This window comes from Chrysemys picta, chromosome 10 (genome assembly GCF_011386835.1).
Source record: "Chrysemys picta bellii isolate R12L10 chromosome 10, ASM1138683v2, whole genome shotgun sequence".
Taxonomy (NCBI): domain Eukaryota; kingdom Metazoa; phylum Chordata; order Testudines; family Emydidae; genus Chrysemys; species Chrysemys picta.
The window spans coordinates 1,196,594-1,264,483 of NC_088800.1; the positions used below are offsets into that span (position 1 = coordinate 1,196,594).

The following is a 67,890-nucleotide window of genomic DNA, read 5'->3' on the forward strand; positions in this document are numbered from 1 at the left end:
CTCCGTGGGGTCAGTGACCTGTCACACAGCTCCACCCGAGCTGGGGTAAAATTCAACACCAGCCTGTTCAAAGGAGCTCTCTCCCCCAGGCCCTCCAGCCCCCCAGGGCTTTGATGTGCTGATGGTCCCTGCGAAGGTGCCACTTCACACCTCCGGCCTCAGCATAAAGCCCGGGGCTGCGACGCTCTCCCCACACGCAGCCTGGGAAGCCCTGACGCCATGGCCAGCTCTCCTGCCCAGCTCCTAGCCCCGGATCTCCTGCTGCCCCCAGGCCAGGCCCTGCTGCAGGAGTGGGGCAGGGCCCAGCCCAGCACGGAGGGGTACAGCAGCTGCTCCCCAACGCCCTCCACCGACTCCTGCGGCCTCTCGCCCCTCTACCCCCTCTGCCCAGCTCCCCAGGAGCCCTGCAGCAGCTGCCCTGCAGCCCCGAGCCTGGTGCTGACGCCAAGACGCAGGGCTGGCCTGTGCCCAGCCTACGGGAGCAGGAAGGGCAGCCGGGGAAGGGCAGGCGGCGGGCAGAGGCAGAGCGCCAGCGAGCGGGAGAAGCTGCGCATGAGGAACCTGTCCAAGGCTCTCCACACCCTGCGACGCTACCTGCCCCCCTCGGTGGCACCGGCCGGCCAGAGCCTGACCAAGATCGAGACCCTGCGCCTCGCCATCCGCTACATCTCCCACCTGTCGGAGCTGCTGGGGCTCAGCGAGGAGACGCTGGCCCAGAGGAGAGGGGGCCCACGCCGGCACTGCCCCCTCTGCCCCGAGGGGCTGGGTTGCTGCCAGGCCAGGACCCCTGGCCTCCAGGCAGCATCTCCAGCCCCGTGGGAGGGGTCCCCCCCGGCCGCAGAGTCCTGGGTGTCGTCCACCTGCTGCCCTGCCGCAGGGACACCCCCCGAGCCGCACAGGGCACTCAGCACAGACACAGCCTCTTGGCTTTCGCCCCCTTACTGCCCTGCCCCAGGGGACCCCGAGCCGCACAGGGCACGAATCCTGGATGCGGGGCCGATGCTGCTGCCAGCTGAGTTTGCAGACATGGGTCTGTCCTCCCAGGTATGTTCACTCTCTGCCCCCTCCTCAGCCTAGGCTGTGTCCTGAGTTACCTGCCAGAGTAACCCCCCGTGGTGCGAATTCAGTACCCCCCAAATTCCTGGCCGCTTGTAATGGCCCGTGGGCCGGGTCCTGCGAGGAGGGCAGCATGCACTGCCGGGGGGAAGGGTTTTCCAGGGTGGATGCTGAGGCATGGAGAGCTGGGAGTGACGTGCTCAGGGCTACTCGGCCGATCAGCACAGCAGAGCCCGGAGGGGCTCTGACCACAGACACCCCCCTTCCCTGGCCCTTGTGGGAGTCAGCGTCAGCTGAGAGGGCAGCGCGAATGACTCAGTGCCCTCGCTCCAGGGGCTCGCTGGCCCTGCTCCTGTCTGTGCCCTCCAGGGGCAGTTTGTGGGTCCTACTCAGAGGGCCCCCACTCCGTCCGGCTCCTGGAGTCAGTGCCCAGGGAGTCTGGCCTTGTGTTGCTCCACTGATCCCTGTGCTCCTCTCTGCAGGATCTCTCCGGCGAGCTCCTCTCCCTCCTGGAGGCCCTGCTTCCCCAGGACTGATCGGCCACTGCCCAGCCAAGGGACAAGCCTGAGAAGCAGCTGGTGGCAGAACGTGTCCTCATGAGCCCAGGCAGCCCGGCTGGAGAGGGCCACGCACGAGAGGAATGCGAGGAACGCTGTCGCTGTCGCTGGCTGACGACTCTGCCTTGGATCACGTGCCGCCTTCTGGGGACAATGCAGCTGTGCGTGGCCATGCAGGCGTGGGGCACGCTGGGGACATGCAGGCGTGGGGCACATGCATGGTGGGAGGGTATTTATCGAGTTATGGAGGGATGGGAGGGTATTTATCGAGTTATTTCCAGGCCAGGGGACAATAGCTGAAGAGCTTTGAAAGCTGATGCGATGCTGTGAATGAATAAACCCATGTCTGTGATCTCCTGCCTCTTGCTGCCGTGGGGTCCGGGGGAGCGCAGGGAGGGAAGGGGGAGCTATGATGGATCAGCTGGCGTCTCCGCTTTGGCCTCCTAGCCAGAACTGGACCTGCCGCTTGGGAGGAGCTGCCCTGCTGTTAGGGCACTGGGCTGGGAGCCCGGACTCCTGGGTTCTATTCCTGGCTTGGCCACTGAGCTCACGCCCCAGCGGTGGGATCCATGATAAGCCCCTGGGTGGGGGACATTGTTTTGGTGTGGGGGCTTGTTGGGAGCTCCCTTTGCCTGGCCTCTGGGCCTCTGTCTCCCTCGGTCCCACTTGGGGAAGATGCCACGTGAGCCCTTTGCCTGCAGGAGGGATTGTGCGGGGGCTCTCCTGTGGTGGTGGGGGAGGACCCACGGTTCCCTTCCTCCCTCACATCCCTGTGACCCCATGAGACTGGCAGGGCGCACTGGGCCGGGGACCCACCATGCTGGGAAGCTCGAACCTGCCGTATGTGAGGTCCCTTGGCTGGCGCCCACGAGGAGCCCTGCCTCAGCTGTCTTGAGGAGCTGGGGAGGCCACTGCCCTGGTTGGGGGGGGATGGGGCCCCTGCTCTCCTCTGCCCTCTCCTGCATTCACCGGCCTGGGATTGTTCGGCACGGCCCCCACAATCCCAGCTCTGCAAGGGGCGTGAGGCACCCCTGTGCGGCGGCTGTCCTGCCTTCCCCGGGGCTGGGTGCCCCCAGCACATGGCCTGGCTACCTGGGCTCATTAAAGATCCCCTGGGGTGGGTGAGCTCAGCCCGTGTCCTGCCCCTGTTCCTGTGTGGCTCATTTCCCTCACTAGAGTCCATTGAATGCAGGATGCTTCTGAGCTTCCTGTTCTAACATGCTGTGTCATTTTGCTGCCACATCCCACCCCAGAGGTGGCTGCATTTCCACAGGGGGTGAGTGATCCCAGTGTATGGGCTGGCAAGCCCTTTGGGATAGACGGTGGGGTGGTAGTTACACATGATATCAAGGGCGACTCTGCGGTTCTGTGCCCGTTTATCTCACAGCTCTGACCCCCTGTAGGAAAAGGGCTGTCGCAGGCCCAGCTCGCGGGGGAGAGACGGACATGACAGAAGAGGCTCAGGATTCAGCCCCAGATAAATAGATGGGGGTCCCATGACACCCGGACCCTGGGCAGAGCGGGGTCCCAGTTCGGAGCACTCTCCAATGCCCTGGCAGGGAAGGCGGGCTAGCTGCTGGGGCAGGGTGTGAAACCTCCCAGTGCAGGAGGCAGCAGCCTGTGGGGTGGGTGGGAGGAAATTGGGGAAAGTGATCACAGCTGTTCTCTGGGGAGCCCCGCCCCCTGCAGGCAGTGGGGCAGCTGGCGTAAGGGGCTGGGCGAATCCCAGCCCATGGCTCTCGGCAGGTAACAGGGTCAGAGCCCAGGGGCTGCTTTCCTGAGAGCCCAGACTCTCCCCAGGGCCTGGCTCCGGCGTGGGGGCATCGCGGGGGTGGCGGGGAGCTCTGTGCTCAGGAATGGGGATGTGGGGCAGAGCGGGGCCTGTGGGGGTTGGGTCCAGGGCTCGGCTCTGTTAGGACCTGGCCTGCGCTGGCTCCTGACCCTGGCTCCCAGCATGGGGGTGGCCGTGGGGCGGCTCCGCTCCTGGGGGCTGGTCCTGGGGTGGCTGGGAGAGCCCATTACAGGGCTGGTGCTAATGAGGATTGACAGGGAGATGCTAATAGACCAGAGGAGGCTCCATCTCCTCCCCACCCCCAGGCTCTGGGGCAGGGGCTGGGCAGCTAATGAGCTCCACTTAGCTGTGAACTGACTTGCTAATAACATTAATTCCTTCTGCTGGGGACACGGCCTTTGAGATGCAAAACACCCCTGTTGTGCCAAGGCCTATCTCAGCACGGGCCGCGCTGCCCCCCAGGCCTGTGCTCCTCTGGGCACCATCGGGTCCCCCTTGGCCCGGGTTCAACGGCCAGTGGCCTGTCACGCACTTACAGGTCGTGCCCGCTCTTGGCCCCGTGGCGGGTGAGACAGCCCTTCTCGGGGGGCCACTCTCGGGGGGGTTAAACAACTCCACCTCTCTGAGCCTTAGCACATCTATCTCAGCCCGGGGGGCGTGGTAGGAGCCTGTATAAGCAATAGACCCAAAAATCGGGACTGTCCCATCAAATCGGGACGTCTGGTCACCCTACTGCCAGGGGAGCACTGGGCGCAGATCTGTGAGTCTGGCAGCGATGGGGGGGGGGGCGTCCAGGCAGCCTCCGGAGGCCAAAGAATTGCTGTTGTGCATCTAGCCCTGCGCCACAGAGAGCTCAACAGACCAGCCTCGGCGTCCGGTCAGAGGCTCCTGCTGAAAGAGGCCAGGCTGCGCTGTGGCCGCAGAGGCCCTGCCAATTCGCCAGCAGCCCCTGGGCTGCTCCACCCCAGTGCCAGGTTCCACCAGCACCAGAGACAACCCTGGTGCTGCCGGGTGGGGAGACAGCCCAGCCAGAGGGGAATCCCGGGCGCAGGCCTACAGCTCACCCCACAGCCCTAAGGACCTGGTGCACCCCAGCCAGGGCCCCCGGCTGTCCTGTCCGCTTGGTCCCCATGGGCAGGGTCTGTACCTGGCACCTGGGCCCAAACGTCCCCAGACAGGGGGCGCTTCAGCCCCTCATCTGCCCAGGGCTTTGGCTGGAGGAGCTGGAGAGAGAGGCCAGCTGGGGTAGGGCTATCGTGCTTTGGGATGGGGAGCCAGCCAGGGGAGACAGGCTGCTTGGCAGGGTTGTGTGCCCCATGCCTGCCCCACTGTCCGGCAAGGGAGGCTGCCTGGACAGACCCCCGCACTCATGGCAGTTCTTGGTGGGAGTGCGTGTGTGTGTGAGAGCGTGGATGTGAGTGTGTGACTGGGCCTGTGATGCCGTGTTAGTGCACATGAATGAGTGTGTGTGTGTGGGTGTGTGTGTGACTGCATGGGACTCAGGGTTAATGCATGTCTGTGCATGAGTGCACGTGTGAGTGTGTGATGCTGTGTTAGTGCACGTCTGACTGGGAGTGCGTGAGTGCACCTGTGAGTGCGTGTGTGTGCGGGTGTGACTGCATGGGACTCAGGGTTAGACTGTGTGTGGGTGCCACATGGGGGATGGGGGAGCAAAGCCTTTTGAACACGAGTTTATTACATCAAGAAGCAACACGAGCTGTCAAGGGCATCTCATCGATCAGCTGCGTCAGCGCCCAGCGAGTCACGTGGGGGCAGATGGCAGAGGGACAGCAGCCCTGGGACCGGTGGGACTGGAGTGCGAGGAGAGGCTGCCTGGGAGGTGGGCCACCGGCCGGCTCGCTGCCGCTAATACCGAAGGAGGCTCCGGACACCGAGTGGGAACCAGCACCACCAGCTCCAGCCCACGCAGAGCAGGGCAGGCGCCCAGCGAGTGGGAGTTTGTGGCTGGAGGTGAGGAGGGCGGGCGGGTGGCTTGGGGCCCTGCTCCTTGTCCTCTGGGGCTTGGAGAGCTGTCTGCTGTTGTCCCAGCAGGGAGGGATGCATGGGGTAGGGGTAGGCTGGGCAGGCGTCCCCTTGCATGGGGTCTGGACAAGCCTGGGGGATGCGGATTGGTGCAGGCTGGGTGTGGGGGGCTGCACGGCCCCACCACTGCCTCAGTGGGTGTCTGGGTGGGACTGGCCACGGGAGCGTCTCCCACTGGTAGCGAAAGCGCGGCTCCTGTCGAGAGGTCCCCTCCCCGGGTATTGCTGTGGGCAGGATGTGCCTGTGCCCCAGAGAGTGTGGCATAGGGCACGGACGCTGACCTGGCATATGGCTCACAGACCCCTGGGACCACGCCAGGCCCGTTGCCAGCCTGGGGCACGGGGGCTGGGAGCAGGAGCAGCACCTGCCTAGCTCAGCGGAGGCTGATTGCTGGTGACTCCACTATCCTCCACCCCCCTCGGGGGCCAGCCTGGGCCCCCTCCTGAGAGCTGCCCTAGAGCAGAGACTGGATGGGGGGTTCCCTGTTTAAGGGAGCTGCTGGGCCAGGGTTGCTGTGGGAGCAGCTCTCTGGCTGCGGCAGGGCGGGGAGGGTGAGGTGGGCTGTGTTCTGGAAGGTGGGACAGCTCCTGGCCCTCCCCTCGCTGGTGCCAGCTCCACGCTCCCCCCTCTGATCGTTAGCTGGAGCCCATCACTGCGGCGTCTGGGCTGCACATAAAGGCAGGACCAGGGAAGTCGGTGATAGTGGGGAGGGAGGAGAAGCTGTTCCTGGCCCTCCCGGGGGCCTGGTGGATCTTCAGGGAGAGCTCCACAGCCAGGGGCCTTGGCTGGCAGCGTGTCCCCCCCCCATCTGAGCTCCCAGCCCCCTCCAGGTTCCTGCTCCCCAGCCGGGGCGCTCTGGAGGCTGGCAGGAAATGTCCCCGGCCGGCCCCCAGCGCCAGCCACTCTCAGATCATTCAGGAGGCCGCTCCGAGAAGAGGAGCAGACACACAAATAGGGGACTGCGTGTGGCAGCACCGAGCCGGGCCAGGCCCACTGCCAGGCTGGGGGACTGGGGTCCCGTGGGGGAGCTGCCCCTCTCGCTCCGGTGAGAGCCCCTGGGCCTGCAGCTCCCCCTCCTGCTGAGCTCAGCTGCCCCCGGCTCCAGGCCGACTGCACCAGTATGAGCAGGACCTCTTCATGCAGCCGCGCAAGGCTTCCCTGCCCTGCCGTGCCCAGGCCCTGCCAGGCTGTCTCTGCCCGGGGCTCAGCCCATACGGAGGTGCCCTGTGCAGTGCCAAGGATGTGCCTGGCCCCTGTGCCCATGGGCAGGGGGCTCTGTGTGGCGGGGAGTAGCCTCGGGGATCACACTCCCCAGGAGTGGGTGCTGACGCTGTCTGTCTGTCTGTCGCAGCAGGAGGAAGCCGGCTGGGCCCACGTGCCCCTGCGATGAACGTCAGCCAGGGAGCGGGCATGGTACCCTGCAGCAGCCTCCTGCCCTCCGAGGGCGGCTGTGGGTGGGGCCCCTGGCCCAACGGGAGCGAGGGGGCCCTGCAGCTGCCCACCTTCTCCCCCGCCGCCAAGGCCCGCGTCATCCTCACCTTCGTGCTGCTCACCCTCTCGGCCGCTGGCAACCTGGCGGTGCTGTGGGCGGGCGCGGGCGGGCGGCGTGGGAAGCTCTCGCACGTCCGCGTGCTCCTGCTGCACCTGGCGGCGGCCGACCTCCTGGTCACTTTCGTGGTGATGCCGCTGGACGCCGTCTGGAACATCACAGTGCAGTGGCGGGCAGGGGACCTGGCCTGCCGCCTCCTCATGTACCTCAAGCTGCTGGCCATGTACGCCTCGGCTTTCATCACCGTGGTGATCAGCCTGGACCGCCAGGCTGCCATCCTGCGCCCGCTGGCCATCGCCCAGGCCCACAGGAGGAACCGGCTCATGCTGTATGCGGCCTGGCTACTGAGTGCTGGGCTCTCCGTGCCCCAGGTACCCGCCGGTCCCCACCCCCCAGATACCCACTGCCCCTCCCGCCCCAGGTACCCGCTGGTCTCCACCCCCCAGATACCCGCTGCCCCTCCCGCCCCAGATACCCACTGTCCCTCCCCACCGCAGGTACCGCCCCGTTCTCCCCCCCACAGGTATCCGTCCCACAGCCCCTGCTGTCCCAGCCCTGGGCTCCCGCCCCGGTTCTGCCGAAGCCCCCTGAGCGGAGCAGAGACTGCTGGGCCAGTTAGCAATGGGTGGGGATCATGTGCTGTTAGCTCTGTGCAGAACGGGGGCCGCTGAGCCCCCCCAACTCATCTCACATGGAGGGGGCTCCTCACACTGCACTGCTCCTCGCCCCACTGGCTGAAGGGGGCTCCCAGGAGCCTGCTGGGGCTGTGAGTCGGGCAGCAGCAGTGTGAGCTGGGGGGTGGGGTGTGAGGGGGGAGAGGTGGTGTGCGGGGGGCTGTCTGGGGGGGCTCCCTCATGAAAAAGCCATTCCTGGCAGCTCAGGTGGGCAGGGCGGACGCCCCCATCTCCCTGCGGCTCAGCTCACCCCACAGGGCGTGGGGGGGCTGGAACAGCCTCTTGTCCCCCGATGCCCAGGTCCCCAGCAGGCTAGCTTGGCCCACAAACGTCTGTGGTTCCAAGCGCTGGCCCTCCCCCGGGTGCTGGAGGGGTTGGGGGGCTGGCAGAGCCCGCTTCCTGTCTCGCTCGTGGCCCGGCTGGGTCGGGCGCGGGCCCATGCCGGGGTCCAGCTCCCCTCTCTCTCGCTCTGCTTTGCTTCCAGCTGTTCCTGTTCCACACAGTCACCATCCGCTCCCCGCAGACCTTCACCCAGTGCACCACGTGGGGCAGCTTCCCCCGGCGCTGGCACGAGACGGCCTACAACATGCTGGGCTTCGCCTGCCTCTTCCTCCTGCCGCTGCTCATCATGGTCTCCTGCTACTCCCGCATCCTGCTGGAGATCTCCCGGCGCATGGGCACCGGCCTCTGTGAGTGGGCTGGCGCTAGCTGCAGGAGGCTGTGAGGTGGGCCTAGGGACACATGGGGCTGTGGAGAAGCTGGGGAGACCTGGGGGGTCCTGAGGCAGCTCTGGCTCATGCCGAGGGTTGGACCGGTCCCGAGTTCCAGACTCAGGCCCAAGGTCCCTGCCCCGAGGCTCGTCTGTGGGGCCCGGTTTCCCAGAGAGCCGGCTGCCCCGTGTGGGGCAGTGAAGTGAGCCTGGCCCTGGGGCTCACAGCTGGGCCCTCGTGGCCGGGGCTCCCTGCAGACGGCCGGTCCTCTCGGGAGATGCCACCGGCTAGCACGCTGAGTGGTGTGGGGCCGCGGGGGGCGGGGCCCTGGGCTTTGCCAGCTCCCCCCATGGCTAACGTGGCGTGTGGGGGCTGCGCCCCGCCCTGACAGCCCTGCTCCCTGTTGCTCTAGTCTCCAAGGAGGTGGCCCTGCGCCGCTCCACCAGCAACATCCCACGGGCACGGCTGCGTGTGCTGAAGCTGAGCCTGGTCATCGTCAGCTCCTTCGTCGTGTGCTGGACGCCCTACTACCTGCTGGGCCTGTGGTACTGGTTCTGCCCCCGCGCCATGGAGGAGACCGTCTCCCAGTCCCTCACCCACGTCCTCTTCATCTTTGGCCTCCTCAACGCCTGCCTGGACCCCCTCACCTACGGCCTCTTCACCATCCCCTTCCGCAGGGGGCTGGGGCACTGCTGCCGGGGGGGGCACGGAGCGGGGCCCGAGCCCTGTTCCCCGGCAACTGGATCCTCCCGCTGCTCCGCCACCTCCTTGCACGCCAAGCGGAGCACCACGACCACCCCGGCGCACGAGACGCCCGGAGCCCAGAGCCGACTGGGCAATGGGACCGGCAGCGTCGACAGCAGCTACCTGTGAGGCCAGGGCCTGGCTGGGGCCCTGGGTAAAGCCCCGTGCCTGGATGGGCCGGGTTGGTGGACCCTGCCCTTGTGCCCAGCTCGGCCTGGAGCCGTGAGGGGTCAGTGTGCTGCTGGAGGAGACGGGCCCCTGGGGCTGACACTGAGGGGCAGGGCCAGCCAGGCATCTCCTTCTGCCCCTGGGCTTCTCATGCTCCTCACCGGACATGAGGAGTGGTGGAGCCCAAATCCACACTGCCGGGGCAGGGGCGTGGGGGCATTGGGAGAGCCGGGGCAGGGGTGTGGGGGGCACTGGGAGGGCAGGGGCGTGGGGGGCACTGGGAGAGCCGGGGCAGGGGCATGGAGGGCACTGGGAGAGCAGGGGCGTGGGGGGCACTGGGAGGGCAGGCGCATTGGGGGCACTGGGAGAGCCGGGGCAGGAGTGTGGGGTGCACTGGGAGGGCAGGGGCGTGGGGGGCACTGGGAGAGCCGGGGCAGGGGCGTGGGGGGCACTGGGAGAGCCGGGGCAGGAGTGTGGGGGCACTGGGAGGGCAGGGTTGTGGGGGGCACTGGGAGGGCAGGCGCATTGGGGGCACTGGGAGAGCCAGGGCAGGGGTGTGGGGTGCACTGGGAGGGCAGGGTTGTGGGGGGCACTGGGAGAGCCGAGGCAGGGGTGTGAGGGGCACTGGGAGGGCAGGGGCATGGGGGGCACTGGGAGGGCAGGGGCAGGGGCGTGGGGGGCATTGGGAGAGCCGGGGCAGGGGCGTGGAGGGCACTGGGAGAGCAGGGGCATGGGGGGCACTGGGAGAGCTGGGGCAGGGGCGTGGGGGGCACTGGGAGAGCCGGGGCAGGGGTGTGGGGGGCACTGGGAGGGCAGGGGCGAGGGGGGCACTGGGAGAGCCGGGGCAGGGGTGTGGGGGGCACTGGGAGAGCAGGGGTGTGGGGGCATTGGGAGAGCCAGGGCAGGGGCGTGGGGGGCACTGGGAGAGCCGGGGCAGGGGTGTGGGGGGCACTGGGAGAGCCGGGGCGAGGGGGGCATTGGGAGAGCCGGGGCAGGCAGTGAGAGGAGCTGGACCCACTCCAGGGTCTCTCGCTCCCTAGGATGGGGGATAGGGTGTGAGGCTGGACCCGAGCATGGCAGGCTGGGAGGAGGCCAAGTGGGACGTTTCCCGTCTGAGGTTATTTGGGGCCGACGATGGTGCTGGCTTCGCAGGGCTCCTGGAGTGAGTGGGCTGCCCCACCAGTGGAGACGCCTCCCTCGGCAGCAGCATCTGGGTGTTCAGTCTGGGCGTGCAGACTGCAGGCCTGGGAGCTGCTCTGGGGAGGGGCAGCCCCTCACTCCCTGGCAGGGGACCCCTGAGGGGATGGGGAGGGCTAAGCACCGTACCTGGAGCTTCCTCCACTGGCCTTGGGAATAATTCATCCTTCCTTCGTGTGGGGTGCTGGCTCTGCCTCCCCATCCCGTGTCCCCATGGGCCCTAGCTGAGGGCTGGCGCCACTGTCAGTGCAGGTGGGGCTGGATGGACACAGGGGTTGCCAGGACATTTGGCTCCGGCTCATGGGCTCTTGCCCACCTCTTAATCCTGGGAGCTTGTTCCCCTGGAAACTGGAGCCTCCCTGCTCTCGCTGAAGGTCGCTGCTCCCCAGCTCTTCACGGCTCCAGGGTCAGAGCCGTCTGCACACTGGGCAGGCCACGAGGCGCCCATCCTGGGGAGGGGAAAGCAGGCAGCCTGGGTTCCTGCCATCGGTAGCGTGGGATTTGGGGCAGTCTAGGACCCACGGGGTGGTCAGGAATGGGGTCTTGGCTGGGCTGGGCTGGGCTGCCCCTGGAGCCGGGAGGTTCTGGACCCGGTTCCCTGTCCCCAGCACCCGGCAGGGCCTCACTCTGCTCTGGGATGGACCCCAAAGGGCCTGTCCCGGGGCGAGGGGCTGGAACATGGCCAGCTGGGTGCACAGCAGCGTGTGCGTCACCAGCCGGCTTTGCTGCATCTCCAGCCGGCACACCCAGCGCTCGCTGCTGGAGACCAGCTAATCCCGGGGGCCTTGGCAGAGATACCAGCAGGCAGAACCTTGCTCCGGGATCAGTGGCTCTGCCCGCCCTCTCCCCTTGTCCTTGCACCCCCGCTGGCCTGCTTGCCCCCGCTCCGCACAGGATGCAGGGCCAGGCTGAGTGAGTGGGAAGAGCCAGTCCTAGGCCATTAGCTCTGCCCAGCCCCCCTGGCCAGAATGTGTGTGTGAGAGCACCTTGCTGCAGGGCCAGGGAGGAGAGACGGGGACGGGCAGGGGAATGGGTCGGCCATGGCGCATGTAGCCTGCTGCTTCCCCAGAAGGGCTGATGGGTGCAAGGAGGTGAGATTAGCAAGCGAACCACCCCCCTTCCTGGTGCCTCTGCCCCATCCCCTGCCCCCCAGGTGTCCAGGGAGCATGGGGACACACATCCCAATCTCCTCAGGCGGACTCAGGACTGAGGCTTCTGCAGCTCCTTGCTGGTGTTGGGTGCTGGGCCAGCAGAAGCCATGAGATCTAGGCTGGCAGGAGCTGGAGGGGGCACTCCTGGAGGTGGGGATGTGGAGCCTGGGTCAGTGTGGGTTCAGGGGACGTGCTACCCTGGGATTCCCAGGCAGTCTAGGTACCTTCTTCCATCTGCACTTGGTGTCCTGATCTCCTGGTGTGATGCTGGCAGCCCAGCGCCAGCTCATGTCACGGTCCCCATGTCTCAGTGGGACTCCAAGTACGTAGCTGGGACCAGTCCGGCTCAGCTGGGTGTTCGTGTTGTTACAGTAGAGTGATAAGGGCGTGTTTGGTGTTCATACTATTGAATGCTGGTGAGTGGCTGCAGCATTAATCTCACGTCTAGCATCTGGCTCCCATGTCGTAAAGGAAAACTTGAGCCTTTGCATTGTGAGAACATCAGAACGGCCAGACTGGGTCAGACCAAAGGTCCCTCTAGGCCAGTGTCCTGTCTTCTGCCAATGCCAGGTGCCCCAGAGGGAATGAACAGAACAGGGAATCATCAAGTGACCCATCCCCTGTCGCCCATTCCCAGCTTCTGGCAAACAGAGACTAGGGACACCGTCCCTGCCCAGCCTGGCTAATAGCCATTGATGGACCTGTGACGTTGCACTCCGTATGTTTTATGGAAATATACTTATGAGTGTGAATATGATGTAACTGGAATATGCTGTATGCAAAAGGGCTCTTGTAAGGTATCATAACAAATATATTCCTCCTATTTGTATGTATGTATCATTCTTGTATCTCAAACTAGAAATATGAAGTATAACCTGATACTGGAATCCATCTTAAATCTGGTACTTTTCCATTTAGCAGGAGGGCTGGGGACCCAGGGAGACAAAAGAGTCCCGCCTTGTGCCAAAGCTATAAAAGGGGGTGGAACAGGACAAAGGGGTGGCCAGTCATGAAAAAGCCCCTGTTTTCCACCTAAGATGCCTGCTGGAACTAACAAGGACTGTACCAGGGGAAAGGATTGGGCCCAGATTAGGTAGGAGTCTAGTCTGTGAAAGAAGCTTATTGGAACATCTCTGAGGGTGAGATTTTACCTGTAATCAGTTTCTTAATGTATTAGGCTTAGACTTGTGTGTTTTTGCTTTATTTTGCTTGGTGACTTACTTTGTTCTGTCTATTATTACTTGAAACCACTTAAATCCTACTTTTTATACTTAACAAAATCGCTTTTGTTTATTAATGAACCCAGAGTAAGTGATTAATACCTGGGGGAGCAAATTGCTGTGCATATCTCTCTAGAGGGTGGACAATTTATGAGTTTACCCTGCACAAGCTTTTACGAGCTGTTTTCACTTAAAGCCCGCAGCTTTGCGGATGTGGCCCAGACCCTGGGTCTGTGTTGCAGCAGGCTAGCATGTCTGGCTCAAGGGTTCTGGAAGTCCCAAACTGGCAGGGAAAATGGGCTCAGAGGTAATCTCAGCACATCAGGTGACAGTCCCAAGGAAGTCTCTCTGACCGAACCCGTTACAGGATCTATCCTCCATGAACATATCTAGTTCTTTTTTGAATCCTGTTATAGTCTTGGCCTTCACAACATCCTCTGGCAAGGAGTTCCACAGGTTGACTGTGCATTGTGTGAAGAAATACTTCCTTTTATTTGTTTTAAACCTGCTGCCTATTAATTTCATTGGGTGACCTCTAGTTCTTGTGTTATGAGAACGAGTAAATAACATTTCCTTATTTACTTTCTCCACACCAGTCATGATTTTATAGACCTCTATCATATCCCCCCTTAGTCGTCTTTTTTCCAAGCTGAAAAGTTCCAGTTTTTTTAATCTCTCCTCAAACGGCAGCCATTCCACACCCCTCATAATTTTTGTTGCCCTTTTCTGAACCTTTTCCAATTCCAACATATCTTTTTTGAGATGGGGCGACCACATCTGCACGCAGTATTCATGATGTGGGCGTACCAGGGATTTATATAGAGGCAATATGATATTTTCTGTCTTACTATCTATCCCTTTCTTAATGATTCCCAACATTCTGTTCGCTTTTTTGGTGCCGCTTTGACTTGACAGCTTCATGCAGCCAGTTCGGGGGTCTGCGTGACAGCCTAGTCCACAATGTAACTACCTTCACAGTTAGAACATTTCTCCTGATATCTATCCTAAGTCTCCCCTGCTGCAAACTAAGCCCATCACTTCTTATCCTGCCTCCAGTGGACATGGAGATCCATCGATCCCCGTCCTCTTTAGAACAGCCCTTCACAGATTTGAAGACTGGTGTTAGATCCCCCCTCTGTCTCCTTTTCTCAAGACTAAACATGCCCAGGTTTTTTTTAACCTCTCCTCACAGGTCGGGTTTTCTAAACCTTTATCGCTTTTGTCACTCTCCTCTGGACTCGCTCCAATTTGTCCACAACTTTCCTGAAGTGTGGGGTCCAGAACTGGACACAGTGCTCCAGCTGAGGTCTCATCACTGCCGAGTGGAGTGGGACCGTTACCGCCTGTGTTGTATCTACGACACTCCTGATTATACCCCCCAGAATGACATTAGCCTTTTTTGCAACTGCACCACATTTTTGACTCTCCGTCCGTGATCCACTCGAATCACCAGGTCCTTTCCAGCAGTACAACCACCTAGCCAGCTATTCCCCACTGTGTAGTTGTATGTTTGAGTTTTCCTTCCTAAGTGAAATACTTTGCACTTGTCTATGTTGAATTTCATCTTGGTGAATTCAGATCTGTTCTCTAATTTGTCAGGGTTGTTTTTAATTAGAATCCTGGCCTCCGGCTGCTTGCAACCTCCCAGCTTGGTGTCATCTGCAGATTGTATAAGTACATTCACCTGGGACTCACCCTCTGGGACCCCAATAGATACGTCCTCCCAGTTTAACAGTGAAGCACTGGTTTGATTTTGGTCTTTCAACCAGTTGTTCACCCAACTTCCTAGTGATTTCATCTCGACCACGTTTCCCTAGTTAGCTGATGAGGATGTCAGGTGGGACTGTGTCACGGAGTGGGGGAAAGTCAGGGCCCTGCACCCCGCTTCCTGCGATTCACCGGGACTCTCAGCCAGCCAGTGACACAGAAGGGTTATTAGATGACAGGAACACAGTCCCAAGCAGAGCGTGTAGGTACAACCAGAACCTCTCAATCAAATCCTTCTGGGGGGGTTAGACCCCAGTTTGGGGTTCCCTGCGTTGCACCACCCAGCCCAAGACTGAAACCAAAACCTCCTCCAGGAGCTCTCTCCCCCCTCTCCCCTGCTCCTCCTCTCCTTTGTCCAGAAGGTGTCACTTCTCCCAACCTCCCCGTCCTGGCTCAGGTTACAGCTCAGGGATCTTCCTTCAAGGGAAGTCCCCCATCCCCAGTGTAACTTCCCTGCAACATTCCCAGGTCAAATCCACCCCGCTCCGTCACAGACTGCGAAAAGTGTTACTGAACGGTTACATGGTCACTGGACCTCTCCTGCATGGCCAGGGCTGACCCCTGGGGTACGTTGGCCGCTGAGGCCTGCAGCTCTGCACCGCTAGCTGGAGTGCTGGGTGTCACGGAGCTGGACCGCAGGTGCAGTGCGCTGTGTCCTGGAGGGGCCAGTTCCTTGTGCATGTAGGTGGGACAGCGTTAGGCTGTGTGGGTGGCTGGGCCAGGCCGAACTGCAGCTGCGTGTCCTGGCTACCCACAGATTGTGTCTTGGTGTTGTCACAGATCCACAGGGTTGGTGCTATGCCCCCAGCTTTGGAACAGTCTCTTGGGGGAGCCCCTTTGATGGATCAGACCCTCTGGGGGTTCTCTTTCCCTTCAGGGTCAGCCACACGCTCTCACCACCTCCACAGACTGAACCTCTGGGGCTCCAGCCCTCCTGCTTCACAGTGGGAGCTCTGCCCAGCGAGTCCAACTGCGACAGCTTGGCAGAGACTCGCCCACTCTGCAGGGACTAAGCACCTCGCCCAGCGGCTGCAGGGACACACGCTGTGAAAACAGTTGGGTTTATAGTCACCTGGACATGCCTAGGGAGGCTTTCGGGCAGCACAGAGAAACGAAGGTCCATGCTGGTCAGCCCAGAGCACTTCACCAGCCCCGCTGTCGTGAAGCCCAGTTCAGGCTCGCTCTCTCCCTGACTTCCTTCCTTAGTTCCTGGGTGAGGGAGCTCTGGCACCTCTCAGAAGCCAATTCCTTAGTTCCCCCCTCACACCTTCCAGTCCTTTGTGGTGGGGTTTCTCCACCTGCCTCCTGCTGAGAGGTGTGGGAATCCTCTTCCCTCTGGGGCCTTGGTTGCTAGGTGTCCATATCCTGGTGACTGGACTTGCCCTTGTATTCTGGAATTTTCCATTGATATGGGTCAGCACCAGCCAATCCTTTTTAATGACCCCGGTCAGCTCAGTCAGCTGGTTACACCCTCTCCCCGCATCTCTTAGCCTGCCCAGTGAGCAAACTCAATCCTCCCACAGGTGGGGAGCCGTGCAAAGTATGAGGGAAACCGAGGCACACATAGGACTCATAAAAATATCACAAAAAATTCCAACTCCATCACAGCCCATGATGACCCCCTTCCCCCAGTACTGCCCCTGCACCTCTGGGTCTCCTGAAATCAATGGGGCTCCTCCCCAGGAGAAAGGCAGCAAGATGGAGCCCAGAGCTGGGGCTTCCCGCTCTGTGCTCCAGGCTGGGATAGTCCTCCCAGTAGCCTACCATGTTTTGGCCCTCCCTGCCGCCATGTGGCACCGCACCGGTGAGAGGGGTTTGCCCCCACCCAGCACATCTCTTCCATAGTATCTCAGCCCACCTTGGACCCCTGGTGACGTCTTAGGTCAGGCCACGTAGGCGTCACTCAGCCCTTCCAAGCATTTGACAGCAGCTCGAAGAGAAATGCCTCTGCTAGCCCCTTTGGGCGACGGCTGCCATGGGGCAGGTGAGCTGCCTGCATGGGCGGCGTTCAAAGGCAGCCGCCGAAGGCTTTCCCATGGAGCAGGGTCCGAGCCCCAAACCCTCGGCGAGGGAACTGACGAGGCAGGAGGCTTGCGAGTGGGTTATCAAACCTTCCCGCAGTGGCCAGGGGAGGAGAGGGTCAAAGCAGGCAGGGCTCACACAAGGGGGTGAGCTGCGGGCCCAGGGAATGCAGAATTGGGCTAGAGAAGTGCAGCACTATCCGTCCCATGGGTTCCCTCTGGTGCCCAGCCCCGGTAACGACAAGGCTCTGCTGCCGTTTACACGGTCCCACACCCACAGCAACGCGGCTCAAGTCAGGGGCCAGATGCTCAGCTCCTTTATTCAGCACAGCTTCAGTGGGGTAGTCAGGGAATTACGCTGATTTAACCCAGCTGTGGAGCTGGGGCCTGGCGCCAAGCAAGCCAGGACTCCGGCCAGGTGAGTGAAGGGGAGCAGGATGGGGCCTGCAGTTTCCAGAGCTCTGTGCTCCAGCGGCCAGCACAGGGTGAGCAGCGAGTGACATGCACCTTCAGGAACAGCTGTTGAACTGCAAAGGAGGATGATGAATCGGTAGGAAATGCATTTTATTTAAGGCTTCCTAGAACGTGGGTGTTACAACCAGTTACCGGATGGGCTGACGGGGCAGTAGCTGTGCCCTGAGAGGAGAAGCAGCGCTTTGACTGGCTGATTTGTATCGCACTGCCCAGCGCCCGGGGACAGTGTGTCTAATCAGTGGTGAAAGAAAACTGCGGGCTCATGGGTTTATTGAGAAGTGGCAAAGGTTGCATCCAGTGGGGTCAGCCCAGCTGAGCAGGGGAATTGCAATTCCTAATCCCCTCCCCCCCCCATGTGGGTGGCTTAGTGCAAAGCATTGTTTGACCAATACTAGTATTGTAACGGTTCTTGCACAACAGCCTGTGGTAGCACCAGCTATTTTGTGGCTGGCAATGTGGGGCACATTCAGGCCTAGTGGTTCAGTCATGGGCCCCCTCCTGGCCCATGTGACTCCTGCTTTGTGTTCTGAAGAAATACCAGGACATTCGCCCAGGAGGCCTTGCTGTCCGAGCAGAGCAGGGCATCCCCTGGACTGTTCCCCGACGGGGGGACGGGGCTCGGCAGCCCTAGATTCACGGGGCAGAAGGGACCAGGGATCCCCCAGGCTGCCCCTGAGTACAGCACGGGCCAGAGACCTGCCGCAGGAGCAGACCTTGGAGCAAAACATCCCATCTTGATTTCAAAATTGCCTGTGATGGAGCCTCCGCCACAGTCCTGCCTGTCCTCTGCCTGTGGCACGTAACAGCCCAGTCTCCCGTGGGCTGTAATACGTTGGTCTCATTTCGGGGGGGCCTAGCAGGTGGTGCTGGTGGCCAATGCTATACGGGAGGTCAGGCTGGTGATCGAATGGCCTCTTCTGGCCTTAACCTCTCTGACTCTCTGGGGCCACACGATCCCTTTTAGCACAAACAAACCTGGAGGGAGCCAAGAGCTGCCAATTTCTGCCACTTTTACTGAGCCTCTCGTGATATTTGGTGCTTCTCTGTAAGGCCCAGCTCCTGGAGTCCTGTGATTATGGGAGAATTTCAGCTTCCATTAAAAGGATGAGTAGGGTTTTTAGCCTCTCTGGTTGGCAGCAGGACCCACAGCTCACGTAGCGTGCTCTGGCCTGGGCTGAGGGGGCTGCCTGACGAAAAGCAGATGTTTGGGCACACCGTAGGGTGAGTGGGGTTGCTCTGACTCCTACCTCGGTCCTGACCACGCCGCCCACCTCGGTGAGCACAGACTGCAGCTCAGGTGAACTACGGCAGTTCAGCTTGTCTGTGCACCGGGAAACGTCCGGCACCCCTTTGTGACACGCTCCCACATGCTGGCCTGGGCCTCTGCTCTGTGCTGGGAGCAAGTGACCCCACGTGGGCTCTGGGGTAGATCCTCAGGCTGCATGGTGTGGTTACACCTCGCAGTGAAGATGCAACAGGGTTACAAACAAGAGTCAAACCATTGCAGTGAAACCGGCGCTAATCTTCCCTGGCCTAAGTCACAGCTCAGCTGCACAGAGAGCCCCTAACCCCTGCACCCCCATTGCTTCCCAGGGCCCCCAGAGAGAGGCTGCCGGCTATTAACAGCGTTCACTCCGTCAGAACTGCTGCTTGGGTGACTTTCCCATAAATCCCTTTCTGCTCCCAGTCCAGGTGTGCCGGGCCGGCCCCACTCGGTCCCTTGGCAGCACTCCACTGTGTGACCCATGAGCATCCCTCCTCTCTTCCCCAGCCCCACCCCACCCAATCCGCTGGCACACGGTGCCACGGCACAGGACCGACTCTGGCTTCCTAGGTGCTGACGGCCCCCGGGGTCGCTCTCGTCTCCGTAAAGAAGCTCTTGAGTAGCAGGACTTGGCTGGCGCTGACCACGAGGAGGAGGACGGTCTCCCCCACAGACCAGTAGGAGACGTGGTCGTTCAGCTCTTCAGCCCGGCTCCGGTCCTGAGCCTCCCGCAGCCGGTAACGAGTCTGGGAGTCGATCACGGTATTTAAAGCTTCGTGAATGGTGACACAAGCAGATTCCATCTGGGGAAACAAACACACCCCCCTTGGTACCTGCATCACTACACACAGCTGGGCCCGGCTGGGACAATCGGCTAGTCGCTATATTCTGATGAGGGAGTAAAATACCATCCCCCCGTGTCAGAGAGCGGCAGAGGCGTCACGGGACGGCCCAGGAGGGGCAGAGGAGCGAGTCTCTGGCTAGAGACCGTTCTACTTCTACCTGCAGGCCCAAGTTTTCCAAAGTGGTCTCTGATTTTGGGTGCCCAACCTGAGGTAGCTAGGGCCTGCTTTTGGAGGTGCTTAGCACCCAGAGCTCTCCAGCTGGGGTCAGTGGGAGCTGCAGGTGCTGATCGGGCTCAGCTGTGCAGGGCTGAGAACTGGAGGTACACACACACCCCTATATTGTCAAGAGTGGCTTTGGGGTGTGTGTGATTGTGTGTGTACGTACGTGGCTCACAATGCCTCTCTCTCTCTCCTTGGAGATAAGCCCAAGCCAACGCATGGACCCAAAGACCTCTCCCCCGGCCCCCAGCTCAGGGAAGGTTCTGCTCTGGATGTGAATTGTGTGGTTGGGCCGGCCTGTCCTTTACCTGAGACTATGGTACATTCCCTTTTTCTAAGCCAGCTGCATTCTTCCCTTCTGCTGGGACAGGCGTTGCATGACCCTGTACCACACAGTACAGTCACCCTGCGGCTGGAAGTTCTGCTTTTAGCTGAGAGCTAACGTGAGCCTAGGACAAGGACACAACAGGGCCTGACCGTTTCTTTCTCAACCCTGGCCACGCTTTATCGGCATCTAACCTCAGAAGCTCTGTGCTGCTCTACCACGAGAGAGAGTTACAAAACTGCCCCACTCCCATGCAACAGACGCACGCGGGAACCCGACAAACCTGTGTCAAGGCGGTGACCCTGTGGTTCATGTCCGGGAGAATCGGGGGCTCGTCTCCAACTTGCAAGTCAAAGTAGACAGTTTTGTGTGAAAAAGTGGAGAACTCGTTGCTGAAGCAAAATGTGTAGACGCCTGCGACCTCGGCTCGATGGGAAAAGCTGTCGTATTGCTTCTTAGCTTCTTTGTAAAGGGTCTTGCCATTGGGATCTTCCACGTAGCAGTCCACATCGTAATGCCCCCCTGTAATCACCTATGGGGACAAAGCATGTCTGTCAGGGACGGAGAATTTACCTCATGCCCCCCCTCCTCCCCGGCTGGGCCTGTCTCCAGACAGCTCCAAGCAGAGGATGGCACTGCCTGGATCTCACTCAGGCCATGGCCCCTGGCTTTGCATCCCGCCTTTTCTGTACAAAAGCCATCTGCAAACCTGTCCCTATGGGTGGTGGTGGAGCTGGTGCTGGAGCCTGACTGACAGGCTCACACGGAATCCCTGAGGCTGGGGGAGATTTTGTAGCTTTCAGAAATATCCCAATAGCCCTTGTCTGGCTTGGCAGCTCTGAGCTCAGAGGGGTGTTCTCCGGAGGGATCCCGAGTCCGTGTACACAGAGCTCTGCCGCCCGGGTGTTCACATAAAGGCTGGGATGTTAATGAGTTAAAGTATGGCCCGGCCCAGGGAGCTTTTCTTTATCCGGCATTTCAGCGAACTGGGAATTCTCTCAACTGCTCCCCCCGCCCCCCGTTTGGTGGGAGCGGAGGTCGGTTCTGGTCCGGTTCTGCCCAGATCCGGCTGCCCGACAGGTGGCAAGTCCCAGACCAGCCTAGAAAGTGCCCCTGATCTCTGGCACCAGCCGGAGCTGGTCGCTGGCAGGGGCCCGGGCCCGGCAGGGAGATTCATAGATTCTAGGACTGGAAGGGACCTCGAGAGGTCATCGAGTCCAGTCCCCTTCCCTCATGGCAGGACTAAATACTGTCTAGACCATCCCTGATAGACATTTATCTAACCTACTCTTAAATATCTCCAGAGACGGAGATTCCACAACCTCCCTAGGCAATTGATTCCAGTGTTTAACCACCCTGACAGTTAGGAACTTTTTCCTAATGTCCAACCTAGACCTCCCTTGCTGCAGTTTAAACCCATTGCTTCTGGTTCTATCCTTAGAGGCTAAGGTGAACAAGTTCTCTCCCTCCTCCTCATGACACCCTTTTAGATACCTGTAAACTGCTATCATGTCCCCTCTCAGGCGTCTCTTTTCCAAACTAAACAAACAAACTAAAACAAAAGGGAGGACACGGGGCTGCCCCAGTCCGGCCAGACCCGGCAGCGACCCGGCGCGGGCAGACCCGGGGCTGCTCCAGCCCAGGTACAGGGCAGCGGGGACGAGCCGGGCAGTGGGTTCCCGCGGCCGGGGCTGGGCCGGAGCGGAGCCGCTCTCCCTGGTGCTGCAGGCTCCAGCCCCGGCCCCTGGCGCGGCGCGGGGACCCAGCGGGGAGGCGCCAGCCCGGGGCTCTGGGCGCAGCCGGGCCGGCGGGACCGGGCCGGAGAGAACCCGGCCGTGGCTGGGGCTTCTCCGCCGCGGAGCCCGGTCCTCTGCGGGGAGCCCCCGAGCTCCGACCGCGGCTCCCCCAGGCGCTCCCCGCCGGCAGCCGCTAGACCCGCCGGGTTCGGGGCCTCGCACGGGCCGAACGGGGACCCCCCCCCCGAGCCGAGCCGGGCCGAGCGGGGACCCGGCACCCCCCCCCCGAGCCGAGCGGGGGGACCCCAGCGCCCCCCCCATCCGAGCCGAGCCGAGCGGGGACCCCCCCGAGCCGAGCGGGCCCCTGCCCCCCGGTACCTGGAAGTCCAGCGTGAAGTGGCGGCCTTGCGGCAGCGGCTGGTGGAAGCACTGCCGGGCGCTGTCGGGCAGCTCGAAGGTGAGCTCGGCGCCCCCGGCCCGGCCCGCCTGCAGCAGGCAGAGAAGCCAGCACAGCGCCCGGCCGCCCATCCCCGCCGCCGCCGGCCTCCGACGTGGCAGCGCAGCCGGGCGGGGAGCGCCGCTTCCGGGCCCCCAGCGCGCAGCCGTGCGCCCTCCCCCGGGGGGAGGACGGGGGGGCACAGCGGCGCCCAGCGGCCGCCCAGGGGGGTGCGCGGGGGGCCCGGCCGGGGCGGGGGTCCTGGCAGGGGCTGCGCGGGGGGGCTGCCCCGGAGTGACGGACTGTGGGAGAGAGAAACCCAGGGAACCCATCCGAGCCAGTCACCCCAACTGCCCCCCCCGAAATACACCCTCTAGAGGCGCCGGGTCGGGTCACTCCCCGGGGGAAAATCCCGGGGGAATTTCCCTGGTAGCTTCTGCGCAATCCTCCACTTCCCAGCAGGGCCGGATCCCGGCCGGGAACCGCTCCAGGCCTGGCACCGGCGCCAGCCCCAAGGGGCCCCAGGCCCCCACCGGTGCGGAAAACTCTCCCCCTCCGCCTGGAATTGCTCCTGCCCCATGGGGCAAAGGACAGGCACCAGTGAGTACCCTGACACTGAAAGGGAGCCTCCCCGGCTCCATTCTCCCGGAGGCTGGGCTGCAACTGGCAACTGCAGCGGGGCAGGGCGGGGGATGCTGGCACACCTTGCTGTTTGTCCTGTGGGCCTGCTGCCCTTTGCAGCCAGGCGATGCCAGGGCACTGGAGCAAATGTGATCTGCCAGAAGAGTGAATGGGCCTCGTGTGGCCTGGCTGACTTCCTCCCGCGTGGAAATGGTGCCCCCCTTCACTGCGAGGGGGTGGGGTGGGGGCAGAAGGCAAGTGAGAACATTTAAGCAAACAGCAGAGTCCTGCTGGGAATTCCCGAGACCCCGGTGGAGTGGCTGTGCCCTGGGATGGGAACGGGTGAGAGTTGGTAACTGGCCCAGGTGGTCCATGGCTGTCTTCGGGCTAAAGGAACCATCTGCTCGGTTTGAACACTAATGGACGGGCAAGGAAATAAGCTGATGAGACAGGCCAGAGCCCTGGGATGATTTAGGTGGGAATTGGTCCTGCTTTGAGCAGGGGGTTGGACTAGATACCTCCTGAGGTCCCTTCCAACCCTGAGATTCTATGATTCTATGATTCTCACCCGGCGCTTTAGGAAGGCGATGCCTCCACCCCCTTCCCTTCGGGCTGCAGGCCTGAGCCAAGCGCCGGGGAAGTCAGGGGAAAGACTCCCATCGACTTGGCTTGGCTTTGGATTAGGCCTTCAGGCCGGTGGGCCTGGCCCAGGCTGCTGTGATGGGCAGCGACCCAGTGGGTATTGCAACAGCAGAGCTGCCACCTGCCTCGGCCCTTTGCTCCCTTGCCCCCGCGCTGTGGGAAAGGCAGGGGCTCCGCAGGTCCAGGGGAGTTGGCTCGGTCAGCTGGGTCCGTGGGGGATGGAAGAGCCCCCCTGTTGGGCAGGAAGTAGCCCTGGGCATTGGGCAGGGGGTGCTTGTCCTTGGCGTCACCACTGAGCCAATGCGCCAGTGCGGTGCTAAGGGGTCGCTGTGCCTGTCGTGGCCCCAATGTCATTTTGCAGCCAACTCTAGATGGAAGCAGCACTGGTGTAAAACCAGAGCTCTGGCCCCCAGCAGTGGTCCCCTGGTACCTTCTCAGGAGAGGAAGCGTTAGGAGTATTAGTCCTGATGCTCTAGCCAAATTACAGTGTGGATAAGGACAGGTTTCAGAGTAGCAGCCGTGTTAGTCTGTATCCGCAAAAAGAACAGGAGTACTTGTGGCACCTTAGAGACTAACACATTTATTAGAGCATAAGCTTTCGTGGGCCACATCCGAAGAAGTGGGCTGTAGCCCATGAAAGCTTATGCTCTAATAAATTTGTTAGTCTCTAAGGTGCCACAAGTACTCCTGTTCTTTTAGTGTGGATAATACACTCTGAGACCAGAATTTGGCCCTGGGTTACTCTAAATCCCACCTGATGTTTCAGTTCAGTACAAAATTCTCCTTTGCAGCCTTGGGACCTTAACTTCCCAGCTGTCCTACAGGATGAGTTCCACTGAATAACACGGAGCTGATTTCCTGGGGGGAGAGGGGGGAAGATGCCCCCCGCCCACCAGTGGCTAACTGGCCCTACAGGCACGTTTCATTAATAAACTCGGGGAAAGAGTGGTGTAGTTCAGAGGAATATTACACTGTTTATTAATGTGACAAGGTAATAAAGTCTAAACTATCGCACAGTATCTTCCAACATCTCTGCACACCTGAACGCACACTTTAAAATGTGAACAAACATCATTACAATATGTTCTGCTAAAGGAGAACGTGTCCTATTTCCAATCCCAATGTACATTACACAGGAAGCTCAAAGCATATCTATCACCTGCATTCTGCAGGGCACCATTGTCCTAAATCAGTGGCGAAGGACAGTCACTGTCAGGGGGGAAAAAAAAAAAAGCTATTGGAATATCTCGGAATGAACAGAAGTGGCGAACTATAGACTTTAAATCCGCAGTCTAAAATATATTTCAACAAACACTTCATTACAACAGGGAAAATATGCCTAAAGTTCCATTGAGAAGACATTTGACTTACAGTAGGTATAAACCTTAAGGCTCTAAAAATGTTCGCTCGCCTTTGATCTAATCAGCTTATTGAAATCTAAAATGCACTTTGAAAGAATGTTCTTGTGCAATTTAAACCACAGATCAAGGCTGCTTTGGGCAGGAACCTTGCAAGGTTTTGCAACAGTCTAGAGACCAGCTAGTGCACTGGGGAAGGTACGAGCATCACCAGGAGAGCTGCATGAGGGGATTAGATGAAACGCGTCATTTGGCTGGTCTGTGCGAGGACACACGGACATAGTGCCCAAGGTGGCAGTGAGCTGCGTGCCAGGTACCGCTGGGCTGGCAGCGGGAGTCAGGATATTGAGTTCATTACAGTAACTCCTCCTTAACATTGTCGTTATGTTCCTGAAAAATGCGACTTTAAGCGAAATGATGTTAAGCGAATCCAATTTCCCCATAAGAATTAATGTAAATGGGGGGGGGGTTTAGGTTCCAGGGAAATTTTTTTCACCAGACAAAAAACTATATATGATATAGATATACACACAGTATATGTTTTAAACAAACAATTGAATACTGTTCACAGCAATGATGATTGTGAAGCTTGGTTGAAGTGGTGAAGTCAGAGGGTGGAAGAGGGTGGGATATTTCCCAGGGAATGCCTTACTGCTAAATGATGAACTAGCACTCGGCTGAGCCCTCAAGGGTTAACACATTGTTGTTAATGTAGCCTCTCACACAAGGCAGCACGAACACGAGGGAGGGGAGACAGCATAGCAGACAGAGACAGACATACACCTTGTGTGTGGGAGAGAGAGAGAAATGCACACTGCCCCGTTAAGTAAGCTGACCCACTCTTAAGTGCATTGTCTTTTTAAGTGGATCAGGAAGTGAGACAGCAGCTGCTGCCCCAAGCTCTCTCTGTCTCTCTCTGTCTGTGTCCCCTCCTTGCTCTATATGGAGAAGGGATAAGTGGGGTGCAGGAGCAGGGGGGGGGGGAGGGGGACACCCTGACATTAGTCTCCCCTCCCCCCGCACAGGAAGCAGGAGTCTCTGGGAGCAGCTCCAAGGCAAAGGGCAGGAGCAGCACATGGCAGTGGGGGGAGGGACAGCTGAACTGCCGATTGATAGTCTGTTGGGCGGCTGCAGCACAGGGAACTTAGGGGAGCCGGGAGCTGATGGGGGGGCTGCTGGTCCACCCTGCTTCCAAGCCCCCACCAGCTCGCTCCAATGGGCTGCTCTTCCTGCAAGCAGTGGACAAAGCAGGCAGCTGCCAAACCATGTTAGAAGGGAGCATTGCGCAACTTTAAACGAGCATGTTCCCTAATTGGTCAGCAACGAAACAACGACACAACGTTAACCGGGAGGACTTGAAGTGAGGAGTTCCTGTATCTAAGCCTGTGGCCATTCTGCACTCGTGACACGTGTTTACGGGAGATGAACAATCCAAACCATTGAGCCCAGGGTTAGAATGAGATTTCGGGCCGGGTTTCCTCTCCCGCGGAGGGGCTGGTTGGGTGGGGTGTAGCTGAGGTTGGTAACAGCTTCAGCACCTACAGGCCAAACCAATCCACTCGCCACCCATATCCTCCCCCGTAGCAGATGGGGAGAAACACTTCCGGGAGCTGGGGAATGCAGAGCGCTGAGATGGGGTTACCTGCCCCCGGCCTTGCTGTCCTGACGTTGCAGCTGCCGTCTGGTATGTATTTCGGCCCCGATCCTGTAACGGGATGCCCGTGCAGAGCTGGCAGCAGAATGGGGGTCCAGCCGGGGGCATGGACTCTACCACATACACAGCTCTGTACCCACGGTCAAGGTCAAGGCTAGGACTAGGCCGCGTGGACAGCTCTCTGGGGCACTCCTTTCGTAGGGCTGTCCCTGGCTGCCCCTCCCCCTGCAGCTCCAGCCCCGCTCTGCACTAGCTCAGGTCTGTCCCTGCTCCCCTCCTAGCACAGCTTTGGGGCTGGGGGGCAAGGGCTGCCCCTAGGAAGATCCCAGACTTGGCTTCTGGGGCAGGGAAGGTAACTGCCAAACCAGTGTGACACCAGCTCCAGCCCCCACTCTGGGAGGGGATGGGAGTAGCTAGGTCGGTAAAACACCCTGATCCTTGGCTGCAGGTGAAGAATTCACAGTGCAGCTCAGAGGGGTGGGGGCGTTGGCTTCAAGGCATCTTTACACTCCCCCAGGCCTGGCCTGGCCTTGAACAGGCTGGTCCCGCTGCATGAGTTAGAGCAGCCTGGAGGCTGCTCCAGTTTGTGCTCCTGCCAGTGGCCCCACGGGACTGTTGTGGCAGCTGGGGCTCAGCGGGGGAGATCAGGAGCGGCTGTGCTGTCACCAGAGGAGCCCCCTATTCTGGGTTGAACTGGCTCGAGGCCCCTTTGTGCCCCAGGTGCAGCCGCAGTGAAGCCGAGGGTGACATTGCTGCCTATGTCACCACGGATGCGGCAGGCGGGGGCTGACCCTGCAGCCCCTCACTCGCCTCCCTGCAGCTGGCCGGGGACCCCAGCGAGGGGCTCCCCACAGCCTCTCGTGTGAAGAGCGGCGGGGGGCTGTGTGCTGTCGGGGGGGGAGGTCAGATGGCCCCAGGGTAGGAATCCTCTGAGCATCACAGATGTGAACAGAGCCAGTCGCCTCCCCCGAGCGGAGCATGCGGCTGAATTCACCACGCGCCCTCGGCCCCATACATGGGCCCTGCTCTGCTAAGCACTGGCCTGGGCCCCCGCCCTTCCCACGAGCTAGAGATGGGGAACGCTGCCCCCCACCCCCCGGCAGCGCAGCGCCCACAGCAGAGCGTCCCACCGAGCAATGGAATGGCCTGGCAGCCTGACGGTGCCGCGCCAAACTCCTCCCCGAGGCAGTCCCGTTGGTTGCACCGGATCTGCTCCGTTATCTGGCCTGTTCAAGCGCTAGAATTTCTGGGAAGCAGAGAGAATTGTGTCCCTTCTCCGGCTCAGGGCCGGTGTCGCGGGGACTCGGCTCTTCCTCCTCCTGGCAGCAGTGAGCTCCGCTCTGGTTCTGTAGGCACTTGAGACGTCCACCAGCCCCACAGGCACTGGCGAGCCCAGGACTGTCTCCGTGTGGGTAGGAAAGACACGAGATTAAGGACTAAGAACTGGAGATTGAAGGAATGGTGCTCATGTTCCTTGGGGAGAAGTCTCGTGTGTCTCACACTACCTTCCTCTACAATCAACACTTCGCCAGATTCATCCTGGGAACAAACCCCAGACCTGGGGGCAGTAGCAGAGAAACCCTTGGTGCTGATTCCCCAGTTGTACCTGGTGTTGTCTCCACAGCTGGGCAACGGGAGTGTTAAATGCTCCTGGCTTGGCCCCGGTGCCCAGCCCCCCAAGGTGCAAGGCTGTGGGAATCAGACCCTGCTCTGCCCCTCCTGGAGCAGGGGGTGCCAGGCACAGGGACCCCACTGTGCGGAGCACGAGAGAGCAGGGACTTTGCACGTGTTTCTGGAAAATCCACTGAAATACAAACTACTGGGCCACTATTTCCTCAAAATTGGAGAGTTGTTTCATCTGCTCAACCTGCATGGAGTGTCTCCGAAGCAGCTTCTTTTTGGCTCGCCAGTCAGCCCTTCTCGGTGAACTCGGCGCAGCGGGTACTGTGGGTTTGAAGCCCGCAGCGAGCGGGGAAGACGGTTTGCTGTTAGAGCCGATGTCGGGAATTGGCGGGTTGGGGTTTACATTCAAAGGAGGCAAATGCCCTGGTCTTGTATGAGAAATGTGATCGAGCAGGAGAGTCCCAGATCCCCGTCTTTCCAGCAGATTGGGTGGCCTGCGGCGAACCGTCCCAGGAGAAGTGCTGGGAGCGCTGTCCAGGGATTCCCGGGAGCTGGTGAACAAAGCCGAATGGGAACTGTTGAGCTGGTTTCTCTCCAAAGGCCCCTTCCCCGAATCAGCCAGAACGGAGCTGGAGTCGCAGTAGAGCTGTGAATCCGAATCGTAATGCGCCGTGCCCAGCCTTCTCCGGTACAGGGTGTCTTTGAAGGGTGTGGAGCCCGGGCCGGCGGAGCTGGGGTTCTCCGGCTCAGCGGGGACCGCGTTCCTCCTGGCTACGCGTTGAGGAAGGGGCTGAACTTTTTCGTAGGATGGTTTCCTTGATCCTGGCACAGAAGTTGGTGGGATCTTCAGCGCCTGGTCATCCACCAAAGGGAAGAGAGACAGGTCTTTGCTCTTACTGCTGCCGTTCCTGGGGAAGGAAACCTTTCTGGAGAGCGACAAGTCACTGATGCCCAGGGTGATGTCATCCCCGGCACACACCTTGGCCTCGGCTGGATGGGCGGAGGAGGCTAGAACAGAAGGTGCAATCAAGCCCCACGGTTCTGACTGCAGCCTCTTCAGCTGTGGCAAACGGGCTCTTCTGGGATTGCCGAGTTTCCTGGTAGGAGACCAGGGCTCGGGAAGGGCCTTGGCCGGCTGGCCGCCGCTGGCGTGCGCGGAGTGGAAGCGGAAGAAGGGCTCTTCCTTCGCAGCCACTGAAGAGCCTGAAGTGGACGCTTTGAGTTCACTCTCCGAAGGCGCCATGCACACGCCCGGGCCCTGCCTCTCCTCCAGCTCTGGCGATGGCGGGACGTGGAGGTATTGTTGGGTAGCTTTGGTACCCGCCGAGGATTTGTCCATAGTTATAATGATCACCTCCTTCCCCTTAGCTTTGCAGGCTTTCAGGAGATGCTTTAGCACATCCTTGTCATCTGCGTTGACAGCGTAAACCAGAGCAGATGCTCCGGAGTGATCTTCTAGGCTCGGGTCGGCTCCGTTCTCCAGCAGCAGAGAAACGACCTCTTCCCCGGCTCCTTTGAGGCAGGCGTGCATCAGGGCTGTTCTGCCGGACTTGTCCTGGATGTTGGGGTCAGCGCTGTTATCCAGCAAGTACCTCACCATCCGGGCTTTGCTTGTGCTCTGCTGGTCCACGTGTTTAGTGCGGCAGGCCACCATGAGCGCCGTCTCGCCCTTCTCGTTGCTTTCGTTAATGTAGGCCCCGCCTTCCAGCAGGAGTCTGGCCAGCCGGAGTCTGCCTAGCCACACCGCCTTTAGCAGGGAATTCCCGTCCGTCCGCAGCTCCATCGCTTCCTCCATCGCACCAGCCAGGGTCTAGTGGCTGGGAAGGGCAAAGGGAGCCGGCACCTGTTAAAGCAACAGAGAGATCAGCATCAGCCCCTGCTCTCAAAGGCCTGGCCCAGTGAGCGGCTCTGTTCCCCGGCTCCCCAGTGCCTGTCCCACTGGCTTCGGGCAGTAATAAGCGCTCCGCAGGGCAGGGGCTGGTCTGTGCAGCTCCCCGCACCGTGCGGGCCCTGGCCAATAACAGCCGAGCTGAGAGGGAGAAACGAGGCGTTATGCTCTCGCTTATTCTCCAGTGAAGCCCCCGTGGCTGTTAAAAGGTTGGAACTTTCCGCTGCTTTGGAGTGAGCTTTATTCACACCCCGTGAGATTTGTCACGAGTGACTTTCAATGGGACCGTGCTCCCGAATGCCCCGGGTGAAGCCCAGTGAGCGTCAATGCGATTTGCGCTCCTAAATCCCCTAGGTGCTTGTGACAATCTCTCCCGTCACTCATACGCTCAGCAGTTGGGGTCACTTTGATTGCCGTCCATGGCTTTGTTTCAGTCCCCGAAACGCCTTTCCTAGATACCAGGGGGATGGGCCCTGGAGAACTGGAGCCTGATGGGCAAACTCGCGTGGTTCTCTGCAGCCTGGTCTCCTCCCTCTGCAGAGATGAGTTTGGTCGGCCTTGGCTCGGCCCCTGTCTCACTGGGCTAGTCGCGCTCTGGCCCTGGGCTCGTGCTGGCCTGCTGGGCACTGTGCTTCCTCTCCTGTTCGCTCAGCCCCTGGGAAGAGTCTCGAGCCTTAGCTCATTGTCACTGCTGCCCCGAGCCCACGCTACCGGCCTCACGCCCGAGGGGTTCGCTCTCTGCTTACCCTGCCTGGCTCTCGCCCAGTTCATTAGTGACTGTGCTAAGAGCTGGAGGCTGCCCGGTGAATGTAGATTCCCTTCCGAAAGGGCCCTGCTATGCTGACCCCTCTCTCCACGCGCCTGCGCTGATCACTCGAGGCCTGAACCAAAGCCTGTTGAAATGAGCCCCTTGGACTAGTGTCTATTGCTAGTGCTGAGTGTGTCCATCCCTATGTGATGTTTTAATCTATCCCAGCAGCTCCTCCCGTAAGTCTGCGCTGCCCCATGCAGTAAATCCGCCTCTATGTGGGAGGGCAGCACCTGCCCTCGGGAAATACAGAGAGGATGTTGGTTGTGTCACTGTCGCCTACAGGACCTGGTCCAAAATCTCCCTCCTATGATGAGCTCGTGTTAATGCTCAGGTGCGCCCTGCCCTGCGTGTGGGCACCAAACTCCTGGGGTGGGATGTGGGGTGCGTGGAAGGAAAAGGTGGATACACTGGGACATCCCCTCAGCATGACTCACTGGCCACAAGGGATGAGCTGAGCTCCGTGCTGCTGAGGTGGGAAAGGGCCTAGGAAGGCAGGGCCTGAGGGAGGTGACCCCAAATCCATAGAAATGGACTGTCTCCTGGATCTTCATCCACTGGATGGTCAGCAGGCCTTGCAGCCTGTTTGCTTCGCACCTGCACTTACTCCTCCTATGAGAGGTATCCCTAGCCATCCAGGTGTGGCACACCTCCCCTTCCACACCTTGAGCTGTGAAGAGACGCAGCTGGGCCTGATGTATGTTTCTAACTCTTAATGTTTATGAAATCCTGCTCACAGCTGAACTGGGGACTGTATGTCTGCGTCCCCAGCGTCCCCAATCCCATGGTACCGTAGGCCCAAGCTGTGTGTATTGTAAAGTGCCATTTCCTGGATTCCCTTCCTACAGGTAAGGGCTGCATTCCCTGCTGCAGTGCAAGTCCCGTCCTATAAAAGCTCGCCCGCACACCCCAGGTCATCGCGGCACCGTGTCACCCTCCGCTCTCCAGTGGATACGGGGGCAAACATGGTAGGGATAGTGCATCCCCTCATTTTCCTGGGGGGCCTCTAGGTCCTGACTGTATTGTTAAGGTGCGTATGTCATTGGCTCCATGGGCTCCTTCACCTGCATGTAGTTATGTTTGGAGATACCTGGAGCCACTGCCCGTGTCTGGTGTTTCATTGTCTCTTCCTCATCTGGCCTGAGCTCCCAAGAGAACTCAGAGCTGCCCCTTCACCCAGGAGGGCTGGTGGCACCTGGGAGCAGAAATGCTACAGCTCCCAGGCTTCCTGTTGGGGCTTTGATCTCGTCAGCTCACCCCGAACAGCGGCTGCCAGGTTCTAGTGTGGGCCTGGGCTGCAGTGGTGCTTAAATCCCCCCTAGATTCGGCTTGATTTTCAGTGGGGCCTCCTGCCTGAGCCCTGCACCCGGGCGGCCTGTCCCCGTCAGGCAGGTAGGGACCAGGGGTCAGCCCCTGCTGCGTCGCAGGCCCTGTATGGTTTGGGGAGTTGGGACGTACACAAGGGCCCAGGAAAGCCAGAAGCAGGTCCTTGGAGAGAGGAGGCAGGCTCTTGTTCCTTTAACAGCCTTGTACTGCTCCCAGCCATCCAAGCCGAGCCGGGCAAGGAGGGCAGACATGCTGCCGGAGCCCTGCTTAGGACTGCCTGGAGTGGGGGGCAGCTGAAGGAGGAGCTGGCTAGTAACCCAGCTGCAGAAGGAGGGCGGAAGGGCTCCTGGATCCAGGAGAGGCTTGTCAGAATGAGCACCCCGGGAGAAGGGTTGGGTTGGCGGGGCTAAATAGGAGTTTTGCATCCAAGGGGGGGATACTTGTTCTCAGTGTGTGGGTCTGGGAATAAACCAAGCGGTAGCTGGGGACAGTGTCCCTGCAGGGCCACAAGGGGGTGTGCTTGGCCAGCACACTGCTCCTAGCACACACCTGCGACCTGGAGAACTGGCGAGCAGGGGGGTCTCTGGGAACCTGGGCGCAAGCAAACCGCACGTGTTTTCATACAGCCCAATGTAAAGACACACATCTAGGGCCAAGGAACGCCGGCCCTGCTAACAGCCCGGGGGACTCTCTCCTGGAAGCAGGGACTGAAAAAGAGGCAAGGGTCACGGTGGACACAGCTGAGCGTGAGCTCCCCGGGTGTCGCCAAATGGGATGCATGAGCAAGGGACGTGTGAGTAGGAGCAGAGAGGTTATTTCCCCTCTGGATTGGTGCGACCGCTGCTGGAATCCCCTGTCCAGTTCTGGTGCCCACAATCCAAGGACGGTGATAAATGGAAGGGCTCAGGGACGATCTCCAAGAATGGTCAAAGGATTAGAAAACCTGCCCAAGGGCGATAGACTCAAGGAACGTTATTGATTTGGCTTAACAAAGAGGAGGTGAAGGGGTGACTGGATGACCAACACGGGGAACAACTATTTGATAACGGGCTCTTCAGTCTAGCAGAGACAGATACGGCCTGAGCCAAGGGCTAGAAGCTGAACTAGATAAATCCAGGCTGGAAATAAGAGGGTGCCCGTTGTTCCTGGTGAGAGTAATTAGCCAGTGGGACATTCCCCAGGGGTCTGGGGGATTCTCCATCACTGGTCATTTTAAAGTCATGATGGGATGTTTTGCTACAAGCCGAGCTCTAGGAGGTATGTGGGGGCAGGGCTCGGCCAGACTAGCTGACCCCAGCGATCCCTGCCGGCCTCGGCGTGGGCCCCCTCCGCCACTCAGGAGCGTGTGCGGCAGGTCCAGCGCCCCCGGCAGGGAGGGAAATCACACCGCGGACGCCCAAGGCAGCTGGGCACTTGCCTCCCTCAGGCCCCAGTGGGAGTCCCAGACCCAGCCTGAATGCAGAGACCGGGGCTGACACCCCCCTCCAGGCTGCCGAGGCCTGGGCGCAGTGTGCAAGCCAGGGAGGGACCCCGCCTCTCTCTGCGCCCCCCGGGATGGCAGGGGGTGGGGGACCTCTCCACTCCCCCCAGCTCCGTAGCACCCCGCAGCCGGCTCTGTCGCTAGCCCCCGAGAGTGGGTGGAATAGAAGTGTACGGGGGTGGGGGCAGGGCCCGCTCTGGAAAGGCCTCCAGGGTAAGTGCAGGGAGCCGAGACCTGTCCCGCAGGGAAGCTGCCCCTGAGACCAGCCTAGTTCCCGGGCGCCTTCCTGTCTAAGCGGCGCTCTCCGGGGCAGTGCCCCGAGCCAGGCGCCCGCCAGGGGACACCCCCAGAGCACGGCCTGTCCCCCGGCAGGGACAGCTCGGCCCGGCCCCCCGCGGAGCCCAGCTCCACACCCACCAACAGGCTCCTGCGGGAGCTCGAGGGGAGGCGCCGCCCCAGTGCGCCACGGGGCGAAGGGAGCCGGCCGCCAGCGCTTGGCGGAGGAGAGCTGGAGGGGGCCTGGCCCCAGCGACCCCGGCTCTGCACAGCCCCCGGCATGTCACCCGGGGGCCCCCGGAGCGACACGGGCGGCAGGGGACCCCGGAGACAGCGGCCGGAGCCCCCCAGGCGGACCCAGCCTGGCGCAGCGGGGCAAACCCGGAAACTTTGAGCCCCTGACACAAGCCGCCGGCGAGCGGCCGGAGCCGGGGCAGGACGCGGCGCAGCCCCGCGGGAGTCCCCGGAGCGCCGGTCCCCGGCTTCCTCCAGCTCGCTCCGCTCCTTGCCGGGCCAGCTGCTGACCCGGCTCGGCCCCTCCGCACCCACCGGCCCCGGGGCCCGCGCTCCAGGCTGGAGCTGTCCAGCGGCCGGGGCCAGGGAGCGGACCCGGCGCCTCTCTCCATGGTGCTGACCAGCCGCCCGCTGCGCGCCGCGCCGCGCCCCGCCCCGCCCCGCGGCATCGCCCGGGCCCCGGTTACCTGCTCCGGGCGGGGCCCATCCTGCCCGCGGGCTCCTGCCAGTTCAGGGGCCGCCGCCAGCGCGGCTCCCCGGGCGGCCCCTGCCGCGCTCCGGGGCGCCCCGGGCTGCGCCCCGCTGGCGGCGCCCCACGGCATGGCTGGCTCGGGCTCCCCGCTGAGCCGCTGCCCGGCAGCCTGGTCCCTTCCTCTGGGAGCCGAGCGCCTGCGTCACCGGAGCGGGTCTGAGCTCCGTGCCCGGCTCCGACCTGCCCCTGCCCGGCCCCGAGCTGGCCCTGCGCCCCCCCCGGGGCTCCTGGCCCTGCCCCGTGCGCCCCACGGCGCCGCCGCCTCCCGGAGCCTCAGCCCCGGAGCTCCCGGTGCCCGTCAGAGGAGAGCTGGCTGGGCAGAGGCAGCCCCGCCGCGTGGAGTCACGGGGGTGGGTGTGTCGGGGGCGTGTGTGCAAAGGGGCCTGGAAGTGTGAGCCTGGGAGTGAATGGGTGGCGGTGAGGGTGGCGGTGTCAGTGTGTGGCTGTGAGTGTCGGTGTCAGTGGGGATGTGGCATCAGTACGGGTGTGGTTGTGTCAGCGTGTGTAAGTGACTGTGAGTGTGTCAGTCTGTGGCTGTGAGTGTATCAGTCTGTGGCTGTGAATGTTGGTGTGAATGGGCGTGTGGCTGTGAGTGTGTCCATGTCAGTGTGAATGTGGCACCAGAAGGTGTGTGGTTGTGAGTGTTTTGGTGTCAGTGGGTATGTGGCTGTGAATGTGTCAGTGTGTGGCTGTGGGTGTGTTGGTGTGAGTGTGTCAGTAAGTGTGTATGTGGCACCAATAGGTGTGTGGTTGTGAGTGTGTTGGTGTGAGTGTCACGGTCAGTGGGTATGTGGCATCAGTAGGGGTGTGGCTGTTGGTGTCAGAGGGTGTGTGGCTGTGAGTGTGTCAGTGTCAGTATGGGTGTGGATGAGGGGGTGTGGCTGTAAGTGTGTTGGTGTCAGAGGGTGTGTTGGTATGCAGATGTCAGTGTCAGAGGGTGTGTGGCTGTGAGTGTGTCAGTGTCAGTATGGGTGTGGATGAGGGGGTGTGGCTGTAAGTGTGTTGGTGTCAGTGGGTGTGTTGGTATGCAGATGTCAGTGTCAGAGGGTGTGTGGCTGTGAGTGTGTCAGTGTCAGTATGGGTGTGGATGAGGGGGTGTGGCTGTAAGTGTGTTGGTGTCAGTGGGTGTGTTGGTATGCAGATGTCAGTGTCAGAGGGTGTGTGGCTGTGAGTGTGTCAGTGTCAGTATGGGTGTGGATGATGTTAGAGGGGGTGTGGCTGTAAGTGTGTTGGTGTCAGTGGGTGTGTTGGTGTGCAGATGTCAGTGTCAGAGGGTGTGTAGCTGTGAGTGTGTCAGTGTCAGTATGGGTGTGGATGAGAGGGTGTGGCTGTAAGTGTGTTGGTGTCAGAGGGTGTGTTGGTGTGCAGATGTCAGTGTCAGAGGGTGTGTGGCTGTGAGTGTGTCAGTGTCAGTATGGGTGTGGATGATGTTAGAGGGGGTGTGGCTGTAAGTGTGTTGGTGTCAGTGGGTGTGTTGGTGTGCAGATGTCAGTGTCAGAGGGTGTGTGGCTGTGAGTGTGTCAGTGTCAGTATGGGTGTGGATGAGGGGGTGTGGCTGTAAGTGTGTTGGTGTCAGTGGGTGTGTTGGTGTGCAGATGTCAGTGTCAGAGGGTGTGTGGCTGTGAGTGTGTCAGTGTCAGTATGGGTGTGGATGATGTTAGAGGGGGTGTGGCTGTAAGTGTGTTGGTGTCAGTGGGTGTGTTGGTGTGCAGATGTCAGTGTCAGAGGGTGTGTGGCTGTGAGTGTGTCAGTGTCAGTATGGGTGTGGATGAGGGGGTGTGGCTGTAAGTGTGTTGGTGTCAGTGGGTGTGTTGGTGTGCAGATGTCAGTGTCAGAGGGTGTGTAGCTGTGAGTGTGTCAGTGTCAGTATGGGTGTGGATGAGGGGGTGTGGCTGTAAGTGTGTTGGTGTCAGTGGGTGTGTTGGTGTGCAGATGTCAGTGTCAGAGGGTGTGTAGCTGTGAGTGTGTCAGTGTCAGTATGGGTGTGGATGAGGGGGTGTGGCTGTAAGTGTGTTGGTGTCAGTGGGTGTGTTGGTGTGCAGATGTCAGTGTCAGAGGGTGTGTAGCTGTGAGTGTGTCAGTGTCAGTATGGGTGTGGATGATGTTAGAGGGGGTGTGGTTGTAAGTGTGTTGGTGTCAGTGGGTGTGTTGGTGTGCAGATGTCAGTGTCAGAGGGTGTGCAGCTGCCCGTCTGAGTTTGGAGATGTGCCTCCTCTGCATTCCTTGGAAATTCCCTGCTCCCTTCCCAGCCGCCCGCACACCCAGCCCCTCCGCCCTGCTGCGTTAGCTGGTCACTTGAAGCAGGAACCTGGTGACTTTCTCTAGGGAGCATCGCCACAGGAGGTGAACGGAAGCCGGGTTGGGCAGGGCCCAGGCTCCTGCCCTGAGCTGCCATGGACACGTCAGGGGCTGCTGCAGCTTTGGGCAAAGTCTCTGGAGGGCCTGTCCGGTTGCAGGCAGGGCCCGTGCTCTGCCCAGCCAGATCTGGACAGATAGTCAGAAGGATTCTTGGGGCAGCCCAGGGACTCTCCATGCCCAGGGACTCTCCATGCCCAGGGACTCTCCGTGCCCAGACACCTTCCCACGGCCCAGAGCTGCCCTGTTTGAACAAAGACAATTATACTCTTTCCCACCATCACTGACCCGGTCCCATTGCCCAGCGTGCTGCCTGAGCCCAAGCCACAGAGAGCCCCAAGGGGAAGCAAGGACAGGCACCCACCCGTCAGAGGGGCGAGGCTCCCAACGGCCTCCCAACAGGAGTTGCCGGGACAAACAACTTCAGTTGTTTTAGGAGAGAGCTGGATACAGTTCTGAGTGGGATTGTCTGCCGGGGTGTTTGTGATGGGGATGGGGTGGTGGCAGAACTCAGCAGCCCAGGGGATCCCTTCTGGTTTGTGTCTTACATTCCTAAAGCTCATGCTTCAGGTCTCCAGCTGACCACTAGCAGGGTCAGGAAGGGATTTCCCCATCTCCAGCTATCCTGGGGTTGTTTTCTTTTTGTGTGCCTCCTTCCTCTGAAGCATCAGGGATGACAGTGGCTGGAGATGGGACATTGGATGGCGGGGGTGGGGGCAGGGCCATGAGGAGGCACAGAGTATTCTGGCTGGCTGCATCTTGTTCACATGCCCAGGGTCTAACAGATCCGCATGTGGGGCCAGGAAGGAATGTTCCCATCAGCTTGGCAGGGACCTGGGTTTTTTTTCCACCTTCCTATGCAGCGCGTGGGTGCGGGTCACTTCCCAGCGTTGTCTGGGTGTATCTCACTGGCTCCTTTTCCTGCCCCTGCGGAGGCCTGGGGCACAGGTGCCCCTCGGTCCCACTTGTTCTCTGCTGGTGACAGGTCACAGTCTAGTCTCTGTGGGCTGTACCAGTGTGTCTGATTTCAGTGTTGGGCTGGTGTGCGGGTGCTGGGTGCTGTTGGTGGCCTGTGATACACAGGGGATCAGACTACATGTTTTAATGGTCCATTCAGGCCTGAAACTCGATGGCCATGACCTTGGGGTGCATAGCTGGACCCCTCACTCCAAATTCTAAGGGATGGTATGATGGGATAGCCTAATTTTGGCAATTAATTCATCTTTGATTATTAGCAGGTAAATATGCCCCATGGCCTGTGATGGGATGTTCGATGGGGTGGGATCTGAGTTACTACAGAGAATTCTTTCCTGGGTGGCTGGCTGGTGGGTCTTGCCCACATGCTCAGGGTTTAGCTGATCGCCATATTTGGGGTCGGGAAGGAATTTTCCTCCAGGGCAGATTGGCAGAGGCCCTGGAGGTTTTTCGCCTTCCTCCGCAGCATGGGGCACGGGTCACTTGCTGGAGGATTCTCTGCACCTTGAGGTCTTTAAACCACGAGTTGAGAACTTCAATGGCTCAGGCATAGCTCAGGGGTTTGTTACAGGAGTGGGTGGGTGAGATTCTGAGGCCTGCGTTGTGCAGGAGGTCAGACTAGACGATCATAATGGTCTATGAGTCTATGAGTCTATGAGCAAGACCCCACCCACCCTCTCTGCATGACTGTGTTAGGTGCCTGCATACTGAACCACATGGTCAAGGCTCGTGGGGCTCTGGCCGCAGGACTGTAAAATTACAAGGTAGACATTTGGGCTTGGGCTGGACTCAGGGCGCCGAGACCTCTCGAGGGGAGAAGGTTCCAGAGCTCAGGCTCCAGCGTGAGCCTGAATACGCTGCCAATGTCCAGCCCCGCAGCCCGAGTCTGCCAGGGGAGCCGCGCACCCACACAGGCCAAGCTGGGCTCTGGCTACAGTTGATTAACTGGGGAAAGTCTATGCACAAGGGCCTTGTAATGCAGTCAAATGCAAGGTCAAACATCAGGACCAAAGGATGTAGGTCACCCTTATGAGACGGGCTGGATACTTGGATGCAATGTCTCTGAAAAGTATTTAGGGGGCATGGTAGGTAACCCACTGACCATGAGCTCCCAGGGTGGTGCTGTAGCTAAGAGGGCTAATGCAACCCTGGGAATATCAAGTAGTTGTAGGAAGGGGATGTATCTCGGTGTACGGCATTGGTGAGACCATCACTGGCTACGGTGTCCATTTCTGGTGTCCACACTTCAACAGGGACGTTTACATTGGAGGGGTTCAGAAAAGAGCTACGAGAATGACTTTTTACTTTACTGGTAATGTTTTATATTAAATATAAACGTGTAACAGAACAAAGCATACAGCAATACATGCGCAAGCTGGAAATACCCTATAAATAATACAATTGAGTGTTCGTTATTCGTAAACCTGGAGAGAAGAAATAAACCCAAACCAATCAGCCTGAACCCATCGAGGCCATGCCGGGCATCAGTTCAGAACAATTTGAGATCTGAAATCCTGCCTCACGGTAAGAGACTGAAGAAGTTCAATCTGTTGAGTTTAGCCAAGAGGCTAAGCAGGTCTGTAAGTACCTCCTCAGGGCAGAGATTTCTGATAGTAGAGGGCACCTTATTGCTAGTCTGAATATGCCTAGCTTCAGCTTCCAGACACTGGAGTTCATTATCCCTTTTCCTGCTGGATTAAAGAACCAGCTCCTATCAGAAACCTTTCCCCTGTGTAGTTACTTGTCGACTGTGGTCAAGTCCTCGCTCAGTGTTCACTGATGAAACCCCGAAGCGGTGGTGAGGACACTGGAGGTGCAGTGGTTTTTGTTTGCACGTGTCAGGAAGTCTCATGCTTTTTCTCTGAGTAAAGTGTGTGTGTTTAAAAAGTTACTTTGCAAAGCCTCTGTCTGCCTGGATTTAACTGTCCTGTATCCCCAGAAGGCTGACGTGTAAACTGGAGAACCCCCATGGGTGGAGCTCTGGAGAAGGTGTGCTTACAATCCTGGGAGACCTGGGGGGAGAGCACTGGTCTTGGGGTCACCAGACAGGGAGTCTATACTGCAGGAGTGAGCCAGTGCTGGCCAGTCCCGGGGATCCACACCCAGCAGCCTGCTGAGAGTCTACCAAGGGGAACGCAGCCAGGGCAGTGTCTGGCCAAGCTGGAAGGCCTCCACTGGGAACCTCCCCTTCTCCATTGTATAAAGCGCCCTGTCTGCCCCTGGTGGGATGAGACTGTGAGGAGGCAATGCCACATTTGGGGAGAAAGAAGGGAACACTTCTGTGGGGGGTGGAATTCTTGTCTAAGGGATTCAGACCGCGTCCTCTCTTTGGAGCTGCTTAGGAGTCTGGAAGGTTTGGAGCAGTGCCCGGGGCAATGGCTAAGTGGGCACAGTACAGGAGCGATGGTCAAAGCTGCATGGCAAATCCAGTTTAACACAGGACCCTGCAATTTAACATGTCTATTGCCCCCCTAGCGTGGTGTTTACTGTAGCTGTCTGGATCCGATCAGATTAACATCAGGGGGATGTGGCCCTCAGTTACTAGAGCACTAGCTCAGATCTCAGCCTTCGTTCAGAGGGGACATCAGCAGGAAGCAGAGCTGGGAACCAAGAACAGGGACGGGGTGTTTTTATTTTCAACGATTTGTGGGAAAAAAGTTCCAGTTTCTTGGTTGAAAAAATGTTTTGATGGAAATTTCCTGATCAGCTCAAATAATACAAGGATATGCTGATAACATGCTAAATTACCAACATCGTGTGTGTGTGTGTGTGTGTGTGTGTGTGTGTTTGTGTGTGTGTGTGTCTGTGTGTGTGTGTAAGAGAGAGAGAGAGATGGATTAAATTATATAGTAGAAACCTTTTACAAACAAAACAAGTTTAAAATCACAAACTCCCTCCAGAGAGGAACTGACCGGCCGTTCTGAAACGCTCCCATCCTCCTCCGTTGAGAATATCATGAGCAAAGAAGGCTATTGCAACAACCCGTATGAAGCAGGTGCAGCTCGACAGGATCAAGAGAAGAAACCTGGACTATGTCACACACCTCTCAAGGCAATTTGGAGATGAAGGGAAGACGATGGCATAATTGCATGAGACAAGCAAGCACCAGGGAAAGGAATAAAATGGTCCTTGGATAACATCAAAGGAGAGTGTGTGAGATACCAGCCCGGGTGACAGGACTGGCAAACCAGCACAAGCACTGATTACCCATGGCAGACAGGGCTATCTGCTCCTAGCAGAATGGCTGCTGATGAAGAGAGAGTGCCCCTGAGTTTCACAAATACCAGCTCAGATTTCCACGGGAAAGACTTTATAAACATGCGTCTGCAAAACAGCTATGAAAATATTTGTTTGTTTAATTTATAACTGACGTAAGGAAGAAGACAAGACTGTCTCTCGGGGGCTGCAAGTACCTTTGAGCTAATTAGAAGCACAATGACATCACTGACAAACCCAACAGCTTCCTTTCACCCCAGGCCCAGAAAATAACCCAGTGCAGGTGAATACCAATGCCAAAGAATCCCCCACCTCACCCACAATCCCAGCCTTGCCCAAGAGCCTGCTGGAGAGATGATGGGCCTTCAGGATACCTACTGCCAGCAACATCCGTGTACAGTCACACTCCCTTCGGGACACATGGATTCTGTGCGGGGTCACGCCAGCGGCTAGAACCAGAAACCAGAAATGCGTTGAACAAACGGATTGAAATGTCTGAACCGTGCAGCTTTGAAATGAACTGGTCGTGTTGCTTTCCAATGCAAAGTGAAAACCTCCTGGAGAGAACTGGTCATTGGCTGCCTCCCTTCCAATGAGAATTTCTGACAGATGGTGAGTCAGATTCAACCTTTCCATAAGGCTCGAACTCTTTATCCTGATAACGCCACAGCCGCTCTCTCTGAAAGAAGATCCAATGAATGAGAGACACGTAACTAACACCAACTCCCCCCACACCCGCAATGTTGTTCTCTGTGTTCCTTGTTCCTAATGATTAAAAACCTCCCTTGAAAGGGACCTTCCCTTCACCTGCTACAGACCCGAGAGCGAGTTCAGCTTTGCCTTAGCCAGATCCACTTTGTGGCATGTGGGACACACGAACATCTCTCCACTGACTGGTTGCACTGTTGGTTTCCTTCCTTTGCACTGACCCGAGCAGTGTTTCTTCTGTAGTTCTCTTGTCTCAATGGCCCCAGGGCAAATCCATTCAGTTCACAGTGTTCTAGGTGCGAATGCAGTGTGGGATCTGAAAGTCAAGCTGGGCTCTTTCCTTCTCATGCATCAGCACAGCCAGGGGCTGCTGGAGAAGCTTGCTGGTGTACCCCTATGGCCCGGAGCAAGAGCTTTGCCTGAGTAAGGGCCAGTGCTAATTAATCAAGCAGCAAAAGGAACTGAAGAGAAGGGGGTGCCGATGGTGAGCGACAAACCACCGAAAACAGCACTGTTGGTACCAATTAGTCATCCACATTGGGGTGCCGAGCACCCGGTTCCTGGGCTGCTCAGACAGGCAAATGAAATGGGAGAAAACAGCACTAATAACATCTCCCTGCTGATCCCACAAGCCCTCCCCACTGCCCCTCTCTCACTTGCTTCTTTCCGTGAGATCGGATCATTTCAAAAGGGGCTGTCACTTCCCACCCTGTGCCACACTCGACCTTTGAGCGCCAACATGGAGTCAGAGCCTGCCCTCAGCGGCCCCAGCATACATCTGGAGACACTCGGTTGAAGCCAGTGATGGGATTCCTGAATTCACTGGTGGGACCAAGACCAGAATCCGGCCTGTTATTGACACTCTAGAAAGGGCTGGTGCTCGTCGTCTCCTGGTCTGTTTCTAAGTAAAGGAGTTCTGTCTTCTTCTTCCGCCCTGGTCTCTTGGTGTGGTCTCTGGAGGGGCCCAGCTTCTCCTGGCTGACCCAGCCGAGGGAGTGCCGGGACCTTCCCCTCTAATTACGGCTAGCCGCGCTTCCATCTCAGGGCTGGCCGTCTGCCTCAGTCTCTCGGTTGCTTTCTTGGAGGCAGGCTAGGGCAGGGTTGCCTCCCCTTAGTTGTCCCAGGCCTTTCTGCCTGTTCTTCCTTCTCTGCTCCCCCCTTCCTAGCAGGCCTTGTGGCCCCTCTCAGCTGCAGCTGCGGGTGCCTGTCTCCGGGACTGGCAGCTCAGGCAGCAGTGCGGGGGTGGAATCAGGCTGCTTGCTTGTAAACAGGCGAGGGTCTCCTCCCCCTCTGTCTCTGCTCAGCAAGGGGTTTGCACACCCGTCTGAACAAAGGCTGGCTGAATAATTCATGAAGAGCAATGTGCTGGCAATGCCCCTTCTCCGCTCACAGAGCTGCTAGTAACAGGTTGCAATTTTCTCACATTTGTTCATTATTCAAAGTCGTTTACTGGATCATCTCCGGCCATAATGCTTGGCCTGTCGTGTGCCTCCGAGCAGTTAATTGTGGGGTGCAGTGACGGAAGCGTGTGCTGTTCCGATTGCAGCCAAGGAGGACGTGTGCTGGTTCTGGTCCTTGGCCGGATGCGCATCATTCATGGAATCACGGTTCTAGGGCGAATTCTCAAGACTCTGAGTTTGAAATTCACATTCCAGGACTATTGGGTGATATTTGCCTGGAACCGGCTGCTTTGGCCCCCATCCCACCAGTGGACTGGTTTCCTTGGAGGAGTTGGGGAAGGGAATGCACAAGGGGTGCAGACAGAGCTGGAAGACCGATCTGAAGTGATTCCAAGAGTCCCCAAAAGTGTTTTTCAGCATCCACCTGGCTCCAGTTTGAACCTTGTCTGTCTTTCTAAACCAGTCATCGCCGTGGGCTTGACACCCAGGTAGCCAGCTCTCCCTACCTCCCCAACTAAGATGCAAAGAATACGGTCAGCTCCCATTACAACTAGACCCGCTTTGAATGCAGACAAGCAGCAGGGCAGGTGGAGAGCCAGGGAGCTAGAGAGGAAATGGTGACGAGCCGGCAGAGTTGCAGCCTTTAATTGTTTCTGTTTTGCTGCCTTTAGAATCCAGCCCAAGTGACGAAGGGTCCTGAGCTTCCTACAGTGGTTCCATAAGTGACAGCAGCAAACACAGAATAAATCCATGTGCCTCACCCTGGGCCCACCTTGGACTCCTCAGTGCTCTGGGCAGACTCCTGACAGACGCCCGTGTGGAATGGGCTGCGGGGTGCCAGCTCATGCGAGAGTCCCTGAGACTCAGGGGAGCTCTGACAAGCACGCAGCTGGGCGCAGGGATTAGCATGGTAAGAATGTGGTTAGTATTCAGACTTGATTGAAAGCAGGCGAGTGGTTCATGATAGCTGGATCCCATGTCGTAAGGGAGTATTTGAGCGGGTGAATTGTAAACTCCCGTGACTGTGTAAGGCACCACACAGGAGAGATGTTGTAGTACCTGTGTGAGAGAGACGAGGTGGGTGAGGTAATATCTTAAGAACATTAGAACGGCCAGACTGGGTCAGACCAAGGGTCCATCTAGCCCAGTATCCTGTCTCTGACAGTTGCTGTCACCAGATGTTTCGCAGGGAATGATCAGAACAGGGCAATTTATTGGGTGATCCATCCCCTGGTGTCCAGTCCCAGCTTCTGGAAGTCAGAGGTTTAGGAACACCCAGAGGGGTTGCATCCCTGACCATCCTGGCTGATAGCTATCGATGGACCTGTCACGGACTCACAGATCGTGCCCACTCTTGGCCCCGTGCGGTCCGTGGGGGGTGCCCCTTTCAGTGCAACAGCCCTTCTCGGGGGTCCACTCTCTCTTGGGGTCAGGCCCCTCCACCTCCTGGAGCCGCACCTCTCTGAGCCTTAGCACGTCTGTCTCTGTCGTGGGCCCCCTCAGGGAGTCCACTCGCTCTGGACCCCCGGGGCCTCCACCCCCGAAGGGGTTGACGCAACCCTGTTCTCTAGACCGGAGTGACTCTCAGCCAGCATAAAACAGGAGGATTTATTGAGAGTTGAACACAGCACAGGAAACTCTCAGGGCCTCAGGCCTGACCTCCCTCAGCCCAGCACATCCCAGTCTCTGCATCCAGGTGGGCTCTGCCTGCTCCCCCTCTCCAGCCCCGAGCCCCCCTGCTCCCAGCTGGGCATCTGAGATCCCCGGCCCCAGGCCCCGCCTCTGTCCACTGTCTTCTCCCCCAGCTCTCCGTGTGTCTCTGGCTGCACTGGCTGCTCGAGTGATGCCAGGGGAGCACGGGCTGGATGCCGGTTGCTAAGACACACAGGAGTGAACCCACTATTTTCCAGCGGGAGCTTTCCAAACACTGAGCTTAGAAAAGTAAAACAGCCACAGCGTTTCCTTCCAGGCACCAGCTGAGCGGCCACATGCTTACATTCAGTGCCCGGATCCCAGTGGGATGGGTGGGTCCGCATTCGTACCTGGCGAGAACAGAGCTAACCACTCCTGGTTCCCTCCACGAACTGATAACAACCCTGGACCAGAGATACTGGGGTTTGGGAACCCTCCTTTCTTGTGTGTTCATGGAGGTGTCTTCTAGTGCCCAGAGAGCTGTCACCCTGGGGGGACAGAGCTGGGGCGGGCCGGAGGGGGGCCCTCGGCTACCTTTGCTCCCCACTCACCCCTCCATGCCAGGGTGGGCCGGCCAGCAGTGCACAGAGTGCTTGGGAGAGCGGCTGATTTCTGCTAGTTCCAGGCCTCCGCTTTCATCTCGGACACAGGGAATCACTCAGGCCTTTGGGCTCAGGCCTGGAAACTGCTGAACGAGTTCGAATGCAGCACCCCCTGCTCTCAGCCTAACACCCCCCCTGCGAGGGGTGGGAGAGCTTCGGGGCGATGGCTTACAGAGGGTGAATCTGAGTGGGCATGGCACTGTGCTGTGTGAGGACGGGTCAGGCCGGGGGGTCCGAGTGCAGGTTGTGCAGTGTGTGGACAGGTCAGGCCGGGGGTGGTCCGAGTGCTGGTCGTGCTGTGTGGGGACGGGTCAGGCTGTGGGGGGGTGTCCGAGTGCCGGTCGTGCTGTGTGGGAATGGGTCAGGCCGGGGGGGTCCGAGTGCAGGTTGTGCAGTGTGTGGACAGGTCAGGCCGGGGGGTGGAGGGGTCGGAGTGCTGGTCGTGCTGTGTGGGGACTCAGGTCGGTGGGGTCCAAGTGCTGGTCTTGGCACTATTCATGGCCTCTCGTTTTGCTGCCTGTGTTGTGTGCTCAGAGAGTGAGCTGTGGGCGGGGGTTTCCCCATGTGCTGAGCACCCACTGGCCCAGCTGCACTCTCCGGGAGTCAGATATGGTCCAACACGTGGGAAGCACGGGCCGGATTTTGCTGTCATTGACACAGGTTCATCCCAGTGTGACACCAGTGTACATTCACCAGCGCCCGTGGCACCACTGCTGAGCACCGCTGGTGCCAAGGTGCAGTCGTAGTCTGGGTTAGACTGGCCCCCGGAGGCTGTGGGCACACCGCTGGGTGCAGTCAGGGTCCCCAGGAGAGTGGCTGACTCAGCTCCTGGGCAGCCCCCTTGAAGAAGGGGCAGCATAGTCCCCCCTTTGTGGCTGACCCCATGGCAGATTCAGGGCTGGGGAGGGGGTCTAGACTCAGGGCTGGGGAGGGGGTCTAGACTTAGGGCTGGGGAGGGGGCCCAGACTCAGGGCTGGGGAGGGGACACTAGATGGGAGAAAGGCTTTTGTCTCCACCTTGCTGCCTCCCGGGCCCTCTCCGAGTCCCACCTTGCGGGGCCAGCCAGCACGTGGCTCGGCCGATCACTGTCTGGGAAATCAGCATCAGTCATGCACAGCAGTGACTTTGCAACCCCTGCCCTGCAACCCATCAAGTCAAACTGCCCCTGACATGAGCTGAGCGAGGGGTAGGCAGGGGTAGGCTGCCCCACTGTGGGATTGCACAGAGTGCATGGGGCAGGGCGTGTTACCGGGCACTGGGCTGCAGTTTGACCCTGAGCAATTATCCCAATGCAGCACCTCCAGTGTATGGGGCCAGCTCAGAACTTTTCTCTTTGGCCAGGTTACTGTCCCCTGTCTTCACTGCTGCCCCTTCTCTCCAGAGAGCACAAAACCACTCCCTATACAACACACCAGCCTGCTTCATCAGACCAGCGCAGCCATCTGAACGTACAGCCAGCTGTCACCAGTTTTGTGACAGCCTTTCCAACTCACAATTAGCTTGCAGCCTAGTTCGTCCCGGGGGGCGGCGGCGGCGGGGGGGGGGGGGGGGGGGGGCTAGCTGTTTTTTATAGCCTTTGCTGGGGTTACTCTAGGACCTTCTGGTTTGTATATAACACAGACATGATTTCATTAGCCGATAAAACACCCCTGCTGGAGGTCAAGGCATTGAGCTCTAAACCCTGAGCAGCGTGTTTGTCATCGCTCATCATTTGAATACATCCAGACAGATCCACTGCAAGCGCCGAACGGACAGTCGCAGAGTCGCGTTTCAGTACGACAGGGTATTTAGCAGCATCCTGACCCAGCAAGTGCATATTAACTTCCACTCGGAAGTAAATGAAGACTAGGAGAGTTTGGGGTTTGCTCTGCCTTTCCCCAGGTGCTTTCTGCTCTCACAAAGCCCATGTTCCCATTGAGAGTGTCAGTGAGAGCTAACTACTACAGGCTCCCAGTGGGCGCATTTCCACCCGGGCTGTAACGTGTGCTGAGCTTTGGGATCCCTGAGCGGACGGTGTCATAGAAATGTCAGTGGTTTATTAGAAGAGGAAATTTTTGATTTACTTGGAGCAAAAGGTCATTCTGAGCCAGTTCGGCTGATTTAATGAGAAGTCACCAAACCTGCATGAGATAAGTAGCTCCCCTGAATGTGCCACCAGAGGCTGCCTGGCCTGGTCAGGTGGCCAGGAGCCCGCTGCCCTGACCTGCACTGTGACCTCAGTCTCTGGTCTCTGCGGAGATGATTGTCTCTGGAGGCCAGACTGTGCTGGGACAGCGGGACTCTGGTCTCTGATGGGGCTATTGCTGTCTGTGACAAGGAGGCTGTAGTGCCAGGCTGCACCAGGGCACTGTCACAGCTGGACCGTCCATGTCGAGGATCTCAGGTCTGTCTACTCTGCAGGGAGACCCCCGCGGCCGGCCTGGACCAGCTGACTCAGGCCAAGGGGCTGTGCAATTGCCGTGTAGACCTTTGGCCCCGGCTGCCGTCCGAGCTCCGAGACCCTCCTAGAGTGCTGGCTCTATCCCTAGCCAGAACGTCCACACCACCATTAAACAGCCCCTTCGCCCGAAGCCCTTAGCCTGCGTCAGCAGGCCCGGGCCAGCCGCGGGGGTCCACCTGCAGACTAGACAGAGCCTTAGAGCACATGGAGGTTTTCAGCCTCTCTTGGGGGCCGTTGGATTGACTCTTGTCTGTGTAAAACGTCTCGAGCTGACTTCCCTCCGTGGAGAACGCGCTGGTCCTGGCACCGTGCTGGGGAAAGGGAGGACGGGGTCAGGCACCAGGGGTATCTTGCTGCCTGGCGAGCTACAGATCTTTAGTAGCGTATAGAAAACCCGGACTGTGCTCAGCAACCGACGCCCAGCTCCCGACAGTGCTAACGTCTGTACAAACCTCTCCAGGACCCAGCGGTCCAGCCACGCGCCGGGGCTCCTGCCCTTCCGCAGAAGGCAGCTCTTGGAGCTCGATTAGGCGGGTGGCGCCTAAGCAGACAGATCCTAGCACTTGACTCTTGGGGCAGCGGATCCTGCCTGGTGCCAGCCTCAGCCCCCCTCGTTGCCAGGAGGCACGTCAGTGTGTCAGCGATAGTTACTGCTTCAATTCTGAGCTGCTGCAGGTTTTGTGCAGCTGGGAGGGGACCTGTCTTCTGGGCCTGGGGACATGCAGAACGTGTCCACGTCCCATCATGCAGGACACTGCTCTGGGATATGGACATGGGGTTAAAAGGTGGGATAAGGACACCTAGTGTAATGGCACTTGGGCATCAGCATGACCAGGCAGTACCCCTCCCTGCTGAGGGCCAGAGGTTGGTGCCCTCTCCCCTTGTGCTCCCTCGTCCCCTGTGGAGATATCTTCCCTGCTAGAGCACCCCGGCCCTTCTGCCCCCCTTGTCCACCAGCTGCTGTGCTCCAGAGAAGAGCAGGGCAAGATTTAGCCCTACGTTAGAGCTACTCCGGGAGCTGGTGCTGCTGCGTTGGAGCGGACGAGACGCCTACAGCTTGTAACTGGGTGAGCTAAACCAGGCCCAGCTCCCAGGGGAGCACGTGCTGCCAGCGCAGAGTCTATTTTCGGTGGGTTTTGCAGAACAACTGGTGATCATTGTTACGCTGACTGGAAATAGCTCCCTTTGGAAACCTATTTCTGCTGGCTTGGCTGTGCCCGGCAGCGTCTTTTAGAAACACATTTCTCCCCAAGAAGCAAACACCGTTTACATCGGGAGCGCTCAGGGCTGGCAGTGAGAAGAAGGACAAACAGACAGCGAGTCGCTGGCACAGGGTCATTCAGCTCACACGTCTGTATATTACCCTGCTCTGAGTGCGTCCAAGGATGACCGCTGCCGATCCCAGGCCTGCATGGATTGGGCTGCGGCCTGCGATGTGGGCTCATGGCCAAGCTCACAAAACAGCCCAAGTCTGTGGAGCTCAGGTCCATGCTGCAGGACACACCTATTTCCATGGCTCTGTGTGTGGGGGTGTCTGACCAGGGGAGGGGATCTGGCGCTCTGCAGGGGGGCTGGCAGAGGCTCTATCACTTGGGAGAGGTCCCGGAGTGATTTTTGTATAAATCAAACCCCTAACAACAACAGTGTCTGGTACAATCGGACAGTGGGTCTCGGCCCTGCCTTCGGGGGGCGGGGGTGGGTCAGGCACCAGCACTGCTTATGTCCCATGCATAGGGTGCAGGTACTGGGGATGCAAGGGGGGGTCCCACATTCCCAGCTTGAAGTGGTTTCCATCATACTCAGGGTTTGCAGCAGTTTGGTTCGATGGCTCTCAGCCCCCCTGTCACCATGCTCAAGAAACGGCCTCTGGCCCGTGCCCTGTCGCTGACCCGCCCTTTCTCAGGGAGGTTGCTGAGGAGTGTGGGAAGAGGCAGCAGCTGCACTGTCTGGGGCTCTGGGACCCATTTCATGATTTACCGACTCCACCTGTAACAGGCTGATTGCCCCTTAAGGGCCGAGGGGCCTGGGGCCGGCCACCCTGATTACTAGAGGCATGAGGCACACCTGGGCTGGATCAGGTACCGGAGGGCACAGGCTGCTGCAATGCAGGGGGAAGTTCAGGAAACTGCAGGGAGGAAGAAAGTCTTCTGCAGGGAGCCCCCGAGCCAGGCTGTTCTGCAGCTAGAAACCTGAGGCTCTGGCCAGGTAGGACCTACGAGCGGTGGTAGCAGGAAAGACCCCAGGCAGGGGGGTCTTGGAGGCTGCTGGGAGTGAGGGGGCTCCATCAGAAGGGCTGGAGTGTGGGGCATTGGTCCTGTGACCCCAGGTGGGACCAGCCCTGGGAGCGGGCTGGTGAGGGGAGAATTGATGGGCTGTGTTTTGGGACTTTGAGTTTTATTCTGAAGCTTTCTTTATGTAAATAAATGTGTGCTCCCCCTTCCCCTGCCAAGGGGTGGTGAATGGACCTGGGTAAAGATGGTTGAGAAGCTCTTCGAAGGAAAAATTGTTAGCAGGGCACCCCAGAGGCCAGGGGGTGTCTGGTCCCAGTACACGGCCTGTGGAGGGCGCCCTATGGCCAGGATCCCGGGGGGACTAAGCAGCCGGGGACAGGGGTAGGTAGGCTGGGGCTGGGGCCAAGAGGCAGACGTGTTGTCCAGGGTCATTGTCTGTAGAATCAACTTCTTCCGAAACATTCCTTGCCTGGCCCTTAACTTGTGTACTTGAGCCTGATCCTCCTTTCGCCCTGTAGCCATGGGAACAGAGAAGTGTCACTTCTCTCAAGTAGCTGAACTTAAACTGAATGATGACAATAACCCCCCTCGTGACAATCAGAATTCACGGGCAAGAGAACACCTGGAGCACCGGGCTCTCCGTGCAGTGTCAAAAGCAGGTGAATGTCAGTGATCCTGCCCTGAAATACAGTGCGCCTGCGTTTGAGATTTCTCTCCTCCAGACAGGATTCTAACTCTGCGTGTGTGTGTGTACGTGTGTGTGTGTGTACACAAACCCTGTGTGTGTGTGTACCTACTGGGGAGAAGCAAGGCCAGGAAGGAGGTGTGCTGGAAGCCAGGCTCTCCTTCAGCCCAGCCTGTGCCCCACCTACCAGGAGATCTGGGCTCCGTTCCCAGCTCTACCCCAGCTCTGGGTGTGGCTGGGCACACGGCCCTGGCCCTGACCCTGCCAACGCTTAGAGCCCAGCCTGTGAGCAGGCGTTACAGCAAGTGCCTGGTGAGTTCTTTGCAGGAGCAGAGCCTGAATGTCTCTGCCTCCGGCTGCCATCTCTGGAATAAGGAGGGTGACGCTTTTAGGCAGGGAATGTCTCGCACTGTGTAACACACTTATTTCACTGTCCCCTCGGCCTTGGAGTGTTTATCCATCCGGTGGGGCTTGTCGTAAACCGCGGCCGTGAACAGTCTGGGACAAACATGCTCCTGATTCCTTGCTGGTGCAGCACAATGGGGCTTCTAGTAGTTACTGGCTACAAACAACAATGCCACAAATCTCTTCCCACAGCCACGTGCCGCCCGTCCGAGACTTTGTTTGGCCACCCCTCAAATAGAAGTGTGGGGCTCTTTAAGAATGTGAGGTTTGCATTGGGTAGCACCTAGAAGCCAGACCCCATTGTGTCGATGGAATAAAGCGCCTGTCGCTAAGAGCTGGGATGTTTGTGTTTGCATCGGAAATGCAGCAGGCCCCGGAGAAGGGTCACCAGGGTTCACAATCGGGCACTTCCAACAATGGCTGCAGGGAGCCAATGCACCGCTCCGTGATAATGGTGCTTGGTGTTCCCCTTCTCGCTCCGGCAGGAAAGCCAGGCTGCCCCGGGTGCTGAGCGTCCCTGGCCCCTGCATGGGGTCATGTGGCTGTTCGGGGGGGCCCCCCAGGAGCCTGCCTGTCGGGGTCGGATTGCAGGCTGGGAACAGGCCTAGCAGGGAGAGCTGGGGTCTGCGGGGGTTACTCAGCGTCCAGCCCCGGCAAGCTCTCCTGGTGCACAGTCTCTGGGCCCAGTGAGAAATCCTACTGCCCCGTGTCAATGGGCACCTGGCTGGGCTAACGGGCACCTAGCGGCAGCGTGCCACCACCGGTTCCGGGTACATCGCACCCGAGCAGCAGTTCCATGGCGCTGTCCCCAGAGCTGTTAGCCCGTGAGCGCAGCAGGCTCCCTGCAGGGGGGACGATCCCGTCTACTCTCCCGAACTGCCGGCCTGCCTCCTGCACTGGCCTCCTAGGTGACCAGGCTGCTGGCGTCCAAAGGCTCACAGCCCCTTGTGCAGGTGTTTGGTCTCTGTCTCTGCCCTTTTACAATGGATGCCTGGAGCATGACCCCCAGTGCACCAGGCTTCATCAGGGAGGCAGATGCTTCTTATTCTGCTTCTAGGATGCGGCTTGGGGCTCTGCAGGGAGCAGGCTGCCATGGGGTGCTGCAGCGTGCGGAAGATGGGGCCAGGTAGTTCTGACCTGATGCAGCGAGCACAAGGGTGCCAGCTGATGGCGAGAGTCAGAGGACAGTGCCGTGGCCTGGTTCTGGGCAGGTGCAGGGCAGAGGTGTGGCTCGGGCAGGCTGGAGGAGGAAAGTGAAGGAATTGAGACAGGAGATGGGTAGGGTTGGCAGAAGGGAAGGGGCACTCTAGTAGGAGTTAGTAACACTGAGAGGAAGCAAAGACTGGCACTGTGTGTGGGAGGAGGGAGCAGGTAGCGCCCACCCTCATGCGGCAGGCTAGTGGGGAAGGCATGGAAAGCAAACTCCAAGGAACAGCTGTTTGCTTTCAGCAGGGGAGGGGAAGGCACATCTGTCCCCGAGCTAACCCACGGATGAGGAGCTTGTGTCAGGGTGTCTGCAGGGTGGGGAGAGCTACAACAAGGAGTTGGTGGAAAAGCAAATTCCATGGCTCTCAGCCAGCATAAAGGACCATGTAGACATCACACAGGAACTGTTCCTCATCGCCTTGGGTTGAGGGCGGAAGCCCTCCTGAATTCTTAAATTATCACCTGTTTGCATCACTTCTGCTTCTCAACTTCCCTGCATTGTAGCAGCTGCTGTTCCCAAATCACGTTACTTCTGGGCTGTGTTCAGTCCAGGTTCTTATCTCCCTCCTCAGGGTTGCATCTGAGCCTTTCTCCCCTGTTTGGAGAGACGTTGCCCCGTCATTCCTGGTTCCGCATGGCCCGTGCATTGCAGTACATAGGGCAGAGCAGAAACCTTCTGCTCCGAGCGTGCCCGGTTCTGGGTCTGAGTCCCAGCGCACGGCGCTGAGCTCCTGAGACCATCTCGAGAGAGATCTAGAAAGGAAATTGGGCTCCTTCCATAACTGACACCTTTGCAGCATCTTCAGGGTGGGCTAAGGGCTGTTACAGGACCCTGTCTGTCCAGTGTGGCCCTGCCCTGAGCTGGATAGTAAACACACGCTCTGCTTCCTGCACCCCCGGGGCGGGCCGAAGCCCAGGGCAGGAGGCTAGCATGGAGGCCCATGCCCCCAGAGGGCTGAAGCAGGTGGCCCTGGGCAGCTCTCTTCAGGGAGTTGAATCCCACTGCCCTGGGGGAGGGGAGCGGGTCCCACCATAGACAACGCAGTCTGGGGTCCTGAAAGGTTAATTTCTTGTTGCAATTGGCTGAAAACAAGGAGGCATGTCTGCGTAAAAGAGGCAATCCTCCTGCGAAACACGGCTCCTCGGCTGGGGAGAGCTGGGGTCGGTCTCGGCGGCCGGCGGATGACCCGGGTTATTGGCCTGCTCTGGCAGAGTTTGCTGATGCTCGGAGCCCTGGCTCCCTGCTCGGCTCGCACCTGAAGGAGTTCTGAGCACCAAGACTAAGCAAAGCCCAGAACGGGGCCGTAAGATGGAGGCCGAGCTGGGGTTAAATGGGGATAATCCCCTGTAGGAGGGCAGCTGCCCCACTCCTGGGAAACCAGGGTTAAAAGCAGCCCTGGAGAGGGCTGCAGCTGTGAAAGGCTGGGCTGTTTGGGGAAGCAGCCACAGCTGGGGCCACACCCCAATCCGGCCCAGCTGGCCCTATAAAAGGGCTGTGAGCCAGGACCTGGAGGACTCTCGCTCTAGCCCTGGAGGGAGCAGGGCTGGCTGCCTGCGAGTGAGGTATCTGAAGTAGAACAGGGCTGGGGAGCTCCAGCCTGGTAACCCCCAGGCTGCAGGCCTTGTTTAAGGCCAAAAGGTAGTGGGGCTGCAGAGGCAGCTAGTCCAACCCCCTGTGCCGATGAGTGGTTTATGGACTGCAGTCTGCCCCAGTGAGCGGGGCTAGATGATGATGGGCAGTAGCCACTGAGGCAAGGTGGGGTTAGAGGGTTGGGGGTTCCCCTGGGAGGGGAGACCCAGCGTGTGGGGGTACTGCTGGGGCAGAACCCCAGGGTAAGGGAACGAGGGTCTGGGAGGGACATGGGGGCCCTAAAGCAGGTGAGACACCGGCCAGTAGGAGGCGCTCCGTATGCTGGAGAGCGAATTCCCAAGACGACCAGCAGGAGGCGCCATGCCGGTGACTCTCACTTCGCTACATCCCCCTGTCCCCCACCCTTGGTCTGTCGTGTCCAGTGAGATTGTAAGCGCTGTGGGGCAGGGCTGTGTCTCCTGCCGTGTGTCCAGCACCCAGCAAAACCGAGGTCTTGATCTCCTTGGGGGCCTGTTACAGGTGGGATGGCCCTAGGAAGAGATTGGGCATAGCTCCGCCTTTGGCTAATCCTGCGTCCTCTCCTTGGAGAGCAGCTGTGGGGCAAGTGGCGGGACGTGGTTACGGGTCTGGGTCGATGCTGAGCTGTGTTTGAACACTGAGAGCGTCCCTTGGAAAGGGAACGAGGCAATGACACTGGTGGGAACCTGCGGATGTGTTGGTGGGTGAGCTGGCCAGGGGAGCGGGGAAGTTGAGGCAGCGACAGGGTCACACGCTGGGTTTGAGGAGACCCTGTTTGTGCTAAACCAATGGGAAATCCACTCCTAGCAATGCAGGGCTGGAAGGGAGCTCCGAGGTCCCCTCGTCCAGCCCCTTGCGCAGAGGCAGGGTTCGCCCCTGACAGCCAGCCCCTCTGTGCTTGCATCATGTAGCCGCATGTCTCCCTGAGCCACGGAGCGAGCTGTCGCGTTGGTGTGGCTAGTGAATCTGAAGGCAGGGAGTCTCCGGGCCAGCTCACGGGAAGGAATTGTGGCTGTCTGGGTTTTGCTAACACCGAGCGTCTCTAAGATCCGGGGCCTCCTACGCGGTGAATTAATGAAGCCAGGAGGCAGCCAGTGCTGCTGTGCTTCCAGAAGGGGATGTGTCCCTGCAAGGAGGTCTGATGTTCCTATAGCAACTGCTGGTTAAAAATAACCCAGGAACAAGTTAGGGAGTCCTGGGGTCCTGCCACTGGAAAACTCCCTGAAAGCCGGGGCTGTCGCAGGGGGCAGATCACCTGTGAAGCGATGTCCTGCCAGCATCCCACTAGCTGTCTGCCAGTTCTCACCCTGTGCAGTTGCAGCAGGGACGGTCAGTCCTCACAGGGCCCTCCAGCCCGCACAGGCTGATCCGTGGGCAGGAGATGCTGGGTGTCACGGAGTCCCCGAGCGATGCTCTGGAACTGCTCCCCACGAAGCCAGTCAGGACTTTGGGGAGCCTTCTCTCCCTTGGAGCAGACTGTCTTCGGGGCAAGAAGCTCACACGGCTTCACCTTCCTGAGTCTGACCTTGGAGCATTCAGCATATGCCCCTCCGTGCGCTTCCCACAGCGAGTCCGCCCAGGCGGGGTCCTGGGGAAGCCAGAGGTCCTGCACACCCCCTCACTTTGTAGTCAGACGTGACTCTCAGCCAGCCAGTAAAGCAGAAGGTTTATTTAGACAGGACTACAGTCCAAGACAGGTCTTGCAGGCACAGACAACAGGACCCCCCCCAATTAGGTGCATCTTGGGGTCCCAGGGCACCACGGCCCCCTTGGGAGGTCAGAGTCCCGTCTGCCTCCCAGCCATTCCACCAGCCAGCTCTCAAACTCCCTCCCCAGCCTTTGTTCAGTTTCCCGGGCAGAGGTGTCACCTGGCCTCTAACCCCTTCCTGGGTTCTTATGTTACATGCTCAGGTATCCTCCCTCGGTCAGTCTCCCATCCCCCAATGCAGACGGTCCTAGCCACACTCCCCTGCCTTCCCAGCCAACACTCCCCACTCAGCATTCAAAGACCACAGTAAGAAAAGTCCCAGTTCGTCACACTGGGTCAGACGCTGGGTAAGCCCCTTCCAGTAACAGCCGTCACACCAGGGCTGTGCAGCTTCCCTGGGATGAAACGGCCTGCCGAGGGACTGGCGTGTGGCTTGGAACGCAGGGAGCCAGCCGAGGGGGCAGGATCCCCTCCCTCCAGCAATTAGATCTGGTACCTTGTCTCTCTCCTCCCAATACAAGCAAAGGCTGGGCCTGTCTGGAACTACAGTGCATGGGGAGTGAACCCCCATGCTCCCCTCCCTAGAGGCCAAACACCTTTGTGGCTGGGCAAAGGGGCGTTCCCTGGCCTCTGGTGACTAGGGTGCTCCCCCCAGCAGGGTTCTTTTGCACAGGCCCTTGGCGGAAGGTGGGTACACGTGGCTGCTTGGCGGGCAAGAGGGACAATGCCTTGGGGAAGGCAGGGGGCCCGGGCCCAGTGTTCCTGGGGCTGGGCTGAACTGCAGCCGGGGGAGTTTGTGTGTTGAGCCAGTTAATACCCCACTCTCTGCTCCTTGGTGCTAGGCTGTGAGGAAAAGACCTGCTGCTGTTTTCCTGTTGAACCATTTCCCCAGCATGCAAATCTCCCCTGAAATGTGCTCACACTCCCGCCCACAGCGTTACTCTGTTGGGGTGGGCCTGTCTACACATGGACATCTGGGGCCTGACTTTCAAAATGAGGTGCATGCCCATTGCACACTGAATCGCTCATGCAATTGCACTTGCAAATCAGAACTAGCCGTTGGTGCGTGCGGTCACACAGCTCCCTGTCCTTTTGTGCTCACAATTGCCACGGTGCACTGGCAGCCACAGGAAGCCCATGTGCAGCTGCAAGGCTTGATTCTCCAAACGAAGGGTGAGCATTCATTTGTAAACGCTGTGACGAACGCCCACTGATTCTGATCAATAACCTCCCTCCAACCTGGGGTCCTGCCCCGTGGTCCCGACACAAAGTGCTACTGTCCTTTATTTTGCTACCGGCCACTTGCCAATATTTCTTCATTTCCTCTTCAGTGAAAGGAATGGACGAGAGCCACCCCTCCCGAGTGGAGACACTTCCTCAGCCTCTCTTCCTGTAGAGACGGCTTTGCAGCCCACCAGGCTTCTGTTAAATGGACGTGGCAAGTCACCAGCGAAAGGAGACTTATGAATCAGATACTACCCAAGAGTCTGAAAAACAACCAGTTTCTTAAAGGCATTAGAAGCAAATATAGTGGCAGCAGCTGTATCAAAATGTCCAGCGCCGGGTGCAGCTCCTGGGGCAGTGTGCTCGATGCTAGGGGAACCTGCATGTATCGGACCTGACGGGATTCAGCTCTGGTTTGACTGTAGCCAGCGAAGGGACAAAGCTGTCTTTTCCGGGGTCTGTTTGCCTCCGATCGCTCTCCTGGACTGCCCACGAGCCGCCTACCAGCTGGCATGTATGCAGAACACGTGCTCTAGAGCAGGGCATGGGTTTGCCGCTGCTCTCGGGAGTTTACAGAGAGCCCCAGAAACAGTCAGTGTCCCAGGCTGAGCTCTGAATGCTCTCCTGGGCTGTTCCCGAGGCCGGGACTCCACAGCGCACAAGCTCCAACTCTCCCAAAGGGCTCTGGGGGCGTGCGGCAAAGGAAGCCGTGTCTTCCGAGTTCTCTTCCCCACCCACCTGCCATCCAGAATTAGATCAGGGAGCTGGTGGGGTGATTACCATAAAATAAGGAAATGGATATAAATGACAAATAACGAGTCTGAGTCAAAATATTGAGGTGTGTTTGTGGGAAGGCGCAGGACTCCTGCCGCTCTGGTCCTGCTCTATGTGCATGCTGGGACTTGGGGGAGAGGGGTATCCGTGAACGTTTGCTTTGTCACACACACTGTGTTAAATCTAGTTTGCTAAAGCAGATCATATACACACTCACACACACTGGTATAAAAGAACACTAGTAAGGTTGCAGACTCAAGCACTCGGCAGCTAGGAAATGCCAGAATTAAGGTTGCTGGGGCAACCTTAATTCATCCCCCTTGTGCCTAGGCATTATCTTTACTAGAGCTGGGCAAATACACCCCCCCTCCCCCCCCCGTCACTGGCAGTTCTGAGGAAAACCATTACTTTTGTCTCCGTTCAACTCACAACATGTTGGACTCCTTGGCAAAGTGAAGAAATTGGAAATGTTTCCGGTTTTGTTTGACCTGAAAGAAAATGTTCCCCTTTGGGTATCTGTAGTACGGGCAGAGGAAATGAGCAGTCAGGAGACAGCCGGCGGGGGGAGGAGCCTCTCACCTGGGTTTGAGTTCTGGCCCAGCAGGGATCGGAACCTACCTAGGTCTCCCAGGCGAGGGCCCTAACCGCAGAGCTGAGTGCTCTGAGCCCGAGGCCGCTGCGCTTCCTGGGGTGGGGTCTGTCTCTCCCGCTGTAGCTGGTTATGCTGTATGAACTATTGTTGGCCTAGAACGAGAGCAACTCTCTAGCGTGTGATGGTTCGAGCACTTGGGGGGGCAACCTGGGGTCTGCTCCCTGCCCGACTGAATATTTCAATTGCCCCAGCAAGAGCCGCAGGGCCCCCTCCCCATGGGAGGGGCAGGGGCGGCAAGGGGAAGGGGTCCCAGGACTTAGCCAAGCAGCTGGGGTGTACTCGTCTGGTCAGCCCAGAGTCCTCTGGGGTGCTATGGGCTGGGCCCCGCATTGCTCTGGGTAGAGCTAACAGCCTGTTGGTCACTAGAAATGCAGCAAACTTCCTTAAATTTCACACCCACCTTCCTTCTCCCCCCGGCTACAAATCCTCGGCTACAAATGGGGGGTGCACAGAGCAGCTCGGGGGCTGTGTGTGTGTGTGTGTGTGTATATTTCAAGTAGCCTCTGCTCCAGCCGGAGAGCAGGCCAGTCCTCGCTGAAAACTGCTAACGGTCCCAGGGCTGCTATGCTGGCAGGAGTGGGAGTGTGAAGCTAGGGTTACCATATTTTGTGCCTCCAAATGGAGGACACTCCACGGGCCCCAGACCCGCCCCCAGCCCCGCCCACGCCCCCGCCCCAACTCCGCCCCCTCCCCAAAGTCTCCGCCCCCTCCCCTGCTTCCCGCGAACATTTAATTCGCGGGAAGCCTGAAGCAGGTAAGGGGGGGGGGGGGAGGAGGTGCGGCCCAGGCTGGCCCCCCCGGCGGCTCCAGCCTGGGTCGGCTCGGGCCCTGGGGTGCCGGCCCCGGCCGACCACCCCCGGCCCGCCCAGCACTCCCGGCCCTCGGCGGCCCGGCGCACCCCCCGGCCCCGCGACCCCGGCCCGGCCCCCCGGCCCGGCGCACCCCCGCGGCCCGGCGCACCCCCCCGGCCCCGGGACCCCGGACCGGCCCCCTGGCTCAGCGCACCCCCGCGGCCCCGCGGACCCCCCAGCGGCCCGGCGCACCCCCGCGGCTCGGCTCCCGGACCGGCTCCGCGGCCCGGCGCACCCCCGCGGCCCCGCGGACCCCCCAGCGGCCCGGCCCGGCCCGGCGCACCCCCGCGGCTCCGCGGCCCGGCTCCCGGATCGGCTCCGCGGCCCGGCGCACCTCCGCGGCCCCGCCTACCCCCCAGCGGCCCGGCCCGGCCCGGCGCACCCCCGCGGCTCCGCGGCCCGGCTCCCGGACCGGCTCCGCGGCCCGGCGCACCCCCGCGGCCCGGCTCCCGGACCGGCTCCGCGGCCCGGCGCACCCCCGCGGCCCCGCGGACCCCCCAGCGGCCCGGCCCCACGGGCTCGGACCGGCTCCCGGCACCGCGCCCCCTGTTCCCCGCCCGGCCCGGCACTGCGACCCCGGCCCGGCCCCGCACCGGCCCCGGCCAAAGAGGCCCCGGCCGAACCCTCCCTCCCTCCCTCCCGATTTTCCCGGACATGCCCGGCTTTTGGGGATTTCCCCCCGGACGGGGATTTGAGCCCCCAAAAGCCGGACATGTCCGGGAAAATCCGGACGTATGGTAACCCTAGTGAAGCAGCCCCAGTCACATCTTGTCGTCACCCAGACCAGACCTTGGACACCCCCGAGGTGTGGATGGTGCTATGGGGGCTGCCATGCCGGAGGACTCCCCAGCTCCCTTGGCCATCGGCACAGACGTTAGCACTCCTGTGCACCTGCGTGTTTCCAAGCAGCTCTGTAGGCTCTGAGCTCGGTGTCTGACTGACGCATGTCTCTGTAGTACGGGAACTACTCTGGGTTGCTGACTTACCAGAAGGGGGGATAATTTGCTATGAAATCCTGTTATCTCTGTAAAGGGACTAAAGTGAGGAGAAATACAGCCATGCCGGCCAGCCTGGACACACTGCCATAGTAACTCAAGGAAGGGTTGTGTTTAAACAGACGTGTAGTGGGGTGGTTACCCCGCTCCTGCCCTGAAGGGTTTAAAACAGCCCTGGAGAGGGCTGTGGCAGGGAAAACCGCTACTGGCTGATTGGGGAAGCACCCACAGCTGGGCCACGCTGCAGTCAGGCCTCAGCTGGCCCTATATAAGAGGCTGGGAGCCAGGAGTGCTGTAGAGGAGACGGACCTGAGCAGAGAACCTGAGTGGAGCAGGGCTGGGGACAGGCAGAGGAGCTGGGGAGCTCCAGCCTGGAAAGCCCCAGGCTGCGGCCTAGCAGAAGGCCAACGGGTACTGGGGGTTGCAGAGGGCAGCCCATGGGTAGGCAAAGGCAACAGGTCCAGACCCAACCTTGCTGGTGATGAGTGGCTGATACTGCAGTCTGCCCCAGGCCACGGGGCTAGACAATGACTGGCAGTAGCCATATACTGAGGCGAGGTGGGGATAGTGGGTGGGGGGTCCCTGGGGAGGGGGACTCTGAGACAAAGGGGTTACTGTTGTGGGGGGGTAGAACCCCAGATAACGGGGCACTGGGTCCGGGAGGGACACGGGGGACCAAGCAGCAGCAGGACACCAGCCTGCAGAGGGCGCTCCGGAGGCTGGACGAGCTAATTCCCAGAAACAGCCAGCAGGAGGCGCCACAGGGGTGAGTCCCGCATCGCTACAAGAAGTATCATAGAATCAGAGAATATCAAGGGTGGACGGGACCTCAGGAGGTGTCTAGTCCAACCCCCTGCTCAGAGCAGGACCAACCCCCAACTAAATCATCCCAGCCAGGGCTTTGTCAAGCCTGACCTTAAAAAAGTCGCTGATTGCTCTCCTTTCGGGTAACTATTCAAACTGGGCTGTGCTCAGGGTGTGGAACCAGGTCACTGGGCGGTCCTAATATTTGAAATGGGAAATATACCTTGTCCGCAGAGCTGCCGGAACAAACCGGTCTGAGGCTGGAGTGCAGTGGGTGGGTAAGCACAGATTGCATCGGTTTGTATCCAATAGCTGGAGGGGGTGAGGCTTCCCCTCGACCTTTCCAGCAGTGATTCACAGCAAGAATGTGACTCCATCCCAGGCTGATTTGGCTAGTGAGTTGAATGACCTTCCTGGCAGGGGCATGCCGTGGTTTCACGGGTGTGTCGAGCTGAGGGAAGCACTGCCAGTGACCCAACGTGGGCATCCCGTGGTTTGGGGTTTCATTACACAGCTGAGATTTAGGCCAGGTTTGACCATCTGAAGCCTGAGAGCACATGGGCTGACTTGAGTCTGCTGGGCCGACCGGCAGGTGTGTTTGGAAAGCTCACAGAACTTGGTCTGGCTGGAAACTTGTCGGCTTCATCGGAATAAAGCCAATCTGAAGTGACCCACTTTGAGGGGGGCATAAACACCATGCTTTGGCAAGGACTCCCCAGCCCCCCAGGAAGGGAATTGGCCAGGCTCAGCACGCTCTAACGCTGCAAAACCACCATTGTGCTACCTAACCCCAGGATTGTTGAGGTACTGTAGCTGTCTCTGCTGGAAACTAGAGAAGCAATGTTCAGTAGCTACCCAGCGCCCCTGGCTCTCCTGGTACAAAGTACCTGGAATCAAAGACAAGTTTTCAAACCCATTCGTTGGTGGCAGCCTGGCTCAAGCATGGCGTCCAGCCTTCGCCCTGCACTTCTCCTGTTGCAAAGCCAAACCCTGCACAAAAGAGGGCCCCGCATCTCCTCTTTCAGACTGGGAAATGTCCCCAAAGCTCGGCTCCACCCCATCACCTGTGTTCCTATTCAAGCCCAAGTGAAGGTCACTGTATGAGATTAATTCTGTTTATTACTCTGCACTGTAATTGAAAATGAAGTAAAAGGACACCAGTGGGCAGAGAAGCAGTAATTATTCTTTGCTTGAAATAAAACCAGGTGGGCCGATGTGCAGTGCCATTACCCTTCTCCACTCCTAAAGACAGGGAAACTCTCAAACTCTTCCCCATCGAACTCCTCTCTGAAGAGCGAACAAAAGTTTAAACCTTTCTTTGAGTAGCATTTAGAGTTGGGGGAAATCTGGGTCACCATCCATCGTTTGCATGACAGTGTTGTGCATTAATTAGACTTTGACTCTAATAACTTGTGTTAAGGTCTGAAAATAGAAATGCTATTGCAATGTGTTACTGGATAGAGTGCTTTTCCTTTTGCAATTACAGTTGACATTTCACACAGTTAATTCAAATGTTCTGGCCTCAAGTAAGTAACTTCAATCTCTGCACTTACCACCGGGCCCCCTTGATCTCGCAGGGCCAGTAATTAAATGGTCACCTGGGCCATCTAATGGGCTTCTCTGCTGTTGGCATGGCTGATTGCTACCCTGGCTCGCTAACAGAGCCTGTTCCAGCCCTTGAATAATTGCTGCTGCCTTATGACTTTTGTTCTAGTTACTCTATTTCTCTTCTAAACTGTCAGCCCTCTAGTTCTGTGCTCACAGTGTACGGAGCTGTACATCAAACAGCAGGTCAGTAGAGCTAGGCCAGTGCTACAAAAACCCTCCCTTTGGATCATCCCTCGACAAGTTTAGAGTTCTTGCTTTGGTTGTGCTTGTCCTGACGTTTACTTTGCACAACTATTTGTACACTTGAAATGAGGAAAGTGAGTTCTGAGTCGTGTTCATTGGTAATCGCACTACAAACCTGATCCTAAAAGTTATTCTCATCCAATCAGGGAACAGAAACAGACCGTGTGTCCAGTCAAAACCTCTCAGCCTTCCAGTGCTCCGTTCTACGCAACTAGCTCCAGAACAAGAACTGCCCAGAGAATTGCTCTCCCAGGATACCCTGCTCTCAACACGAGCACTAACTCGAGGCTGGGGCAGGCGGTGCAGAGGGAAGGGAAAGAAGCCCTGGGGCCAAATGCACACCCCTGGTGTAATGGGGATGCCTTTTGATCTCTGTTAGTGCTGCTGCGGACTGACTGAATGGGCCTGTCCCCTGGCTGGCCTAGCCCATGCCCTCTCCAACAAGCATCGCCAACTCTTAACACGCAAAGGAGCTCTGTGTGCTGTTCCGTGACGTGTGTCTGCAGCTTGTATTAACCTAGCTAAGCCGGTGGTGAGCGCTAGTGCTGTGCTGGTGATTGGGTGAGACGCTGTTCGAAGCTGGTGGGCCTGACAGCCACCACTGATTCAGAATACAAGTAACATGCGGGTAAATTCCTTCTTGGAGTAAGATTGATAAACAGTCAGAGCCACACCCACAACACTGGCCATATGCAAGGCAGTCAAAGTGAGTGTTGTGGGCAGAGGGGGTTTGCGGGGTATTGGCTGGAGGTGTCCGTGGGCAGAAACGCACAGAAGGCAGCAGAAAGCCAAGGACACAGCCAGAAAACCCTGGGACTGGGGGGCATGAAAGAACCTAGAGAGCTTTTTGGGCAGTATGCCGTCTGGAAAGAGGCTTGGAACTGAGAAAAGAAACTTCCTCTGTTTGATTCCTACTAAGTTTAGAAAACCAGACCTTGTGCACGTCCATAAACAGGATTGTATCAACAAAATACCTGACTCTAAAATCAATTTCTCTTCCTAATGGAAACCCCAAAGATCCTAAATCTAGGCTAAATGCTCAGGTCAAAAGGGGTAACTAAGATTTGAGTTTTTAAAAAATGATTCCCCTACTAGTCAAAGTAGAGCAGTTGTAAAGTTCAGTAATGCCTTAGCTATGCTGCTGCGATCCTGCTTGGAACGAGGATGGGTTCTCTGCCACCACGTCAGTACCTACTAGTACTGCCACAGCCAAAAATAATAGAGCTCTGAGTAGAAATAAATAAATACTTTGGTCTGGAGTCACAAGGCTCAGTGGTGGTGGATGCAGGATGTGGGACAGGTCCCACCTTCAGAGCGTGCATGTTCCCGGCCACTTCCCTTCTCCCTCCATTCTGAGCTGTGTACCAGTCTGTTAGCGTGACCAGCTCTTGTAAACTCTTTTATTGTGAGTCTGGCAATTAAATCTGGCTTTTACATGACCTCTGTACTCCTGATTCAGTCTTATGAAATTGCCCTAGTTCAAAATGGCTGGCAACTCTCTCTCTCTTTCAATGGACCTGAATCCAGGCAAGATGGCGGCCATTTTCCTATGACCTCAGCATGTGGAAGTGTCTGCCTCCATGACAGACACTCACAAACTCCCAGAGTTTCGAAGGCTGCAGTCAGAGAAGATGGTGGCTGCTTTATTGGACAGAGAGCTAGACTGGGGATTGCGAGGAGCAGGAGAGAGGCTGAAGAGATGCAGGAGACCGGGTGGGGTGGGGGATGGAGAGGGCAGAAAGGAAGACCATGAGGTATAAGGGAAAGCTACCTCAGTGGTGGTCCCCTAAGCTGTGAGGAGGCAGAGAGGCGCCATCCCCAGACTGCTGCCATTTTGAAAGCGTGCAATTATTTGTGCAGGTGAAACTTTTCCTTAGGAATAACCATCAGTTTTCTTCCTCTCATTCATAACAAGTTTCTCAAATATTTGCTGTGCACAGAATTTCAGGGAATTCTAACTACATGGACCACCACAAACCCTTCAAACTCACCATTTCTGAGATAATTTGGGGCCAAAATGGTCTGAGACACGGTACTACATTCTCAAAGGAGCCATTCTTTGAGTTAAAGATTAAACCGAGTAACTGACCTTTACAACCTCAGAAATTCATTCATTGATTTGATGGTTTTTTATTGAGGCCAAAAGGGATCATTAAGTTTGACTTTCTACCAAGTGCAGGCCAGAGAGCCTCAGCACAACATGTTTTAAGCTTGAAGTAAGAGCCAGATTTTTAATGGTATTTAGGCACCTAACGTCCCATTCATTTCAATGGGAATTTAGGTGCCTAAATCCCATTTAAAAACTGGTCCGAAGTGCTATTGTTTTGTGGTGATCTACGGTAGTCATAAATAATACCAGGGTTGAATTTCTGTTTTAAGTGCAGTGCTCAACTTTGCCTTAACCATAGAACTGGAAGCGGTGCTTCCATACTGGGAGTGAGAATATCCGTCACGCCCTGTTCTCTCTCCCCATTGGCCAAAGCCGTCCAGTACAACTGCCACAGAACAGAACGTGAAATGTCAACTACGTGACGATACAGAATTGCAATGCTTTGAGCTAGAAGTAATTTTACAAAACAATTGGGGGAAGAGGTGAGCCACTCCTTGCAAGATCAGAGAAGAGCATCTGAAGATCTGAACCATGTGAAATGAACTGGTGAAAACACTTGTGAAAACTTGTCTTTCTCAATGGCTGCCAGCTTCAGCTGTCATTAGTGACCTCCCAAAAAGTGGGAGTGTGCTAATAAAACCTGCCGATGACACGCAGTTGGGAGGTATTGCCAATATTGAGGAGAACCAGAATATCCGACAAGAAGAGCAGGAGGACCTTTGAAAACTGAAGTAACAGAAAGGGAATGAAATTTAATAGTGCAAGGTCATGCACTTAGGGACTAACAACTAGAATTTTTGCTGGGGATATAACAGAAGTGACCAAGGAGGAGAAAGACCTGGTAGTATTGGTTGGTCACTGGCGACTCACAGAATGATTATGTGATGTGGTCGTGGAAAAAGGCTAATGCAATCCTAGGATGCATCAGGCGAGGTATTTCCAGTAGAGACAGGGAGGTGTTGTTGCCATTATACAAGGCACTGGTGAGATCTCCTCTGGAATAGTGTGTGCAGTTCTGGTCTCCCATGTTTAAGGAAGATGAATTCAAACTGGAACAGGTGCAGAGAAGGGTTACTAGGGTGATCAGAGGAATGGAAAACTTGTCTTATGAGAGGAGACTTCAGGAGCTTGGCTTGTTCAGCCTTGCCAAACAAAGGCTGAGGGGAGATATTGCTCTCTATCAATGCAACAGACGGATAAATACCAGGGAGGGAGAGGAGTTCTTTAAATGCCAATGCTGACGAGAACAAATGACTGTCAACTGGCTATCAACAAGTTTAGGCTTCAAATTAGACAAGGCTTTCTAGCAGTCAGAGGAGGGAAGTTCTGGAACAGCCTCCCAAGGGGAGCAGTGGGGCAAAAATCCCAACTGGCTTCAGAACTGAGCTTGATAGGCTTATGGGGGGGATGGTGTGATGAGACGCCTACAATGATGTGCTGCCCATCGACAACTGCTATTAGCAAATGTCCCCAACGGCTGGAGATGGGACACTGGATGGGGAGGGCTCTGTGTTACTACAGAGAATGCTTTCCCAGGTGTCTGGCGGGTCTTGCCCACATGCTCAGGGTCTAACGGATCGCCATATTTGGGGATGGGAAGGAATTTTCCCCCAGGTCAGATTGGCGGAGGCCCTTGGGAGTTTTCACCTTCCTCTGCAGCGTGGGGCCCGGGTCACTTGCAGGTTTAAACTAGTGCAAATGGTGGATTTTCTGTGACTTGAAGTCCTTAAATCATGATCTGAGGAGTCCAGTAACTCAGCCAGAGGTTGGGCGTCTGTTACAGGAGTGGGTGGGTGAGGTTCGTTGGTCTGATGTGCAGCAGGGCAGACTAGATGATCACAATGGTCCCTTCTGGCCTTAAAGTCTGACGAGTTCATGATTTTTGTGTGTGTGCCCCTTTGTTAGTGTCATGTGCTCTGGGCTGACGTGTACCTGAAGTAGTCAGATAAAACAGCAAGAGGTGCTTTAAATCTAATGACTAAAAAGGAGCAGCCCATGGGCACTGCCAACCCCACTAACACCAGGGGCTCATGCTGCCCAGGCTTAGGGTGGGAGGCTTGTATGGAAAAACCAAGAGCTGCAGCTTTACACAGGTGATGGGCTCCTTGGCGATTCCAACACTCGGTCTGGAGAGGGTCTAACACACCAGCGCTCTGGGCAACAGGGCATTAGTGTTGTACCTGGCACAACTCGGGGTGCAAACCGGGACAAATGGTTCCTCCTGCATGACAGAGACTATAGTAGGGGTCAGAGCAAGAAATGCCTCTGAGCCCACTTCCTGTTCCGGAGATCGAGAATGTACAAACCAACCCCTGATTCATAGACTCCAATGCCAGCAGGAACCACTATGGGGATCTAGTCCGATTACTGGCCAGAGATATTCACTTGTCTCTGCCGTGAGGGTTCTCATCCTCATAGACTCATAGACTTTAAGGTCAGAAGGGACCATTATGATCTTCTGGTCTGACCCCCTGCATGCTGCAGGCCATAAAACCGTCCCTACCCCTTCCCTGGACTCTGCTGTTGAAGTCCCCAATCCTGTGTTTTAGTGACTTCAATCGGCAGAGACCCTCCTGCTAGCGATCCCTGCCCCATGCTGCGGAGGAAGGCGAAAAACCTGCAGAGGCTCAGCCAATCTACCCTGGAGGAAAATTCCTTCCCGACCCCAAATATGGCGATCAGTAAGACCCCGAGCATATAGGCAAGAGTCTCTAGCCTGACCCCTGTTAGCCATTGTAATATTTACATCCTCACCAGGTGGGAGACCCCCAGTCTGGAAACAGTGGGCCTGATTCTGGGCTCCTGCCCCCCAGTTCTACGGGCTGTAATTCTGTTCACCTCCGAGCTGCTCTCCCTTTACCCGGGGTGAGAGCTAAGCTGGGCCCAAAGTCTCCAGTTACCCATTGGTAGAGGAGCTGCTGTGTAGGATGGTCACTCTCCAGTCCTGCCTGGAGAAGGGGGAGGGAGTGGTCCAGACATGGTGCAAGGATGCTCAGCTAAAGAAGAG

General features: G+C 58.4%; 4 protein-coding genes across 4 annotated transcripts; 2 read left to right on the plus strand and 2 right to left on the minus strand.

Moving 5' to 3' along the window:
* Positions 1-205: 205 nt before the first annotated feature.
* LOC101932165 (mesoderm posterior protein 1-like) lies at positions 206-1,863 on the plus strand. The gene is made up of 2 exons (XM_005300743.3): positions 206-1,044; positions 1,539-1,863. The coding sequence occupies exons 1-2, from the start codon at positions 220-222 to the stop codon at positions 1,590-1,592; spliced, it is 879 nt and encodes a 292-aa protein (XP_005300800.3). The 5' UTR covers positions 206-219; the 3' UTR covers positions 1,593-1,863.
* A 4,852-nt stretch (positions 1,864-6,715) lies between these two features.
* On the plus strand, positions 6,716-9,489 carry LOC101932446 (gonadotropin-releasing hormone II receptor-like). The gene is made up of 3 exons (XM_005300744.3): positions 6,716-7,368; positions 8,156-8,360; positions 8,794-9,489. The coding sequence occupies exons 1-3, from the start codon at positions 6,835-6,837 to the stop codon at positions 9,252-9,254; spliced, it is 1,200 nt and encodes a 399-aa protein (XP_005300801.2). The 5' UTR covers positions 6,716-6,834; the 3' UTR covers positions 9,255-9,489.
* A 7,707-nt stretch (positions 9,490-17,196) lies between these two features.
* On the minus strand, positions 17,197-22,103 carry TMED3 (transmembrane p24 trafficking protein 3). The gene is made up of 3 exons (XM_065559096.1): positions 21,891-22,103; positions 20,060-20,308; positions 17,197-19,190 (listed from the first exon to the last, which is right to left on the minus strand). The coding sequence occupies exons 1-3, from the start codon at positions 22,038-22,040 to the stop codon at positions 18,954-18,956; spliced, it is 636 nt and encodes a 211-aa protein (XP_065415168.1). The 5' UTR covers positions 22,041-22,103; the 3' UTR covers positions 17,197-18,953.
* A 2,088-nt stretch (positions 22,104-24,191) lies between these two features.
* ANKRD34C (ankyrin repeat domain 34C) lies at positions 24,192-29,682 on the minus strand. The gene has a single exon (XM_005300663.3). The coding sequence runs from the start codon at positions 29,639-29,641 to the stop codon at positions 28,040-28,042; it is 1,602 nt and encodes a 533-aa protein (XP_005300720.2). The 5' UTR covers positions 29,642-29,682; the 3' UTR covers positions 24,192-28,039.
* Positions 29,683-67,890: the final 38,208 nt, after the last annotated feature.

Excerpts from the sequence above, each read along its gene's own strand:
- ANKRD34C (XM_005300663.3), bottom strand. The coding sequence starts at position 29,641 with ATGGAGGAAGCGATGGAGCTGCGGACGGACGGGAATTCCCTGCTAAAG.
- LOC101932446 (XM_005300744.3), top strand. The coding sequence starts at position 6,835 with ATGAACGTCAGCCAGGGAGCGGGCATGGTACCCTGCAGCAGCCTCCTG. Across the intron at positions 7,369-8,155 it reads CTGGGCTCTCCGTGCCCCAG|CTGTTCCTGTTCCACACAGT; the intron begins GTACCCGCCGGT and ends CTTTGCTTCCAG. Across the intron at positions 8,361-8,793 it reads GCGCATGGGCACCGGCCTCT|TCTCCAAGGAGGTGGCCCTG; the intron begins GTGAGTGGGCTG and ends CTGTTGCTCTAG.
- LOC101932165 (XM_005300743.3), top strand. The coding sequence starts at position 220 with ATGGCCAGCTCTCCTGCCCAGCTCCTAGCCCCGGATCTCCTGCTGCCC. Across the intron at positions 1,045-1,538 it reads ACATGGGTCTGTCCTCCCAG|GATCTCTCCGGCGAGCTCCT; the intron begins GTATGTTCACTC and ends TCCTCTCTGCAG.
- TMED3 (XM_065559096.1), bottom strand. The coding sequence starts at position 22,040 with ATGGGCGGCCGGGCGCTGTGCTGGCTTCTCTGCCTGCTGCAGGCGGGC. Across the intron at positions 20,309-21,890 it reads ACTTCACGCTGGACTTCCAG|GTGATTACAGGGGGGCATTA; the intron begins GTACCGGGGGGC and ends TTGTCCCCATAG. Across the intron at positions 19,191-20,059 it reads GGGTCACCGCCTTGACACAG|ATGGAATCTGCTTGTGTCAC; the intron begins GTTTGTCGGGTT and ends TTGTTTCCCCAG.